General features: G+C 45.3%; 4 protein-coding genes and 1 pseudogene across 7 annotated transcripts; 4 read left to right on the top strand and 1 right to left on the bottom strand.

Annotated features, from left to right (window-relative positions):
- The first annotated feature begins 26,460 nt into the window (after window positions 1-26,460).
- Window positions 26,461-27,681, top strand: LOC100283079 (ubiquitin-conjugating enzyme X). The gene is made up of 3 exons (NM_001155981.2): window positions 26,461-27,169; window positions 27,263-27,322; window positions 27,426-27,681. The coding sequence occupies exons 1-3, from the start codon at window positions 26,722-26,724 to the stop codon at window positions 27,467-27,469; spliced, it is 552 nt and encodes a 183-aa protein (NP_001149453.2). The 5' UTR covers window positions 26,461-26,721; the 3' UTR covers window positions 27,470-27,681.
- A 489-nt stretch (window positions 27,682-28,170) lies between these two features.
- Window positions 28,171-34,203, top strand: LOC109944983 (RNA-directed DNA methylation - phosphoinositide phosphatase - TSL-kinase interacting protein - glycerol kinase pseudogene; annotated as a pseudogene). The gene is made up of 10 exons (NR_161295.1): window positions 28,171-28,621; window positions 28,964-29,156; window positions 29,289-29,357; window positions 30,345-30,395; window positions 30,512-30,613; window positions 30,703-31,012; window positions 31,272-31,316; window positions 31,424-31,534; window positions 33,242-33,345; window positions 33,805-34,203. The product of NR_161295.1 is annotated as an RNA-directed DNA methylation - phosphoinositide phosphatase - TSL-kinase interacting protein - glycerol kinase pseudogene (transcript).
- Window positions 34,204-35,670: 1,467 nt separating this feature from the next.
- Window positions 35,671-42,622, bottom strand: LOC100217013 (titan9). Of its 3 annotated transcripts, NM_001143389.1 has the most exons (8): window positions 42,336-42,485; window positions 42,165-42,231; window positions 41,971-42,028; window positions 41,787-41,845; window positions 36,734-36,957; window positions 36,600-36,633; window positions 36,396-36,524; window positions 35,700-36,150 (listed from the first exon to the last, which is right to left on the bottom strand). In NM_001143389.1, exons 1-8 carry the CDS (start codon window positions 42,381-42,383, stop codon window positions 35,975-35,977), a joined length of 795 nt encoding a protein of 264 aa, NP_001136861.1. In that variant the 5' UTR covers window positions 42,384-42,485; the 3' UTR covers window positions 35,700-35,974. The 3 variants fall into 3 exon arrangements, with proteins under 3 accessions (XP_008672279.1, NP_001136861.1, XP_035821590.1); XM_008674057.4 differs by lacking the exon at window positions 42,165-42,231 and having other exon boundaries at window positions 35,671-36,150; window positions 42,336-42,622; XM_035965697.1 differs by lacking the exon at window positions 42,336-42,485 and having other exon boundaries at window positions 35,800-36,143; window positions 41,971-42,167.
- On the top strand, window positions 38,612-40,587 carry LOC118476829 (actin-related protein 5-like). Its single transcript, XM_035966604.1, has one exon. The coding sequence runs from the start codon at window positions 38,612-38,614 to the stop codon at window positions 40,262-40,264; it is 1,653 nt and encodes a 550-aa protein (XP_035822497.1). The 3' UTR covers window positions 40,265-40,587.
- A 1,877-nt stretch (window positions 42,623-44,499) lies between the features above and the next one.
- On the top strand, window positions 44,500-45,503 carry LOC118476650 (uncharacterized). Its single transcript, XM_035966193.1, has 2 exons — window positions 44,500-44,648; window positions 44,738-45,503. Exons 1-2 carry the CDS (start codon window positions 44,520-44,522, stop codon window positions 45,329-45,331), a joined length of 723 nt encoding a protein of 240 aa, XP_035822086.1. The 5' UTR covers window positions 44,500-44,519; the 3' UTR covers window positions 45,332-45,503.
- The last annotated feature ends 25,309 nt before the right edge of the window (window positions 45,504-70,812 follow it).

Here is a 70,812-nt window from a genome sequence, read left to right on the forward strand (position 1 = left end):
ATGAAGGTGCCCTCTTGGAGTTGCTTTATTTGAAATCCAAGGAAATACTTCAACTGCCCCATCATAGACATCTCGAATTTCTATATCATGATCCTACTGAACTCTTCACAAGATGACTTGTTAGTAGACCCAAATATAATATCATCAACATAAATTTGGCATATAAACAAGTCTTTAGCAATTGTTGTAGTGAAGAGGGTAGGGTCAGCTTTACCAACTTTGAAGCCATTAGTGATAAGAAAGTCTCTCAGGCATTTCATATCATGCTCTTGGGGCTTGCTTGAGCCCATAAAGCACCTTTGAGAGCTTATAAACATGTGTAGGATACTCACTATCTTCAAAGCCAGGAGGTTGCTCAACATACACCTTTTCAGGCACTCTTCACGTCCATTTGATACAACTTAAAGCCATGGTAAGTAGCATATGCAAGTAATATATGAATTGACTCAAGCCTAGCTACCGGTGCATAAGTTTAATCAAAATCCAAACCTTCGACTTGTGAATATCCTTTTGCAACAAGTCTGGCTTTGTTCCTAGTCACCACACCATGCTCATCTTGTTTGTTGTGGAATATCCACTTGGTACCTACAACATTTTGGTTAGGACGTGGAATTAAATGGCATACCTCATTCCTCGTGAAGTTGTTGAGCTCCTCTTGCATTGCCACCACCCAGTCCGGATCTCTAAGTGCATCCTCTATCCTGTATGGCTCAATAGAAGACATAGAAGAGTATATTCACAAAAATGAGCAACTCGAGATCTAGTGGTTACCCCCTTGTGAATGTCACCAAGAATGGAGTTGACGGGGTGATCTCTTTGAATTGCTTGGTGGACTCTTGGGTGTGGTGGTCTTTGATCTTCAATTTCTTGATCATCTTCCTTATATTGATCATCTTCATCTCCCCCTTGATCAACGTCCTCCTCTTGAGGTGGCTCATCATTTTGATCTTGATCCTCGTCCTCTTAAGCCATTTCATCATCTTGAGTTGGTGGAGATGTTTGTATGGAATATGATGGTTGATCTTGTTCTTGTGAAGGCTCTTCGGATTCCTTTGGACACACATCCCCAATGGACATGTTCATAGCGCGACGCATGGAGCCTCTTCATCATCTAGTTCATCAAGATCAACTTGATCCACTTGGGAGCTATTAGTCTCATCAAACACAATATCACAAGAAACTTCAACTAATCCAGTGGAATTGTTGAATACTCTATATGCCCTTGTGTTTGAGTCATAACCAAGTAAAACCCCTTCTACTGCTTTAGGAGCAAATTTAGAATTTCTACCTCTCTTAATGAGAATAAAGCATTTGCTCCCAAAAACTCTAAAATAAGAAACATTGGGCTTTTACTGGTGAGGAGTTCATATGATGTTTTCTTGAGGATTTAGTGAAGGTAGAGTCGAATGATGGAGTAACAAGCGGTGTTAATCGCCTCCGCCCAAAACCAATCTAGTGTCTTGTACTCATCAAGCATGGTTCTTGCCATATCCAAAAGAGTTCTATTCTTTCTGTCCACAACACCGTTTTGTTGAGGTGTGTAGGGAGAAGATAATTCATGCTTGATGCCCTCCTCCTCAAGAAATCCTTCAATTTGAGAGTTCTTGAACTTCGTTCCATTATCGCTCCTAATCTTCTTGATTCTTAATCCAAACTCATTTTGAGCCCGTCTTAATAATCTCTTTAAGGTCTCTTGGATTTGAGATTTTTCCTGCAAAAAGAATACCCAAGTGAAGCGAGAATAATCATCTACAATAACAAGACAATACTTACTCCCACCGATGCTTATGTAAGTGAAAGGGAAATAGGCTTACACCTTTTCCTAAATTGATTTTGGTGGTTGAATTGCCCAACACAAATAATTGGACTAACTAGTTTGCTCTAGTCTATAAGTTTTACAGGTGCCAAAGGTTCACAACAAGTCAATAAAAAGACCAAAGATGGGTTCAAATAAAGAGAGCTAAAGACATCCCAAAGGCACCCTGGTCTGGCGCACCGGACTGTTTGGTGTGCCACCGGACAGTGTCCGGTGCACCAGGGAACTCGACCCTGAACTCGCTACCTTCGGGAAAATGGAAGGCCGCACTGCTATAATTCACCGGACTGTCCGGTGTGCCAGCGGAGCAACGACTACTTCGCGCCAACGGTCGACTGCAACCGCATTAAATGCGCTACAGTGCGCGCCAGAGTCAGAGCACGCACAGGAGGGGCACCGGACAGTCTACAGGACCTGTCCGGTGCACCACCGGACAGCCCAGAGGCCCCACCAGTCAGAGCTCCAACGGTCAGAACCCAACGGCCGGCTGACGTGGCTGGCGCACCGGACTGTCCGGTGCGCCATGCGACAGACAGCCTTCCAACGGCCACTTTTGGTGGTTGGGGCTATAAATACCCCAACCACCCCACCATTCATTGCATCCAAGTTTTCCAACTTCTCACACCTTACAAGAGCTATAGCATTCAATACAAGACACACCAAAGAGATCAAATCCTCTCCCAAGTCCTTAGTTCATTCCAAATCAAATAGTGACTTGTGAGAGAGTGACTTGTGTTCATTTGAGCTCTTGCGCTTGGATTTCTTCTTTTTCTCATTCTCTCTTGTGATCAACTCAATTGTAAGTGAGGCAAGAGACACCAATTGTGTGGTGGTCCTTGCGGGGACTTTGTGTCCCGTTTGATTGAGAAGAGAAGCTCACTCGGTCTAAGTGACTGTTTGAGAGAGGGAAAGGGTTGAAAGAGACCCGGTCTTTGTGACCATCTCAACGGGGAGTAGGTTTGCAAGAACCGAACCTCGGTAAAACAAATCCTTGTGTCTCACTCCTTATTTGCTTGTGATTTGTTTTTCACCCTCTCTCTCGGACTCGCTCATATTTCTAACACTAACCCGGCTTGTAGTTATGCTTAAGTTTATAAATTTCAGATTCGCCCTATTCACCCCCCCCCCTCTAGGCGACTTTCAATTGGTATCAGAGCATGGTGCTTCATTAGAGCTTAACCACTCGAAGTGATGTCAGGAGATCACGCCAAGAAGATGGTGATCGGTGGTGAGAAGTCCGCTACAAGCCACGGGAAGGCTCCATCAAGGGAGTCCGCTAATAAGAAGAAGGATGGATCCCCTTCACGCATTCGATCGCACAACAGCGGCGAGAAGAAGAAGAAAATGAAGAAAGTGGTCTACTACAAGACTGACTCTTCCTCGCCCTCTACATCTGGATCCGACGCCGCGTCCGTCACTTCTAAGCGCCAAGAGCGCAAGAAGTATAGTAAGATCCCCCTACGCTATCCTCGCATTCCTAAGCATACTCCATTACTTTCCGTCCCATTAGGCAAACCACCGACATTTGACGGTGAAGATTATTCTAGGTGGAGTGATATGATGAGATATCACCTAACCTCACTCCACAAAAGCATATGGGATGTTGTTGAGTTTGGTGTACAGGTACCATCCGTAGGGGATGAAGATTATGATGAGGACAAGGTGGCCCAAATCGTGCACTTCAACTCCCAAGCCACCACTATACTCCTCACCTCTCTAAGTCGAGAGGAGTATAACAAGGTGCAAGGATTGAAGAGTGCCAAAGAGATTTGGGACGTGCTCAAGACCGCGCACGAAGGAGATGAGGTGACTAAAATCACCAAGCGAGAGACGATCGAGGGGGAGCTCGGTCGCTTTCGGCTTCGCCAAGGGGAGGAGCCACAAGAGATGTACAACCGGCTCAAGACCTTGGTGAACCAAGTGCGCAACCTCGGGAGCAAAAAATGGGATGACCATGAAATGGTCAAGGTTATTCTTAGATCACTCGTTTTTCTTAACCCTACGCAAGTTCAATTAATACGTGGTGATCTTAGATACACACTAATGTCTCCCGATGAAGTGATAGAAAAATTTGTGAGCTTTGAGTTGATGATCAAAGGCTCAAAGAAAATCATCGAGCAGGACGGCCCCTCCACGCCCGAAGCACAACCGGTCGCATTCAAGGCGACAGAGGAGAAGAAGGAAGAGTCTACATCAAGTAGACTCCCCATTGATGCCTCCAAGCTCGACAATGAGGAGATGGCGCTCATCATCAAGAGCTTCCGCCAAATCCTCAAGCAAAGGAGGGGGAAGGATTACAAATCCAGCTCCAAGAAAGTGTGCTACAAGTGTGGTAAGCCCGATCATTTTATTGCAAAATATCCATTATCAAGTGATAGTGACAGGGGCGATGACAAGAAGGGAAAGAGGAGAGAAAAGAAGAGGTACCACAAGAAGAGGGGCGGCGATGCCCATGTGTGCCGCGAATGGGACTCCGACGAGAGCTACACCGACTCCTCCTCCGACGAGGACGCCGCCAACATCGCCATCACCAAAGGACTCATCTTCCCCAACATCGGCCACAAGTGTCTCATGGCAAAGGACGGCAAAAGGAAGAAGGTAAAATCAAGATCCTCCACTAAATATGCATCCTCTAGTGATGAAGATAATTCTAGTGATGAGGAGGATAACTTGCGCACCCTTTTTGCCAACCTAAACATGCAACAAAAGGAAAAGTTGAATGAATTAATTAGTGCTATTGATGAGAAGGATGAACTCTTGGACTCTCAAGAGGACTTCCTAATTAAGGAAAATAAGAAGCATGTTAAGGTTAAAAATGCTTACGCTCTAGAAGTAGAAAAATGTGAAAAACTATCTAGTGAGCTAAGCACTTGCCATGATATTATTGCCAACCTTAGAAATGAAAATGCTAAAATAATTGCTAAGGTTGATTCAAATGTTTGTGATGTTTCAATTCCTAATCTTAGAGATGATAATGTTAGTTTACTTGCTAAGATTGAAGAATTGAATGTCTCTCTTACTAGCCTTAAGATTGAAAATGAAAAATTAATTGCTAAGGCTAAAGACTTAGATGTTTGCAATGTTACAATTTCCAATCTTAGAAGTGAAAATGACATTTTACATGCTAAGATTGTTGAACTAAAATCTTGCAAACCCTCTACATCTACCGTTGAGCATGTTTCCATTTGCACTAGATGTAGAGATATTAATGTTGATACTATTCATGATCACCTAGCTTTAATTAAGAAACAAAATGATCACATAGCTCAACTTAATGCCAAAATTAATGAGCATGACTTAGAAAATGAAAATTTTAAATTTGCTAGAAGCATGCTCTATAGTGGGAGACGCCCTGGCATCAAGGATGGCATTGGCTTCCAAAAAGGAGACAATGTCAAACTTAATGCCCTTCCTAAAAGATTGTCTAACTTTGTTAAGGGCAAGGCTCCCATGCCTCAGGATAACGAGGGTTACATTTTGTACCCTGCTGGTTATCCCGAGCACAAAATTAGGAGAATTCACTCTAGGAAGTCTCACTCTGGCCCTAATCATGCTTTTATGTATAAGGGTGAGACATCTAGTTCTAGGCAATCAACCCGTGCAAAATTGCCTAAGAAGAAAACTCCTATTGAATCAAATGTTCCTAACATTTCATTTAAAACTTTTGATGCATCTTATGTTTTAACTAACAAATCCGACAAGGTAGTTGCCAAGTATGTTGGGGGCAAACACAAGGGATCAAAGACTTGTGTTTGGGTACCCAAAGTTCTTGTATCTAATGTCAAAGGACCCAAAACCGTTTGGGTACCTAAAATCAAGAACTAAATTTGTTTTGTAGGTTTATGCATCCGGGGGCTCAAGTTGGATCATCGATAGCGGGTGCACAAACCATATGACAGGGGAGAAGAAGATGTTCTCCTCCTATGAGAAAAACCAAGATCCCCAACGAGCTATCACATTCGGGGATGGAAATCAAGGTTTGGTCAAAGGATTGGGTAAAATTGCTATATCTCCTGGCCACTCCATTTCCAATGTTTTTCTTGTAGATTCTTTAGATTATAACTTGCTTTCAGTTTCGCAATTATGTAAAATGGGCTACAACTGTCTTTTCACAGATATAAGTGTTACTGTCTTTAGAAGAAGTGATGATTCAATAGCATTTAAGGGAGTGTTAGAGGGTCAACTATACTTAGTAGATTTTGGTAGAGCTGAACTCGACACTTGCTTAATTGCTAAGACTAACATGGGCTGGCTCTGGCATCGCCGACTAGCACATGTTGGAATGAAGAATCTTCACAAACTTCTAAAGGGAGAACACATTTTGGGACTAACAAATGTTCATTTTGAGAAAGACAGGATTTGTAGTGCATGTCAGGCAGGGAAGTAAGTTGGTGTTCATCATCCACACAAGAACATCATGACAACTGACAGGCCACTCGAGCTCCTACACATGGATCTATTCAGCCCGATTGCTTACATAAGCATCAGCGGGAGTAAGTACTGTCTAGTTATTGTGGATGACTATTCTCGCTTCACTTGGGTGTTCTTTTTGCAGGAAAAATCTCATACCCAAGAAACCTTAAAGGGATTCTTGAGACGGGCTCAAAACGAGTTCAGCTTAAGGATTATGAAAATAAGAAGCGACAATGGGACGGAGTTCAAGAACTCACAAATCGAAGGCTTTCTTGAGGAGGAGGGCATCAAGCATGAGTTCTCTTCTCCCTACACGCCACAACAAAATGGTGTAGTGGAGAGAAAGAATAGAACTCTATTGGACATGGCAAGGACCATGCTTGATGAGTACAAGACTTCAGATCGGTTTTGGGTGGAGGCGGTCAACACCGCGTGCTACGCCATCAACCGGTTGTATCTACACCGAATCCTCAAGAAGACATCATACGAACTCCTAACCGGTAAAAAGCCCAATGTTTCATATTTTAGAGTCTATGGTAGCAAATGCTTTATTCTTGTTAAAAGAGTTAGAAAATCCAAATTTGCTCCTAAGGTTGTAGAAGGCTTTTTTCTAGGATATGATTCAAACACAAGGGCATATAGAGTCTTTAACAAGTCCACTGGACTAGTTGAAGTTTCTTGTGACATTGTGTTTGATAAGACTAACGGCTCTCAAGTAGAGCAAGTTGATCTTGATGAGCTAGATGATGAAGAGGCTCCATGCGTCGCGCTAAGGAACATGTCCATTGGGGATGTGTGTCCTAAGGAATTCGAAGAGTCTCCACAAGCACAAGATCAACCATCTTCCTCCATGCAAGCATCTCCACCAACTCAAGATGAGGATGAGGCTCAAGATGATGAAGGAGAAGATCAAGAGGATGAGCCACCTCAAGAGGAGGACAATGATCAAGGGGGAGATGCCCATGGTCAAGATGAGGAAGATAAACAAGTTCCAAGGCCACCACACCCAAGAGTCCACCAAGCAATTCAACGAGATCACCCCATGAACACCATCCTCGGCGATATTCAAAAGGGAGTAACTACTCGATCTTGTGTTGCTCATTTTTGTGAACATTACTCTTTTGTTTCCTCTATTGAGCCACACAGGATAGAGGAAGCACTTCAAGATTCGGATTGGGTGGTGGCGATGCAAGAGGAGCTCAACAATTTCACAAGGAATGAGGTATGGCATTTAGTTCCACGTCCTAATCAAAATGTTGTAGGAACCAAGTGGGTCTTCCGCAACAAGCAAGACGAGCATGGTGTGGTGACAAGGAACAAAGCCCGACTTGTGGCGAAGGGGTATTCACAAGTCGAAGGTTTGGATTTCGGTGAAACCTATGCACCCGTAGCTAGGCTAGAATCAATTCGCATTTTACTGGCCTACGCTACTTACTATGGCTTCAAGCTTTATCAAATGGATGTGAAAAGTGCCTTCCTCAACGGACCAATCAAGGAAGAGGTCTATGTTGAGCAACCTCCCGGCTTTGAAGATAGTGAGTATCCTAATCACGTTTATAAACTCTCTAAGGCGCTTTATGGGCTCAAACAAGCCCCAAGAGCATGGTATGAATGCCTAAGAGATTTCTTTATCACTAATGGCTTCAAAGTCGGAAAGGCCGATCCTACTTTATTTACTAAAACACTTGCAAATGATTTGTTTGTATGCCAAATCTATGTTGATGATATTATATTTGGGTCTACTAACGAATCTACATGTGAAGAGTTTAGTAGGATCAAGACATAGAAATTCGAGATATCTATGATGGGGGAATTGAAGTACTTCTTAGGATTTCAAGTGAAGCAACTCCAAGAGGGCACCTTCATTAGCCAAACGAAGTATATTCAAGACATTCTAAACAAGTTTGGGATGAAGGATTCCAAGCCCATCAAGACACCCATGGGAACCAATGGGCATCTCGACCTCGACACGGGAGGCAAATCCGTAGATCAAAAGGTATACCGGTCGATGATAGGCTCTTTACTCTATTTATGTGCATCTCGACCGGATATTATGCTTTCTGTATAGATGTGTGCAAGATTCCAAGCCGATCCTAAGGAAGCTCACCTTAGGGCCGTAAAACGAATCTTGAGATATTTAGTTTATACTCCTAAGTTTGGGCTTTGGTACCCTCGGGGATCCACATTTGATTTAATTGGTTATTCAGATGCCGATTGGGCAGGGTGTAAAATTAATAGAAAGAGCACATCGGGGACTTGCCAGTTCTTGGGAAGGTCTCTGGTGTCTTGGGCTTCAAAGAAGCAAAATTCAGTAGCTCTTTCTACCGCCGAAGCCGAGTATATTGCCACAGGCCATTGTTGCGCGCAATTACTTTGGATGAGGCAAACCCTTAGGGACTATGGTTACAAATTAATCAAAGTCCCTCTTCTATGTGATAATGAGAGTGCAATCCGCATGGCGGATAATCCCGTTGAGCATAGACACACTAAACACATAGCCATTCGGTATCATTTTCTAAGGGATCACCAACAAAAGGGGGATGTCGAGATTGCATATATTAACACCAAGGAACAATTAGCCGATATCTTTACCAAGCCACTAGATGAACAAACATTTAACAAACTTAGGCATGAGCTAAATATTCTTGATTCTCGGAATTTCTTTTGATGTTTTGCACACATAGCTCATTAATATACCTTTGATCATGTCTCTTTTATATGCTATGACTAATGTGTTTTCAAGTGTATTTCAAACCAAGTCATAGATTGAAAGGGAATTGGAGTCTTCGGTGAAGACAAAGGCTTCCACTCCACTCCATCGAATTACTCATCCTTCGCCGTCACTCCGCTCTCCGTCTTTGGTATAATCTTCACTCATATTTCGTTCGCCAAAGGGGGAGAAAGTAGTAAACAAGGGCTTATATTTCACTCTAGTATCCGTTTTTGGCGATTCATTCCAAAGGGGGAGAAAGTATTAGCCCAAAGCAAAAGGACCGCACCACCACCAATTTTCAAAATTTGAGTTAAGAAAAGATTTTTGAAATGATGAATTTTTCAATTGGTATCTTATTTTTGATAGAATTTCAAATTGGTTCAACCCTTTCAAAACTAATATCTAAAACCCTCTTGAACACTAAGAGGAGGATTTGATTAAGGGGGAGTTTTGTTTAGTCAAAGGAAAAGCATTTGAAACAGGGGGAGAAAAATTCAAATCTTGAAAATGCTTCTCAAAATCTTATTCATTTACCTTTGACTATTTGCAAAAAGACTTTGAAATTAATTTACAAAAGGATTTGCAAAAACAAAACATGTGGTGCAAGCGTGGTCCAAAATGTTAAAATATAAAGAAACAATCCATGCATATCTTATGAGAATTTATTGGTTCAAATTCTTAGTAATCTTTTGCACTTACATTATGCAAACTAGTTCAAATATGCACTTCTATATTTGCTTTGGTTTGTGTTGGCATCAATCACCAAAAAGGGGAGATTGAAAGGGAAATAGGCTTACACCTTTTCCTAAATTGATTTTGGTGGTTGAATTGCCCAACACAAATAATTGGACTAACTAGTTTGTTCTAGTCTATAAGTTTTACAGGTGCCAAAGGTTCACAACAAGCCAATAAAAAGACCAAAGATGATTTCAAATAAAGAGAGCTAAAGACATCCCAAAGGCACCCTGGTCTGGCGCACCGGACTGTCCGGTGTGCCACCGGACAGTGTCCGGTGCACCAGGGAACTCGACCCTGAACTCGCTACCTTCAGGAAAATGGGAGGCCGCTCCGCTATAATTCACCGGACTGTCCGGTGAATCACCGGACAGTGTCCGGTGTCACACCGGACTGTCCGGTGTGCCAGCGGAGCAACGACTACTTCGCGCCAACGGTCGACTGCAACCGCATTAAATGTGCTACAGTGCGCGCCAGAGTCAGAGCACGCGCAGGAGGGGCACCGGACAGTCTACAGGACCTGTCCGGTGCACCACCGGACAGCCCAGAGGCCCCACCAGTCAGAGCTCCAACGGTCAGAACCCAATGGCCGGCTGACGTGGCTGGCACACCGGACAGTGTTCGGTGGCGCATCGGACTGTCCAGTGCACCATGCGACAGACAGCCTTCCAACGGCCACTTTTGGTGGTTGGGGCTATAAATACCCCAACCACCCCACCATTCATTGCATCCAAGTTTTCCAACTTCCCACACCTTACAAGAGCTATAGCATTCAATACAAGACACACCAAAGAGATCAAATCCTCTCCCAAGTCCTTAGTTCATTCCAAATCAAATAGTGACTTGTGAGAGAGTGACTTGTGTTCATTTGAGCTCTTGCGCTTGGATTGCTTCTTTTTCTCATTCTCTCTTGTGATCAACTCAATTGTAACCAAGGCAAGAGACACCAATTGTGTGGTGGTCCTTGCGGGGATTTTGTGTCCCGTTTGATTGAGAAGAGAAGCTCACTCGGTCTAAGTGACCGTTTGAGAGAGGGAAAGGGTTGAAAGAGACCCGGTCTTTGTGACCACCTCAACGGGGAGTAGGTTTGCAAGAACCGAACCTTGGTAAAACAAATCCTTGTGTCTCACTCCTTATTTGCTTGCGATTTGTTTTTCACCGTCTCTCTCGGACTCGCTCATATTTCTAACGCTAACCCGGCTTGTAGTTGTGCTTAAGTTTATAAATTTCAGATTCGCCCTATTCACCCCCCCCCCTCTAGGCGACTTTCAGTAAGCAATCGGGCCGAATAGATCCATGTGGAGTAGCTCAATACTTATGTAAGTATAGTTGACCAATGCTTATGTAAGTATAGTTGACCATCTAACACTCCCTTGAATGCTATTGAATCATCACTTCTTCTAAAGACAGTAACACCAGCATCAGTAAATAAACAGTTGTAACCCATTTTCTATAATTGAGAAACAGAAAGCAAGTTGTAATCTAAAGAATCTACAAGAAAAACATTGGAAATGGAATGGTCAAGAGATATAGCAATTTTACCCAGACCTTTGACCAAACCTTGATTTTTGTCTCCGAATGTAATCGCTCTTTGGGAATCATCATTTTTCTTATATGAGGAGAACATTCTTTTCTCCCCTATCATGTGGTTTGTGCACCCGCTATCGATTATCCAACTTGTCCCGCCGGATGCATAAACCTACAAAACAAATTTAGGCCTTGTTCTTAGGTACCCAAACGGTCTTGGGTCCTTTCATAATAGAAACAAGCACCTTGAGTACCCAAACACAAGTCTTTGGACTCTTGTGTTTGCCCCTAACATATTTGGCAACTACCTTGCCTGATTTGTTAGTGAGCACAAATGATGCATCAAAAGTTTTAAATGAAATGCTATGTTCATTTCATGCATCAACAATCTTCTTTTTAGGCATTTTGATATGAGTTAAATGCCTAGAGCTAGAAGCCTCATTACTATACATATAAGCATGATGAGAAACAATATGAGATTTTCTAGCATGAATTTTCCTAATTTTGTGCTCAGGACAGTTCTCAGGATATAAAATGTAACCCTCTCTATCCTGAACCATGGGAGCCTTACCCTTAACAAAATTAGATAGTCTGTTCTTGGAGGCATTAAGTTTGATGTTGCTTTGGCTCCCTTGTTGGAAGTCAATGTCATCCTTAATGCCAGGGCATCTCCCATTATAGAGCATACTACGAGCAAACTTAAAATTTTCATTCTCAAGCTCATGCTCGACAATTTTAGCATTTAATTTAGCTATGTGATCATTTTGTTCTTTAATCATGGCGAGGTGATCATTCATATCATCAATGTTAACATCTTTACATCCAGTGCAAATAGTAGCATGCTCATAGTGGATGTAGAGGGTTTGCTAGCATTCAATTCTTCAATCTTAGCAATTAAATTGACATTCTCAGTTCTAAGACAAGAAATTGAATCATTGCAAACATCAAGCTCTTTAAATAAGTTTTCACATTTTTCTACTTCTAGAGCATAATCATTTTTTAGCTTAACAATTTTTTTATTTTCTTTAACGAGCAAGTCCTCTTGGCATTCCAAGATATCACCCTTCTCGTCAATGGTTTCTATCAATTCATTAATATATTTCTTTTTTATCCTTGGTAAGGTTTGCAAAAAGAGAAGTTAAATCATCATTATCATCACTAGAGCTACCCTCATCATCGGAAGTAGTGTATTTGGGGTATCTCTACAATGTACCTTCTTCTTCTTGCCATTCTTAGCCATGAGACATTTGTGGCCGACGTTGGGGAAGAGAAGGCCTTTGTTGACGGTGATGTTGGTGGCATCCTGGTCGGAGGAGTCGGTGGAGCTCTCATCGGAGTCCCATTCCCGCCCCATGTGTGCCTCGCCACCCTTCTTGTTGTAGTATCTTTTCTTTTTCATCTTATTCTTCCCTTTCTTGTCGTCGTCCCTGTCACTATCACTTGTACATGAACATTTTGCAATAAAGAGACCGGACTTACCACACCTATAACACACCCTCTTGGAGCGGGGTTTGTAGTCTTTCCCCTTTCTTTGCTTGAGGATTTGTCAAAAGCTCCTGATGATAAGGGCCATCCCTTCGTTGTCGAGCTTGGTGGCGTCGATTGGGAGTCTACTTGGTGTAGACTCTTCCTTCTCTTCTGTTGCTTTGAATGCAACGGGTTGCACCTCGGGGGTGGAGGTGGCGCCTTGCTCCAAGTTGACAATATGTTTGGAATCTTTTATCATAAGTTCAAAGCTCACAAACCTGCCAATAACTTCCTCGGGAGACATTTGTTTATATCTAGGATCTCCACGGATTAGTTGCACTTGAGTGGGATTACAAAAAACAAGAGATCTAATAATAACCTTGACCATTTCATGGTCATCCCACTTAGTGCTCCCAAGGTTTGCAGACTTGGTTGACCATTGCCTTGAGCCGGTTATACATTGCTTGTGGCTCCTCTTCTTTGTTGATGACGAATCGACCAAGTTCTCCCTCAATCGTTTCGCGCTCGGTGATTTTGGTCACCTCGTCCCCTTCATGCGCCGTTTTGAGGACATCCCAAATTTCTTTGGCACTCTTTAACCCTTGCACCTTATTATACTCCTCTCGACACAAGGAAGCGAGGAGTATAGAGGTGTCTTGGTAATTGAAGTGTCTTATTTGGGCGGCCTCATCGGAGTCATAGTCCTCGTCGCCCACCTGTGGTACCTGCGTTCCAAACTCAATAATATCACATATGCTTTTGTGGAGTGAGGTTAGATGGTGCCTCATTTTATCACTCCACATACAATAATCCTCACCATCAAAATATGGTGGTTTGCCTAGGGGTATGAAAAGTAAAGGAGCACGTTTAGGAATGCGAGGATAGTGAAGAGGCATCTTACTATACCTCTTACGCTCTTGGCGCTTCGAAGTGGTAGACTCGGCGCCGGAGGTGGAAGGTGATGAAGAGTCGGTCTCGTAGTAGACCACCTTCTTCATTTTCTTTTTCTTCTTGTCACCCTTCCTATGTGACTTCATGGAGCTGGTGGATTCCTCCTTGTGTTCCTTGTGTTTGTCGCTGTCCTCCTTTCACGGAGTCCTTTCATCGTTCTTCTTTCCCGAGGCTTCGGGCTTTTCGCTGGTGACCATCTCCCTCTTGGCGTGTTCTCCCGACATCACTTCGAGTTGTTAGACTCTAATGAAGCACCAGGCTCTAATACCAACTGAAAGTCGCCTAGCGGGGGTGAATAGGCGGAATCTGAAAATTATAAACTTTGAACACGCACTATACCCGGGGTTAGTGTTAGAAATAATTTGGACTGCGGAAGATAGTTTCTCTTGCTATGAGTTGCTCAATCAATGTGGATAACTTTTGGAGCAAACTCAAAATGATGTGACAAGAGAACTTTAGAGAGAGAAGAGAAGGAAGAAACAAATCGAGTGAAGAACAACACAAGTGAACACGACGTTTTGTTTCCCGATGTTTGGTTCCAAAGAACCTAGTCCCCGTTGAGGATGTCACAAAGGCCGGGTCTATTTCAACCCTTTCCCACTCTCAATCGGTCACTTAGACCGGTCGAGTGCTTCTTCTTAATCACACGGGTCACTAAGACCCCGCAAGGATCACAACACAACTAGGTGTCTCTTGCTAGCTTTACAAAAACACTTAGAAAGAATTAGAGTGAGAAGAAAGAAATCCAAGCAACAAAAGAAACACAAAACACCCTCTCTCAAGTCACTAAGCACTTGATTTGAATTTAGAGCTTGGAGAGGATTGATTGCTTTGATTGTGTCTTTGGAGTGTATTCTTTGCTCTTGTATTGAATTAAAAGTGTGAGAGGCTTGGATGGCTTGAATGGAGGTGGTTGGGGGTATTTATAGCCTCCAACCACTTCCTAGCCGTTGGCTGACTTTGCTGTCAATGGGCGCACTGGACAGTCCGGTGGTGCACCGGACACTACACTGTCCAATGTCCGGTGCATGCCACGTCAGCCAACTGTTGGGGTTTGGAGCTGTTGACTGTTGAAGTCCTTTGTCCTCTTGCGGCACCGGACAGTCCGGTGCATTCTGACTTTGCAGACTGACTTCTGCATTGTTCACTGTTCCTCAGTCATCGCAGTCGACCGTTGGGCAAAATGACCGTTGCTTCGTTGGCGCATCGGACAGTCCGGTGGCTCACCGAATAGTTCGGTGAATTATAGCAGATTGATTCTGAGAAAACCCGAGAGCGGCCAGTTCGCGAGGTGCTTCGTACTGGGCACCAGACAGTGTCCGGTGCGCCACTGGCTACACCAATTTATGTTTTTGCTGCAAACTTTGTAGAGTTCCCAACTCACTTTCTTTGTTGGTTTATGTTGAACTTTATGCACCTGAGATAAATGATAACTAGGCAAACCAGTTAATCCATATGGTTTGTGATGGACGTCAAACACCAAAATCGATTATAGGACATGGTTAAGCTCATTTCCCTTTCAGAAGCTAGCTTTTAAATTCTTTGGCCCGTTTGAGATCATCCGCCAGGTCAATCTAGTGGCTTATGAGTTGGCTCTCCCATCAAGCAGTGGAATTCACCCTATTTTCCATGTCTCACAACTAAAATCAATGGTTGGTTCTCAAATGAATGTCAGTCCTTCTTTACCAATCTTTCTCAGGGTCTGCAGGTTCCTGAAACCGTGCTTGACTCCAAACTATCCTGGCGTGGTGGTAAGGTTGTTCCACAATTGTTGATTCAGTGGTCTGACTGCCCTGCAGCTCTAGCTACCTGGGAGGATGAGGCAACTGTGAAGCCAAGCTTTCCATATGCACCATCTTGGGGACAAGCTAGATCTGTAAAGCCAACACTGACGAAGCTGAAGAAGACTGAAGAAGGAACCGGTGTCGTGTTGAGGAGAAGCCAAAGGGTACCGAAGCCCAATCCTAAATATGTCAGTAAGGACTGGATGTAATAGGGCCCACCAAGTGTTAATCATAGTAATTATGCACTAAGCAAAGAGGGTTACTGTTAATACTAGAATTAGCTATAAGTAGCAAGAAGGAATATATTATACCTGTGTTGGGTCTATGCTTCGTCGCCGAAGGTCTTCTAGGAAGAAGCGGCTTTCGGCTAAAGCTGTTTGTATGAGATGGCCGAAGGTTCCTTTTCGTGAAGCTTCGGTATTACAAACCGACTTAAAGATAGAATGACCTTTTAGTCCATAAAGGTCTGAGTCAATGTTGTAAACTTTTATGAGGGGCATAATTGTAATTCCTCACAGGCTGTGTCCTGTGCCTATAAATAGTGAACAGTATTCCTTTACTGTTCACGCATTCTGGTAATCGCAATCGCATCTTTCAGGAACCAACCTTTGCCAAGGCAGAGGTATTATTGTATTCAACAATTCAATATGTTAAGTAAATATAATATAATTCATCTATGATTTATTTACCTTTTTATACCCTTCATTTTATGTTATCTCATACAATCTATTGAAATTTTATTACGAAGACTTGAGCTTCGTAATTATGTTCTCATCAACCTTCGTCCAAGGCTCATTATCCTCAAGGGAATAATGTTTCATGGACGAAGGACGTTAACATTTAACATTTTATGTTGCCTTGTTCTTAATTCATAGCATTTGAGAACAAGTCCCCAACATTGGCGCCCACCTCCGGTGAACTCACTTCCACTTTTTGAGCTGATGGCTTCGTTCAACGATCAAGCTGGAGCTGCTTCGGACCCGAAGCTGGTGCTCCCGATTACAGGTGGTTCGTCCTCAGAGCCAGCCAACAAGAAACAGAAAAAGGAAGCACAGAGAAGGGTACAGCATGTTGGGGTGCAAGGACCCTTCATCAAGTCAAGATGGTCTCACATTCCTATTACCTTCTCCCAAGAGGACCTTCAGCTCAAGGATTACCCACACAACGATGTCATGGTTATCTCTTGTGTTATCAAAGGATTTCTGGTCCACAATGTCTTGGTTGACACAGGCAGTGCAGCTGATATCATATTTGCTAAGGCCTTCAGACAAATGCAAGAGCCAGAAGATAAGATTCATGATGCTACACATCCTCTCTGTGGCTTCGGAGGAAGACAGATTGTAGCACTGGGCAAGATCACCATGTCGGTGACCTTCGGGTTCATCAACAACACTAGAACTGAGCAAGTTGTGTTTGACATTGTTGACATGGAATACCCTTACAATGCAATTATTGGTCGTGGCACTCTCAATGCTTTCGAAGCAATTCTTCATCCTGCTTATCTTTGCATGAAGATACCTTCGGATCAAGGACCCATCGCTATTCATGGAAGTCAGGAAGCTGCCAGAAGGGCCGAAGGAAACTGGACTGACTCAAAAGCAATCCATAACATAGATGGAGCTGAAGCTTGTGAACAATACAAATTCAGAAGGGAGAAAGCAGCTTCAGCAGATCAGCCGAAGCCCATGCTCTTATGTGAGGACATAGCAGAGCAGAAGGTGCTGTTGGGCTCTCAATTATCCGAAGAGCAGGAGAAAACCTTGATAAGGTTTTTGTTCAACAACAAAGATGTTTTTGCATGGTCAGCCAATGATCTCTGCGGAGTTAATAGGGATGTTATTGAACACTCGCTCAATGTTGATCCATCCTTCAGACCCAGAAAGCAGAGGCTTCGGAAAATGTCTGATGATAAGGCCGAAGGTGCTCGTGATGAAGTCAAAAGACTCCTCAGTGCAGGGGTTATCAGAGAAGTAAAGTACCCAGAATGGCTAGCTAACACCGTTATGGTAAAAAAGGCCAATGGCAAGTGGCGAATGTGTATCGATTTTACAGATCTCAACAAGGCTTGTCCGAAGGATGAATTCCCATTGCCAAGGATAGACTCTTTAGTCGATGCAGCAGCTTCTTCAGAACTCATGAGTCTGCTAGACTGTTACTCAGGCTATCACCAAATCTGGATGAAGAAGGAAGATGAGCCGAAGACTAGCTTCATAACCCCAAGTGGCACATATTGCTATCTTCGGATGCCTGAGGGGCTCAAAAACGCCGGAGGAAGTTTCAGCAGAATGACTGCGAGGGTTCTCCAGTCTCAGATAGGCAGAAATGTGCTAACCTATGTTGATGACATCATTGTAAAAAGCACGAAACAGGAAAATCATATTGCTGATTTGCAGGAGACCTTCGCCAGTTTCAGACAAGCTGGCTTAAAGTTGAATCCAGAAAAATGTGTCTTCGGAGTAAAGAAGGGGAAATTTCTTGGATGTTTGGTTTCAACAAAGGGAATTGAAGCTAATCCAAGTAAAATTGAAGCTATACTTCGGATGGAGCCACCAACTACAAAAAAGGGGGCCCAAAGATTAACAGGGAGATTGGCATCTCTTAATAGATTTATATCCAGATCAGCAGAAAGGAATCTACCATTCTTCGAAGTGCTGAAATCAGCCGAAGTCTTTCAATGGGGACCAAGCCAACAAAAAGCCTTCGAGGAGTTGAAGCAATATTTGATAGATTTAACAACACTAACTCCACCAACGCCAGGGGCTCCTTTGTTATTATATGTGGCAGCTTCGCACTCAGCGGTAAGTGCAGCACTTGTCCAGGAGAAGCTTGATGATCAAGTCAAGAAGCAGGTCCCAGTATATTTTGTATCTGAAGTTCTTAGTATATCAAAGAAAAACTATACAGAATTAGAGAAGGTGTTATATGCTGTTTTGATGGCATCCAGGAAGCTTCGGCATTACTTTCAAGCATACAATATTGTTGTTCCTTTTTCACAGCCGCTGAAGGATATTATGAGAAACAGAGAAGCTACTGGGCGGATTGGAAAATGGGCTGCAGAGCTCAATGAATTTTGTATTGATTATGTGTATAGATCTTCGATCCAGTCCCAGGCGTTAGCAGATTTCATTGCTGACTGGACGCCAGGGGCTCAGGATGAAGAAACAAATAAAGATGCCGAAGTATGGGCAGTGTTTTGCGACAGATCTTGGGGAACCTTCGGGGCAGGAGCAGCTGCTGTGTTGGTTTCACCATCCAAAGTTAAAACTTGTTATGCGGCAAGACTCGATTTCAGTTGCACAAATAACATTGCCGAGTACGAAGCCCTGCTTCTGGGTCTTCGGAAGCTAAAAGCAATGGGAATCAGAAGGGCCATACTTAAAACTGATTCCCAGGTTGTTTCGGGTCATATTGACAAGAGTTGCAAGGCTAAAGATCCGAAGCTTGAAAAATATCTGGATATGGTTCGAAGAGTTGAAGCTTCCTTCGAAGGATTTTCTGTCAAAAATATCCCTCGAGGACAAAATGAGCATGCTGATTTGCTAGCTAAGTCAGCAGCACAGGGGCTGCCCTTACCTTCGGATGTGTTCTTCGAAACAATAAAAGCACCTTCGGTGGAACTTCTTGAAAGAGCAGTCCTCAATATATCTCTTGTTTATAGCGAAGATTGGAGAACTGAGATCATCTCTTACCTACAGGGTAAATTCCTTTCAGATGACGAAGCTTATAACAGGAGGATAGAGGCAAGAGCTCGTCCATATGTCATGATAGAAGGGGAGTTGTACAAGCATGGAGTTTGTGCTCCGCTACTCAAGTGTTTATCTAGAACCGAAGGCATAGAGTTGATGAAAGAAATACATGCAGGCCTGTGTGGATCTCACATTGGATCTAGGCCGTTACTTGGAAAAGTTTTCCGTCAGGGGTTTTATTGGCCGAAGGCAGCTTCGGATGCGGCGGAATTAGTTTAAAAGTGCGAAGGTTGTCAGAAATGTGCAAGAGATCAAAAACAACCTTCGTCCTTAACACAGCTCATACAACCCATCTGGCCATTGCAAAGGTGGGGTCTTGACTTGTTAGGTCCGTTACCACCGGCCCAAGGGAACCTAAGATATGTTGTAGTGGCGGTGGAATATTTTTCTAAATGGATTGAGGCAAAGCCTTTAGCCACAATAACTTCGGCCACCGTCCAAAAGTTTTTCTGGCAGAATATTGTTTGTCGTTTCGGGGTACCAAAGGCTATCACTGTGGATAATGGAACACAGTTTGACTCCGAAGCTTTCAGGGATTTCTGTGATCAAATTGGTACGAAGATCCATTTTGCATCAGTCAGGCATCCGGAGTCAAACGGACTCGTTGAAAGAGCCAATGGCATTATAATGACAGGAATAATGAAGTTAATCTTCAATCAACCCAGGGGAAAGTGGCCAGATCAGTTAACCAAAGTGGTGTGGAGCCACAATACAACAACATCAAGGTCTACAGGCTTTACTCCATTCAAGTTATTATTCGGTGACGAAGCAATAACTCCGGAGGAAGCTAAAACCGGATCAATAAGAGTAGTAGCTTCGGCAGAATCAGGTTCCGAAGCTGCTTATTCTGTGGAAAAAGATGCTTTAGAAGGGATCAGGCTGCAAGCCGTGGAAAACATCAATAAATATCAAGCCGAAACAATCAAATGGCGAGATAGAAAGGTTCGGCTAAAGAATATTGAGCCAGGACACTTGGTGCTTCGGAGAGTGGCCAACCCAGAAACAGTGGGCAAGTTGCAATTGAAATGGGATGGACCTTTCTTAGTAGCATCTTCGTCAAGACCCGGTTCATACAGATTGAAGGATATGGACGGCAACGACATTCCTAGATCTTGGAATGCGGATGAGCTTCGGCGATATTATGTATAACTCGATGTAATTTTTCATATTTTTTATTTTTCTTTCATGGCACCCTTTTCCTTTCTGAAGGGGGAGAAAGGTTTTTAATGGGGCCATCACATGTAATTTCCCTTTTTAGTTCTATAAGAGCAAAATCCCCCAAGGTTGTAAATGTAAAAGCTGAGAACGCACCATCGAGTGCCAAAAGTAAAGGCGAAGAAGCTCCAAAGTCGTTCCTAAGGGAATGCAGAGCTTACAGCGAAAAGTCAACGCTGATTCCGCCAAAAGTAAAGGCGAAGAAGCTCCAAAGTCGTTCCTAAGGGAATGCAGAGCTTACAGCGAAAAGTCAACGCTGATTCCGCCAAAAGTAAAGGCGAAGAAGCTCCAAAGTCGTTCCTAAGGGAATGCAGAGCTGAGGTGTGATTGTTTTTAAGGAAATAATGGCTATGAGTATGGCTTCGGATACGCGTTTGGACATTCATTTGCACATCACATTACATCATAGCATTTGCATTCATAAACATTCATCCAGGCATATGTAGGATAATCATCATCATGGCGTAAGTGGTTGCTTCGGCAAAAAGAAAAAAAAAGAAAGAAAGAGCTTCGTGTACAAAAAGGAGAGCTTCGGAAAGAAGGGAAATGTTGTTTTCTATGCTTTGCTGCGTACGAAAAGAAGGGAAGGTGTTTTTTCGCCTTCGGCTCAAAAAAGAAAATTTCGTCCACATCAAAGCACTTCTCATACATCAATGGAAGGATAAGAATATATTACAAGGTATGAACAGAATTCATTAAAGACAAGTTTTAGTTACATTTACAAAAGTTATCTCAAAAGTTTCTCAAGTACTGTCTACAGTCTACTATTTAATCTCCAAGGAGCTTCAGCTTCGGCGTCATTTTTTAATCATCGGCTTCGGCTTCGTCATCCTACATGAATAAGGTTGTTGTAAGTCAAAATCGAGCTTGAAGGAAGAGGTAAGCACAAGGTATGATTTCTTACTGGTTCAAGATGACTCCGAGCTTTGTCTCCAGCCTTTTCTCGCCCAACTTTTGTCCATATCATTTTTACAAATCTATTAGAGATACTTCGGGCGAGATCAGGAATGTCATCTAGGATTGATGGTGATAAAGTGAAATTTGGCCTATTGACAATCTTTCCATGATCGCAGCCAGCTTTTAGGAAAGCTGCAGCAGTGCCCCGAGAAGCTACCCAGGCACAGAAGTCACCGTGCCCAGCTATGACTTCGTCGAGCTCGTCAATCTCACCCTCAATATGTTCGAAGGTCTTCGGTAGATCTTCAGCTGAGGGGGTGAATTTCTCACTGCTGGCTCCAACTGAGTGGAAAAGTTTTCTTAATCGTTGAATGCATTTGTTGCTAAATTCCAAACATTTTTCTTGAAGGCTTGTCAATAGTTTTCTCAAATCTGAATTTTGTTGAGCTTCGGCTTCAAGTTTTGCATTAAGATCTTGCTTTTCTCGTTCGAACTGCTCAGATTGACGGAGAAGCTTCGCGTTCAGTTCTGTTATTTTTGCTTCGGCTTCCGCCAATAAACCTTCGGTTGCCTGGAGCTCAAAGTTCTTTTTCTCGATAGCATCTGATTGCTCCTTTATTCTGCTTTCCAAATTTTCAATTATAACTTCGTGCTTCTTGTCTTCAAAATCTTGCTGCATTTTCAAGGCTTTGCTCAACAGCATACTCTGCACGAAAACAACCTTCGTCAGACATGTTTTCATTATTAGAAACAATAAAAGTCAAGGGAAAAGTAGTTCACCTTGAAATTGGAATAAAATAAACTACCAACGATATGTTGTCGTCGGTAGCGGCTGATGTCTGTTTCTAGCTTCGGAAAACCGATACTCTTTGATAGAGTACCGATAACTTTGGCTCCAGTTTGATCTCGAATACAATCTAATTTTTCATCATCAATGCCTCCGAAGAGGAGTGCTCCAGGTTTGTATCCGCAGGATTTGGCATACTCTCTAAGCTCTTCTATTTCAGCTTTTGAAAGTTTTTCTCCAACTAAATTCTGGAACATGAAGGCTTCGTTTTCTGAAGCTTCATCAGCAATTTCCTTCCCTTTCCCCGATGCTGCGGTCGCGGCATCTTCGGCGGCGGTGGTAGCTTCTTCTGCAGCCATGTCTAGCAGTATTTTGTCAATGTGTTCGATTGTGCTCTCCAGGTTCAAATCTTCAGCTGAGGCAGCTTCGGCAGCCGCGACCTCCGAAGGTGTGATTTCAATATCTGTCCCTTCCTCAGCTGCTAGTGTCTTCTGAGCTGAAGCTCTTGGCGGTGTCTTGTCAATGACCTCTGTCACACCGATGATTCTCTGCCTCTTTACTTTAGTCGTTTTCTTCATTTTCTCGGCCTCCTTTTCCTTCTGAAAAAACTTTGTCAGTTGAGGCCCCAATGGACTTAGCTTCGCAGGCAGGGATTCAGTCATTACCTTCAAAATTTCATCCACATCAGTGGCACAGGGTGATGCGGGGGTTTCTTCTGCGTCAGATATTTTCTGCTTCGGAGAAGATGCTTTCCTCCTCTTCGGAATTTTCTTCTTTGGTGGTTCTTTTTCATCTTCATTCAAGGCTTCAGTTATCCTTTTCCTTTTCTGGCCTCCGGCACCTTTGTTCAGATTTTCATAGTCAGGGTATTCAAAACCCAGGGCGTCCAGCACCCGATTTAGTCTTCGCTTCGGACGGGTACCGAAGGCTGCGGTCATCAATTGATCTTCCTTTTTGGAATAATTGCCAAGTATTTCATTGCACATTACTTCAATTGTGTCTAGCCACTCTTGGCAAGGCGTTTTAAAGTATTTCTTGAACTTGAAATAGTAAGGTAAACGTACAAGTTCACCTTCTTTCTTCTCCCCCTTCAGCTTCGGCATTTCCCATTCTTTCAAACTGGGAAAAACTTTGAAAGCCAAAAACTCTTGAACCAGATCCCTTGTACTGATATGCTCTGCAATAATTCTGAATTCATTCATTGCTTGTTGTGTTGGACCTTCGGGTGTCATGTTGCAGCGAGGTCGGGTTTCTCCGAAGATTAGTTCGAGTGGACTTTGCACAAGCTTCTCCTTGTCGTCATCAACCTTGACATAGAACCACTCCGACTTCCAGCCTGCTGCCCATTTGCTCTGGTAACTGATTACAGGAAACTTTGTGGTTTTCCGATAGGCGAAATTATAGCAGCCAAAATTGTTGTGCAATCCATCCTTTCTAGCCTTCGTCTGATAATGCAGCTCGTGAACCCGGCAAAAGCTGTCCGCAAATGGCTCCACTGCTTGGCTTCGGAGTGCCCAGATATAAACACTAAGCCTAACGATAGCGTTAGGGGTCAGCTGGTGAAAATAGATACCGAACCTCTTCAGTACCTCTGCAATAATCCCATGTAGGGGGAATCTTAATCCAGCCTTTAGAAAGCTTTTGAAAATAACAATTTCATCCTTCTCCGGCTTTGGGGTAGTCTCTTCTCCCCCGAAGCGTAATAGCTTCTTCTGATTTTCATTAAAAAAGCCCGATTTTACCATCTTGGAGAGATCAGCCTTCGAAACAGTAGATTTTCCGAAGTCCAAGTGGCTGGGCTTGCTTGGCATGGCAATGCGATAATCATCTTCGGGATCAGTTTCCTCAATATCTTCTTCTTCTGCTTCGGCAATTACTTGTTCTGCTTGTTCTGCATCATCACTAGGGATCTTTTCTGAAGTCACCAGCCCGGATCGTTGCATAGCTTCGGAGATGGGAACAGTCTCCGAAGCTTCAGTTTCGCCCTCCTCACGCTCAACCCTGGCGGTAGAACGCACCCTGGCCATTTAATTATGAATTTGTGGAAATTTAATACTTTTCTCTTCTGAAGTTTTTTCTTCTGACGAAGCAGGCTTCAAGCTGGAGCTTCGTTCGATTCCGAGAGTCAAGCTTCGGCGATGGCTAAGAATTTTGGCAGCAAAACAGTGCAAATAGCAATGAATGCTGTGGTAACTTCACACCTACTCGTCTGTTTATATAGTACTACAGGTAAGAAGGCGAAGCGTCAGGATTTTTATACCAGGCGAACACCCGCTCGCACTCGCTGCGCGGTGGACCGCAGAGACAAACAGTAACTCTGCAAGGTGGGACCACTACGCGCTGGGAAACTGAATCGTTTCTCGACAACGAGCTCAGGGAAGGTGTTTTTTGGACCTTCGGCTCCCCGAAGCTTAAGAGACTTTTTTCACGGATTAAGCTCGTTACGAAAAACGATCTAGCACCGCGAAAGGGGCTACTGTTGGGTCTATGCTTCGTCGCCGAAGGTCTTCTAGGAAGAAGCAGCTTTCGGCTGAAGCTGTTTGTATGAGATGGCCGAAGGTTCCTTTTCGTGAAGCTTCGGTATTACAAACCGACTTAAAGATAGAATGACCTTTTAGTCCATAAAGGTCTGAGTCAATGTTGTAAACTTTTATGAGGGGCATAATTGTAATTCCTCACAGGCTGTGTCCTGTGCCTATAAATAGTGAACAGTATTCCTTTACTGTTCACGCATTCTGGTAATCGCAATCGCATCTTTCAGGAACCAACCTTTGCCAAGGCAGAGGTATTATTGTATTCAACAATTCAATATGTTAAGTAAATATAATATAATTCATCTATGATTTATTTACCTTTTTATACCCTTCATTTTATGTTATCTCATACAATCTATTGAAATTTTATTACGAAGACTTGAGCTTCGTAATTATGTTCTCATCAACCTTCGTCCAAGGCTCATTATCCTCAAGGGAATAATGTTTCATGGACGAAGGACGTTAACATTTAACATTTTATGTTGCCTTGTTCTTAATTCATAGCATTTGAGAACAAGTCCCCAACAACCTGCCTTTTTGTCCTAAACTTGGAGAGGATGAAAGGAATACCTGAACCGCCCGAACCACTCCCTATTCTTGTGAGCTTTTGAGAGTTGCTAACACACGTTAGCTAGCCATCCGTCCTGTCGAGAAAATTAATTTTTAGGACCGATAATATTAGGTTTCACATATTTATGACTTTAAATGTTGGCTTTGCAAAATTAGTACTTATATCATTGACATCTTGATTAATACGACATCATAGTTTATTTCTTATTTTCTAATCCGTTTTCTAAAATGCTTGCCATCTAAGATGACCATCATGTCCATGTGTCATTAATCGCGTGAGTCTGATCCTTGTCCGCCACACCACATTCGTTTCTGCCCTCCACCTTGAAGTGTACATTAGATGAGAGATCAGATCAGAATAGTGGCCTGCAGGACCTATTGTTTTGACTCGAAACAAGACCAGAAGAAGGTAGCTGATCCATAGAAAAAAGAATGAAAAGATTCGGCTCAGGGGCTTCAGATAGCTTCCAACTGATGAAGCAAATTCCATGTGGCAGCATCCAATCTCTGATGTCTTGCAACTGATCTGAATAGCCGAAGCCAAGACAGACTAGCATGTCACTCATCATATTTTTTGAGACCTGAAACTAGCTACGTACAGATTAGCTTGGTTGTCGAGAAGCAAAAGTTGCTTAGGCTCAAGGTCTGTTGCCACCTTTTCACCAACTGGGAGAAGCAATTCAATATTAGTCATTTGATCAAAACCAACCAATATTATGTAAACAAAATAAGAATGAACTCTAGTATTTGTGGAATGTCAAATAACATGACAAAGGAGAGGCGGCTGGGATTGAGCATCAATAAAAAGAAAGAACATAGATGTCGTTTAGTTCACATATTTGTAACACAATAAGTAACTAATAACGTTAAATTATGTTTGTTTTAGTCCAACCGTAATCAGATACCACACTAAAAACTGATACCAAGGTATTCAAATTTGTCACCGCTAGTAATCGAGCGTAAACCATTATTATTATTATTTGCGTTATATTTCTTGAACCAAACATCATCCTAGAGTTATTAGGGATAGTTTGGTCCTTTGTAATATCCTAGGAAGATAAAAAGGATTAAATTAATTAAAAAACTTGAAATCTTCTATCTATCCTAAGAAATTAAGAATGGAATAAAATCTACGTCATTTATGCGGAAGCAAGGAATGTGAGCCCGTTTCGTCGGAGTTGTATGTACACGAGTCCTAAATAATCAATTTTCTCCGTCCTGCCTATACGCCCCGCTAGGCCGTTACCGTGTACTACGACTATATGGGAGTGCGGACGCGTGCACAGGCTGTCTTCCCCTGAAACTCAACTAGCCGTTGGAGTCAGGGCAGCGGCGGCGGACGCGGCTGAAAGCTGTCGACCGTGCCGCGCCGCCCCCAACGGTCACTGGAGAGGAAGAAGAAACTCGCATTTCCATCCCCAGCCAATTGTCGCTCGCCTTTAAATCCTGCGCCCCACCGCCGCCTCCACTCCCACCGCTCTCTATCCTCCCACTCAAATACTCCTCAATAGCCATCGAGGAGAAGGGAGATAGAAACGGGAGGGAACACCCACTCGATCGTCAGCCATGACCCGGGGAGAGAACCAGGAGTCGCAAACCGGTAACGTCCCCGCCGCATCCGCGGCGGCGCCGGGGCCGAAGCCGGCGTCGGCGGGGGGCGGGAAAGGCGCGGAGGGCCAGTCGGTGGTGCGGCGGCTGCAGTCGGAGCTGATGGCGCTGATGATGGGCGGCGACCCGGGCGTGTCGGCATTTCCCGAGGGGGACAACATGCTCCACTGGGTGGGCACCATCGACGGCTCCGCCGGGACGGCCTACGAGGGCACCTCCTACCGCCTCGCGTTGGCCTTCACCGCCGAGTACCCGTACAAGCCGCCCAAGGTGCGGTTCGACACCCCCTGCTTCCACCCCAACGTCGACGTGCACGGCAACATCTGCCTGGACATCCTCCAGGACAAGTGGTCCTCCGCCTACGACGTGCGCACCATCCTCCTCTCCATCCAGAGCCTGCTTGGAGGTAACAGATCCCCTTTCCTTTGTTTGGTCGATCCATCGATCTCGTTTGCTGCTGCGTGTGTTCCCCCTCGGTTCTGACGGACGGATTATGCAGAGCCGAACAACGACTCGCCGCTCAACACTCAGGCGGCAGCGCTCTGGGCGAACCAGGAAGGTACGCGATTCGATATCTCGCTTTGCGTCTCATCAACAGTCGCGCGATCGATCGATCTGTTCTGAATTCGCTTTGTCGTCTCCTCTTGTTCTTTGTTTTTCAGAGTTTAGGAAGATGGTGGAGAAAATCTACAAGCCCGCCGCGTAGAGGAGGATGACAGCGCCTGGTGAAGATGTGGGTTCTTCAAGCACTGATTTCGCTTGGATTGATCGACAAGAGATTATATTTGGATGGTTTGGGTTCCCAGTCTGGTGCTGTAGCAGGAAGGAATATTTGGGTCGCCTAGAGCCTGGCGATTCTGTAATTGTTCTGAGTTCTAAAATGTTCAGATATTCATTTTTCCATGAATCGTTTTCGTCCCTTCGCCTCTTCCTAACTGCAATCTATACTACTCCTATAAGAGGCTAAGGAAGGCGTCCACAGGATACCGTGCCCCCGCCCCTATGGTCACTGCGCGCTCGAGACACCGCCCGCACGTGACACCGTGTGCATGCCCGCCCCCACCCCTTCCCCAGCACGGTGCCCGTCATCGGCGCCTCTTCTCCCGCCCCCATCCTCCCCGGCCTCGGCGCCGCCCCCGCCCCTGTCCTCAACGGCTCCGCGACTTTTCCGGGCACCGCTCGCACGCCATCAGCGCCATCCCCGCTACCTCAACTTGCATATCGCGCGCCGCCATCCACCTTGCCCATCGTGTGTCGCATGCCCAAATCTCATTTTTATGCCCCACGTAGCCTAGGCCATCCCACCGCGGAGCAGGAAAACCCTAGCGTACCCACGGACCATTGCTGGCCCACATGGCATCCCGGCCTGTGGCCACATCCATCTCGACGCCTCGCCCGCCACACCCAACACGCTGCACCGCCGCCGCCGCTTCTCCTCCCCCACCGCACCATCGCCCTGAGTACCACCGCACACGCCGCCGGGGCCGCATCTCTCCCCGTCAGGGCCCAGCCGAACACTGTCGTCGCCTCCACCTCCGCGTTTGGGCCATCGCAAGAGTTCAGGGCTCCTCTAGGGTTCGAGATCAAATCCGGCCAGCAGAGCAGTATCCTCAGCACCACGCTCACCATCCCCCTCTACCTCGGCACCGGCGTCTTCACCCTCGGGTACACACCACGCCTTTTCTCACCATCTGAGCATTGCCAAGGAGCTCCTCTCCATCCCCGATGGCACCCTCGCCCCACCACCGACGACGAATGGGCGCTTCAGATTCCTGATCAGCAGGAGAGTCGTTGAGGCTGAGACGACGACACGAATGCGGCAAGGAGCTTCAGATTCACTGCCATTAGAAACTTGCAGGTGAGGAAGGAGAGGGTCCAAGTTCCTGACCTCTGCATCGACTGAGAGGGTCTCAGTTCATCTTCGTGCATGGGGAGTGCTTGGTTCGATTGTTCACAGCCATAGGTGCTACAGATTCGTCTATGGCGAAGACAGAAGTTTTTGTTTTCATGATGTTTTCATGGAAGATGGCGAGAAGCTCTCCACCCTTATCATAGTTAACTCTTTTGATTAAGTGATTAACCAATTTAGTAACACATATTTAATGTTTTAGCTTGTTTGGTTTAGATATGGAGGTCCGTCAGTAATTTTGTAATTTTTTGTATTATCTTTATCTGGAAACTAAGTTGTATGTAGTGACAGGTAAGAAATACTGCGGTGGTTTGGACCTCAGTTATTGGCCAGATGAAGGTCGGAGGCCATTATCAGATCCTCGTCCACCTTTGGGCTAATGCTGATAAGAGGACGAGTGTCGTACACCTCTCCAATTCCCCCCTTCAATGTGGTCAGTGTTGAATCATCTACGTCATACAGTGAACAAGGGCATACTGATGAGGTTAGCCTCATTATCTGAGCTATTTTCCTCAGCTATCTACCTGAGCATGCAGTGAGAATTACAATAAACTAAATGTTTGGTTACTCGTCATTCCTCTGAACTTTATCCTGTTAACCTTGTTCATTTTACCAGAGAAGGGATGACATGGATTTTTCTCATTCGAGCATCAGGTTTTGTGCGCTGATTATGGTGTGGTCGTTGGTGAGACTGCAACGTCCTCTGTAATCATCTCTCTGACAAGTTAGATTATGTGCTGAAATTTCTGTTATTTTTGTTGGATTGTATTGTTGTGAAAGGGGGCATAGTACGATGAATTGGGGACTGAAAGAGCATAGCAGAGCAGAGGGCCTATGTAATATAATTTTTTATGTATAAATTGTGCAAAAAACAAATTACCTCTTTTGGGTTTCAATCATTTGACAACCCTTGGACCCTGACATTATATTAGTTTACTTACCTTGACCTTGTGATGAGTTTTGGAATATTTGGAGGAGGTTCACATGGACCGAACAGCCTGTTTAGTAGCTTTCCTTCAGCACAGTAAACTATATTTAGAACATTTGGATGGTAAACTATTTCAATCGTTGTTGTTACATGGTATCAGAGGATTTGGCAGTCAAGTCAATGCCACAATTGTGAGATATTGAAATCGATGATAATATATGTCAGCTCCGGCGAACGAGAAGGCGTACCGCAGGGCCATGAAGCGCGCCTGCCTAGCCGCTGCGGCCGTTCTCCGCGAGGTCCGGTCACTGAGCGTTTACCATTTTATGGCCCACTATCTCCCTCCTTGTCATGGCTTGGTATGGCGTGGCGCCTGGATTTTAGCCGCTGATCGAAATTGTCGCGTAGGGTACAATTGGGATCGGGAGATTGGGGCACACTGTCCATTTGCGTCAGTGAGATGTGGTGCATTATAAACTGAGCCGACCATGGCCTACTTGTTTTCAGTCCTATAAATTTGGGGTTTCTGGGTGACTAATTTTATTACCGTAGCTTCAGGAGGTTGTTGTTGTTCAAAGGATAACTTCAGGTTGTGCTGGACCATTCACGTTTGCACCATGAGCACTGGGACAGTACGATGTGTCGATGTGATATTTTGATCATGTGGAAATGCAATCTTCAGATCCGTCCTTGTAGATTCTGTTTTCAGTAGTGGGTTCCTGATGATGTTTTGTACACTTCCAGGGCAGTGGCACAAGCCTGGACGTCGTTGCTGCTGCCATTCAAATTTTGGAGGTTAGTGCTATTGCTATATGACCTACTGTAGCTTTACTCTTGTAGTATCTATGTATAAATAATTTTTAAAAACATTGGTATGAAGATATATTTTGTGCACATAAATTGGAACAAAGCTGGAGCTTCGGACCAAGCTGGACCGAAATCTGTTGCTGGTGATGGTTGGAACAAGGGTGGTGATCAGAATAGCAGTTGGAACAGTCCTGGAAATTTTGGAGGTGGGCGTGGCTTTGGGCGAGGACGAGGGAGAGGTAGGGGTCGGGAATCTGGAGATTTCAATGGCAGAAATGATCAAGGAAATTGAAAGAATTCATGGGGTGGTGACAATGCTGAAAAATCTTCTTGGAGGTTTGATAATCAGGTAGACAATGAAGCTGGAGATTCTGGTGGATATAGGGGACGGGGAAGAGGAGGAAGGGGGCAATATGGAGGACGAGGAAGAGGCAGAGACAATGGTTGGAGAAATGGTGATGGACCAAAATGGGATGGTGGAGATAATTGGAACGCTACAAATCCACCAAGTAATCAGCCTTGGAGTAGCAGTGGAGGCACCAAGTCATATGGTCAAAATCAGCCTTCCACTTGGAATAATTCAGAGGATAACAAACCATCTGTAGGTCAGTAACCTGTTTAATTTCTACCTTTTGTTTCCCTGTTAAAGTTTCAAGCTACTATTTCTAAATGGTATCTTGAACATGCTTCTCAAATTTCTTGATTTGCCTAAGGCTCCAGCTCCAGCTACTTTTATTACATTTTGAATTTGTGTAAAGCAGAAACTGGTCCTCAAGCTGAGAGCTATCAATATTAAAATAAAATAATTGACATTCTTGCAGTCCATTTTATGCTACAGAGCATTTATTTGTATTACTCTTGTAGGTGAACAAGGTGATCCTTGGGCAAGCAAGGTGTCTTCTACTGAAGGTGATTAAGAAGCAACCGGCAACATTTTTTTTCTGTGTTTAGTGTTTCTAGGTGTAGTTTTCCTCTGAGCTTCCTAATTCACTTGCTTTCTTGTGGGCTCTTTGCAGGTAAAGGACAACAGAATGATTCTTGGTCAAGTAAGATGACTTCTCGTGGTGCTGAGGATACCAGAGGTGGCTGGGACAGCAAGGTGAAAGGCTCTTCCTGCAATGATGGGGGTAAGTGGGAAAAATGCTGGTAGCGTTGAGTGTTAGACTGTGTGTGTTAGTGTGTGTGGGCCGGCACCACTGTTGGGCTGCCGGCCCATTAGAGTTAGGGTTGAGTCTATATATTGTACCCATTCTCTATGCAATACAACATTTTCATATTCCTACATGGTATCAGAGGATTAGGTTTAGGGTTTCCTCCCATCTCCCACAGCAGCCACCACAGGCTTCCCTGCCGCCGTCCCCGGGAGGCTCCTTCATCTCTCTCAGGGGCGGCCCCCAACCCCATCCCGGTGCCCCCACCTTTCCTCCCCTCCCGTTCTCCAAGGCGCAAGGGAGCACCAGGCGCGACGGCCATGGCCCCAGCGCAGGCGCGACAGTTCCGGCCCAGGCGCGGTGGCCAGGCCCCCGACGCGGCCCTCGGAGGCACAGCCGCCGGCGCGGACTCGGCCAGCCAAGCGCAACGACGGCTCCAGCACGGGCACGTGGATCCGGCCAGGTACGACCCGGCGCATGGCGCGACGGCCTGGCCACGGCGGCGCGTAGCCCCGAGGAGGGCGCGGCCCCAACATGCGCGGGGATGGCCACGACGCAGGCGCGGCGTGCATCTCTGGCCAGGCGCGACCGCCTCCTTCGGGCACGAACTGGCCCCGGCGTGCGCACACGTCCCCGGCCAGCGGCGGTGGCAGCTGGGCTCGACTGCATCCTCCACCGAGCTGGCCTCCTCGCCGACCTCCACCGAGCTCCTCTCCTCGCCGGCCATGAAGGCCGTCGTCCCAGCTCCTCCCTCACCTCCCCTTGGTGCTCGGCCTCCACCAGGTCGTGGCCTTCACCACCTCCTCATCCTGGCCCCTCTCGCCCACGCCATCTTCTCCCAGTTTCCTCTACAGCAGCCGATGCTCTTCCTCTCTCTGCTTCCTCTCCGGCCGTCTGGCTCCCTGCTCGGCGGGCACAAGCCCTCGGACGCCCCGCGATCTGCTTAGTAGAAATGTGATATTAGTATAAGGCTAATTACCATATTCCCTTATAGACTGTATAAACTTAAGATCTTGGATTAGTTGACTGGTGCTTACAATAAACACCTTCGGTTAACTCAGTGCCTGCATATCTCTTTTAAGATGCGTGTACAAACATTCTTTACCTCAGTCGTGAAGTCAACTATTGGTGTATCTATGACACATGTGGTGTTAATTTCTTTTCAGTTGGTTTTCTCCCTGCTGACATACATGCTTATAAAGAAAATCAAACAATTCTTTTTTCACTTATTTTAAACTTTTCGCCAGAGCAACTTTTAATGAACAAAACCATAGTAATTTACCATGAAATAGAGTATTTTTATGTGAAATCGTTCACGAGAGAAGTGTCGCTTCACATACAAAACAGTTTATCCTTCAAAGTTATAATTGACAATCCATCCGGGGTGTCCATGGGCCTAATTGACAGTTTGTTGCAATCAATGCCACCTGTGGTTGGTGTTTCTTTAGTTGCTGATGCAACTAAGGAGCTCGAGCATGACACGATTAACTCAGGAATTTTATGTAATGTTGATGCAAGGACACTGACTTTTATCATCAGAAAGACTTCCTACTGTTGATGGTATGGATTCTAGCAGCTGGATTTTAGTTTTTGTATTTGGTGAACTCTGTTCAACACACTCGTTGAAGTTAACAGTAACAGATACAAGTCTATTATCCTGATATTTTTAATATGCATTTGCAGGCATTAGCATAAATCATATGAAGGAAGTAGATTCACATGCACCCGTGAAGCAGAAGCTACAATTATTTCCAATAAATGAAGCTACTCTTAAGCCATTTGAGAAGGTAAAACATGGTTTCTTGCTACTAGCAAGCTGCATATGAACCATAATTATCCTTAGTCTCTGTATTTTTATTTTGACAGTTTTTACTGGTGAATTATTGATCCAGCACCTAGGTTCTTGTTGTTGAATTCATGCATGTCGTAGATGAAAGATGACTTATCCATATATTTTCATAATTAAATTTGTGACCAATTATACTACTGTGCTTTCAATACATGTTATTTTTGCTCCAAAAGGCTATGCTTTCAGTTAGTGCTTTTGGCTTGTTGGAAATGGACGAAGTTGAGATGCTAACTCTCCTTGCTTCTCTCCTATTAAGAACAACTCAGAACACAATCAATTTGGCGTGGAAAATTATGCATGTTAACAGCAGTAGGCTGCTGTTAGCTTCAAGTAGTACAAAAATCTTTATATAATGCATTGGATGACTGACGATAGCTTGGTTACTTCCTGCCTGCAGGTTGATTTATTAGACAGCCCTATTGCCAGACTACCTGACATAGAGACCACAACACTTGGAGCCACATATGTTGCTAGCTTAGATGCAGGAGTTTGGACCAAGGAACAAGTATTTGCAGGTTAGCACAAGGAGAACGCGACAATCTTTCGCCCAAAACTGGATGAGGTGCACAAGAAGAGGGCTGATTCATGGTACAAGACGGTTTCAAGATCATTCGATTTGGCTGACCTTTCTCTGTAAATGTTTCTTGTCGGCGTTGATCTATCTGTTTTTGGAAGATGCAAATGAATAAATTGGTCTTTGCTGGTACTATTCTTAACTACTTGTTATTTACGGTCTTTACAAAAGCGAGTACAAGAATATCCTCAAATTTTCGGCAGGAAGTATTTTTCTAGAATATTTATGTGTGCTTCCATAGATTTGAATGGTTTGCATAGACTATCCCATCAACATAGACAATTGGAGAAGCTCAATTTCCGATCTGCAGCTTTGCTAGAGAATTTTGCTTAGTATGCATTAGTTATTGCATCCGAGAAAAAAGACTTAGGGTACATAAGCCTGGTACTTTGTCAATATTAAAAGTAGGTCTTGGATGAGAAATATGACATAAGCAACATTTGTGACCTAATTTTCCTGCTCCTGTTTTTGTCTTGCATGGACAACAAGTTTGGCTCTTTGGACTGACACGATTAGCTCGAGCAGCCCACACAACACCTCCATCGGGTCACTTAGAGACACCTCCCTCCTCCCGAGTTGCGTTGCCGCTGTCCCTCCCCTCGCTCGTTGGCACCTAATTTTATCAAAATAAACCATATAAAATTAAATAGTGAGATAAGTTTAAATAGCCGATGTAAAGTTGAGAGTAACAATGCATTGTTATTGACAGAAATTATCAGATATTTATTCATTTTTATGTAATTGGTGTGCAATATCATTTTATTGAATAATTTATGTACCGTCGCAACACACGAAAATTGTACTATTTAATGTTATCTCTGCCGTCCATGCAAGAGGATCTCCATCGTGTTTCGCAAGATGGACACGTCCATCATGTTTCTCAAGATGGGAGCCGCTAAGCTCTTGTTTAGTTTCAGTGTAGAACCTCATGTAGTCACGCTCCTCATGTCTCGGATCCTCCTATCCATATCCCGATGATGATGCCTAACAACATTGTTAGCCCGTCATCGACCCGGACGAGCAGCAACAGATCCCTCTCAATATTTTATGTGTCGTCGCAACGCACGGGCACCTAACTAGTATTGGTATGAAATTATGAATATGGACTGGACAAGACTGATTGAATTCAGGGCTATCGTATGAATGTTCAGCAACTGCATTGACGCGATACTAATGACCTCCATTTGCGTGCCGCCCCCTGGATGTTCTAATTCTAAGGCCATGTCCAACACCATTTAAGGGCTTGTTCGGTTATTCCCAATACACATGGATTGGATGGGATTGGAAAAAATTGAGAAGAAGTTTGACTTGTTTGGGATTAAAACCCATCCAATCACACTCAATCCACATGGATTGAGAGCTAACCGAACAAACCCTAATAGGGGTTAACTATAAAAAATATAAGAGATAGGTTCTTCGCCAGGAGTTCGTCTCTACACTATTCTGTATTGTTGATTGTACCCTGCTGTTTCTTTGTTGTTTCTTGCACTTAGAAACCGTTCCACCGTCTAACGCATTGTTGCTCGGATGGGTAATAATGATGATGGCTTCCAAATTACTCCCGGCCTCGTTATATAAGATTTTACAATAATAATATCAATTTTTACAGATTATATCGGATGTTATATAAGATTTTACAACATAAAAATAGAAGTTAATAAATTTACCATAGTTTGAACTACCATAATATAATTTAAATAATTTGATTTAGGACAAATCCAAAACAACTAAATCATATAGACAAAAGTATTTTGAAAAACATTTTGAAAACAGCCAAACGCCTCAGCGATCATCCTAGCCCACGAACGCTCGAGAACATACGCCATAATCGGGGTTACGCAATGAGATTGCATCAGATAATTTTTACGGATGTCCCATTTACAAACCCATCCTCTATTCCAAACTCCACTCTGTTGCAACAGTGTTTTGCACAGTCTGCTGGCCATATAGCCTTAGCACACTGATACAGCTAGCTGAAGCGAATAGCATGCCGTCATCCTTTTGTTATGATGCTTGATATCCGCTCAACGAACATACGGCACATTTTCGTGCTGAATCTTATGTCTTGCCTCATCCAATCAGCGGCTATCCTTCCCAGGGTGCCCAACGACGAGAGCTTATATGACCATTCATCAGATTTTTCTAACCAAGTGAGGGTGAAGCTGTAACCTGCAGTAGTTTAAACTCTGTAGGATCAGAATCAATTCGTTTATATTATATGACTAGAGAGTGAATACATCCTGGAATGGAATGAAACCATACGAAATGTGCTAGTTTGTTAACATGTAACCGACAGATGTCACATACAAAATGCACAGGCACCAGTGGTTAACATAACAGATATAAAACATAACAGATATGCTAATACTGAGCTGTAGTAAAACAAGAACATGGGATTCAGCATGAGCAAGTACCACTAGCTTCATGAGAGACTGAAACCGAAAATATCTCTGATTCATCATTTACTGAGACCTTCATGCGAACTAAAGATTGAAGAAGCAAACGAAGCATATGCGCACTCCGAATTTCATTTGTCCCATTCCCTGAATCAACAAAATTAATTTCAAGTCATACAACAAAGTAGCGGCAGATTATTAATAAATTAAATTTTCACTAACCTCTGATGCATGTACGTCTTCTAGAACAAACTAGCTGCGGTATCAGATAAAATTAAGCCACAAGATGGATTAGTAAACAAAGCTGACTCAAATACTCGTACATGAAAAGGAACTAGTCAGGTTTCTAAGCTGACCTCTTGAGATTCCTTTGCGGGGCTACTGTGAGGAGCATTTTCACTCAACTGTACCCTCTTCTCCTTGCCGTGGGAAAGTGGTGTTTTTCTTTTAGGTGACATTGAAGTTGAATTTTCTAGGATAGCTTCAGGTGTTAAGCAATGAAACCCAGAAGCTGTAGAATTGTTTTTTTCAGCTTTCTCATCTAAGAGTTGCTTCAGCCTCAGAATTTCAGTGTCCCTTGCTGCATGAAACAAAAATGGAAATAAGTAAATATTGTGCCACCTAAACCAACTTAGTTGGTACCAAATAAATAAAGATAAGGAAAAAATGTTGGGAGAAACTTAAAAGTAAAGTTGATGCCAAAAGACCACTCTAAGTCCATCTCACAAATCATGATGCATTATGTTGTCATATCCCAATTTGTTAACCAGGTGATGCAAACTACTCCCTCCGTTCTAAATTGTAAAATGTTGTCTTTTGTAGATACATTATTTTTATCTAAGTACATAGCAAAACATATGTATCTAGAAATGCCAAAACGCCTTAGAATTTGGAATAGAGGGGGTATGGATTAAATTACCACATCAGGACTTAATAGGATGGAAGAATAGTGTTAAATTCTTGGTAATATAGCGCTGTTCAGTAATAATGTCGAAACATATTCAGACCATAGCAGAGAGACACAGATGAGCATAAGTGGAGGTAACATTTCAATGGCCTCCCAACTATTACTCAAAAAAATTAAGAATGCAAAATTGACCAGTTGTTTGACCATATTGCAAACAATACAAAACAGTTCGGTTTTGGCAGATGTACACAGAATAAGATATTCTTGATTTAGCATATGCAGATATGCTAATAAGCTATGACGAGCAATCCAGTACAGCAAAGCAGTAAAGTTGACACTCATCAAACTTAGATGTCCTTTGGTGTCCACAAAGAAATAAGGTTGTCCACTCTTACCTGAACTTTTTGAAACACAAATCTGTGTGGCAATTTTAGACTGTACTCCAACTAGTATATACTCGCTCAAGTTCACATTTTAGCTTGTATCCCATGTTTGAAGTGTGTCATGTACGGCCGGCCCTACGTCAGGCAACGGCGCGCCCGGGATGTGCGGCGTGCGCATGAGCGCGCCCAGGAGGCAACAGCCGCAGGCTCTAGTGGATAGGATAGAAACTAAATAAGTTTGTTTGCATGCCTAGAATTAAGGATAGAAACTAGATAAGTTTGTTTGCATGCCTAGAATTAAGGGTTGTTTGCATGCCTAGAATTAGGGAGCAGTTAGCTCCATGCGGTTAGGCCTAGGAGCCTATATATTCCTGTAACCAGACCTGAGTTGGGAATTAAGAAAGATCATTATCCTAATCTCTCTCTCTCTCTCAACTAAGCCGACGGTAGAGGGGCATAACCTCGCCGGAGAAGACGACGGACCGCTGCTACGATCTCCATAGCCGAGGGCCACCTACCCTAGACACTAAGGCCCTTGACAACCTGATATCACGGTCACGCCGATCCTACTCATCCACCTCCGCCGACGCCGAGTCCACTGTCACCGCTCCACTCAGCCCTACCGCGCCACCAGAAAGCCCACCACCCTCCCCACCTTCAGCCGCATCCTCCAGTTCACCCATGGCCGAACCATCCAATGTCGACTCGCCAAGATGATCGAGCAACTCACGGGTTTCGTCGCCACGCTGCAGTCCGAGGTCACCGCGCTGAAACGCGACAAGGAGAAGTCGTTGTCGACGGTCGGGGGCGATGTTCCTGACGGCCAGCACCACCACGATCGGCCACCCAAATTTTAGAAGATCGATTTTCCCCGCTTCGATGGCAAGACCGATCCCTTGATCTTCGTCAATTGTTGTGAATCCTACTTCCATCAGCAGCGCGTCATGGAGGAGGAGAAGGTCTGGATGGCTTCATACCATCTTGAAGACATGGCACAGCTCTGGTATATCCAGCTGCAGGAGGACGAGGGCACTCCTCGATGGAGTCGATTCAAAGATCTCCTCCACCTGCGTTTCGGGCCGCCTATCCGCTCCGCTCCACTCTTCGAGCTCGCCGAGTGCCGACGCACAAGGTCCGTTGAGGAGTACCAAAACCGCTTCCGAGCGTTGCTGACCCGCGCCGGTCCATTGGAGGAGGGGCAGCGCGTCCAGCTCTTCACGGGCAGCCTCCTACCGCCACTCAGCCACGCGTTTTTGAAAGGACAGCCTGTGTTGGGGGCTTGCTGCAGAACCAATATTGTTGGATTTCACATTACTGATTTTCTGAGGCAGTGTCTAAAATATCCCTATCACATGACAAGTATTGCATGGGAAAAGGCTGAAGAGCTGAAGAAGGAGCATTGTTATATAGCTCTTGATTATATGGCAGAGTTGCAGATATTTAAAAACAATAAGGAAGAAGCTGATGACAAAATGAGGTATTGGCAACTACCATGGGTGCCCCCACCAAAGGAAGAACCACCATCTGAGGAAGAACTTGCAAGGAAAGCAGCTTTGAAGGAAAAGGCTGGTCAGCGTTTGCGAGACATGGCTGCTGCAAAGAGATCTCAGAAGATAGTGGAACTAGAAAAACAACTTTCCTATCTGGAGGAACTAATGGAACAACTTGATGAAGCTGAGGAAGAAGAAGCAACAACTATTCTAGGTAGCTCTAGATATCTTTCCCAGCAGGAAATAAGAGCTGCCATTTTAAAAGCATCACAATCTTTAAGGAAAGCAAAAGGGGAGTCCAATGGCAACGATGAGAAAACAGATGCCTCAGCAGTTGATAAGTATCCACTTGTATCTGTCCCTGATGGGACACTGACGCCAGAACAGTTAAAGGAAAAGAAGAAACAAATCTTACTTAAAACCACAACAGAGGGCAAATTGCGCGCTAAGCAGAAACGTGCTGAAGAGGAAGCTTTGCAGGAGAAACAAGAAGAAAAGGGGCGTGCGGAGAACCCAGAGTTATACCTTGAAAAGCTTCAGGCCCGATATTCAGAACTTTCTGATAAATTTGAGCAGAGGAAGCGACAGAAAGTTAATGGTAGTCAGACAAATGGGAACCATAGTTCATCTGCAGGTGTAGGCTGTGGAGAACGACTAAATGCAGCTCAGAAAGAAAGGATGCGGCTGCTTGCCTCAGCTGTTTTTGATCGGGGCAAAGGTGAGGACACTTTTGGAATGAGAGAAGAGGATTGGTTAGTGTACAACAAGATGAGCAAAGACAATGATGATGACAGCAATGATGATGACGAATCGGAACTTGTTCGAATTTCATCGAAGCTCCAGGAGATTGATCCTACATTTGTGTCCAAATCCGAAGTTGTTCAACTGACTCCGGAGCCACCCAAAGTCCGGCCATATCGGTATCCGGCGGCCCACAAAGGCTTTCGCGCCCTGCACCCGGCGTTCCAGCTCGAGGACAAGCTGCTCTTCGAGGAGGAGAGAGATGTCATGTACAGCCAGCCCTACGTCAGGCAACGGCGCGCCCGGGATGTGCGGCGTGCGCATGAGCGAGCCCAGGAGGCAACAGCCGCCGGCTCTAGTGGATAGGGTAGAAACTAAATAAGTTTGTTTGCATGCCTAGAATTATGGATAGAAACTAGATAAGTTTGTTTGCATGCCTAGAATTAAGGGTTGTTTGCATGCCTAAAATTAGGGAGCAGTTAGCTCCATGCGGTTAGTCCTAGGGGCCTATATATTCCTGTAACCAGACCTGAGTTGGGAATTAAGAAAGATCATTATCCTAATCTCTCTCTCTCTCAACTAAGCCAACGGCAGAGGGGCATAACCTCGCCGAAGAAGACGACGGACCGCGGCTACGATCTCCGTAGCCGAGGGCCACCTACCCTAGACACTAAGGCCCTTGACAAAGTGTTTGTCCATAGAGGAAAACATGGGCATAGTTATTGAAAGATTTCCTTGTACAATTGTTCTGTAATGATGTTAAAAGACATTAAGGGGTTGTTTGGACCTCTAGTTTTGTGAAAAGTGAATCCCAATAAACCTGTTTGTCTGTTTCTCTGAAAATTTCATTTGAATTATGCAACTAACTTGAGGATAAGCAAAACTAGTTTCTCAAAAATCCGGTATTCCGGTTTATTGAAATTGACCAATAGGTGTTTTCTCAAAATGTGTTCCAGGTGTCATCATTCTCAACAACCTGGCAACTTCAGTACAAAAGTCACGTGGGCTAGAGTTTGCCCCCAGCAAAAAAAACAACCATGCTAAAAGCTTTTCCAGAAGGTGATGACGAAGAACACGACAATGAGAGCAACAACCAGGACAGCAAAAGCTTGGTGGTATGGTACTCACACGCATTGATGAGAGGGAGATGATGCTGTGTGGGAGTGATATGCAATGACCAGGGAGGGAAGATGCTCAGGTTGTTGCTGTCCACATGGATGCTCAGCAAGATGCTGGAACAGATGGCTGAGATGGAGAGAAAGTTCAGCAGGCATCATGCATGATGACACTGATTATTGCTTAGCCAGGGTGCTATGGCCATTTGTGCTCTGCTGGATCTTTAGTGCTGGATACCCTATCCATTGCTTGGGATTAGAAATAAAGAGGCACCCGTGTATTTGAGCTATGGAAAGGAAGCAGGAAGGTGATCAGTTCATGATTTCACGTGTTGTGCAATGAAGAGTAGAGGGAACAATTATGCAAGGATGAAATAACGGGTAAGGGAGAGATTAGCAGACCTCAGTTTAGTTTCCTACATATAGTCCAAACAACATGTTAGTTATGTAAACCCAGATTAACAGTCTAGCAACCTTAGACTAGTTTTCCCTGAAATCTCTGATAAAATTGTGTTTTTACCAAAAAATATCTCTATTTTATAGAACCAAACTACTAAATGATTGTAGCATTCCATTTAACAGGGATCTTGTAGCCATTGCTCGTTAACATTTCCAAGAGCTAGTGATTCGTTGTCCTTTGTTTATGGCGGTCATATGCATAAATATATCATGTAATTAACCTATAATTAACGGGGTCAGTTCAAAAGGAGTAACCCAATTCGTGTCCACTTCTCATGACTAGACAGAAAGGAAGGTTGGATAGATAATCTTACTAAGAATATCTTCAAGGAATTCCTGACGGGCCTTCTCGAGCTCATCCTGCTTTTCCATTCTGAAATCATCAAATTAGCCACCAACAAAACAAAAGATAATGGATATAAGCAACGATATAGAATGAATTCCACCACAAACAACAAAACCCTAACCCGCGCAGAAGCATAACAATTCTCATCTTACAGCTTATCGTTGAGCTCCGCATTGTCTTTCTTGAGTTCGCTGACCCAATCTTTCATGGCTGAATCATCAAAACAAAAGGGAAAAATCAAAGCAGGGAAAAAGAACAAGCGCTTCGCCCAAAACCCTCCCTCCCATTCCCATAGTTCCGCCCAAATCGAGTCCAGCACGGAGATAGGTTCGGCCGGGACTTGTACCATCGTAAAGCTCCTTGAGCTCCGCCTCTCGCTTTCGCTCTAGCCCCTCGTCTAGCAGCTTCCTCTTCTGCGGTGCGGCAATAGATTAACCGGAAAACAAAATTTGCGGTGTCAAACCACCGCGGGCGCCACAGAAATGGGATGAGGAAGAAGCGGGCGTGCCCGCGCTACCTTGAGAACAGTGTACTTCTCGTGGAACTTGGAGTCGAACCGCTCCATCGGCGCCAGGGACGGATCCAGAAGCTTGTAGACCTCCGAGCGCGCGCGGGGGGGTTTGAACTCCCAAGTTGCGGAGAGTAGAGAACTACAGTACTAGACCCGCGACCGGGAATTGCTTCGAGGCTAGCTCCAACAACGCACTATAAAGCGTTCTGTACTCTAAATTTAGAGTTCAGAAGCCTCCTCTAGGCGCCCAGCAAGGTCCTCTAAATGACACTCTAAATTATAGAGGACGCCGCACGCACCCTAGATGTGGAGACTTGGAGACGTGCGCTATCCGGGCGAGTCGTCGGGCTCGCGCGGGGGTGAAAAATCCGAGCGCGTTGTACTCCCGTCGCTGGCGACTTCGATCCATCTCAGCGAGGGGGCCTCGCGGCGCGGCTCGTCGGCGGAGCCGAGCAAGCTGGGCTCGAAGCGGCCGTGCTCGAGCGGGTCCGGCGGCGGACCGCTCTCGGTGGTTGGAGGCAAGGAGGTGGCCCGCGAGGAGACAAAGATCCAAGGGTCCGGTGCAACCGTCGGTGTTCGTCGCCGTCGAACCGCCATCGCGAAGAAGCTGAGAAGATCCACGGCGCCGACGAAGGAAGGTGCGCAGAAACGCAAGCGCATCTCGTCGCCGCCATCTTCATCGTCTTCCACTAGCTCCGGTGCTCCACATCCGAAGAGAAAAAGGTACCCATTGCAGATCCATTGTGGTTTCTATGATTGAAGTAATTGATTTTGTAGAACTCGTCCAGATCTAGGGTTTATGGTTACGCCAACACACATTCCATGCTTGTAGGCTTCATTCACCAGTTGGTATAGTTTTGATTATTGCTATTGACAGTGAGAACAATTCAATGTGCTACAAGCTTTGTTGTTGTGCGAATGGATGTGTATTCACAAATACTTGGCGACAGGTTTTGACACACTAAATCATCATCACTAGGTTTAGGGTTTTGACACACAGAATGATCACCACTAGGTTCTGTCTTCATTATTGATTTTGACAGTCACAACATTTCAATGCGGTGTGTATTGACAAAAACATATCCACTGGTATTCACAATCCATTTGTATACACTCTCTACCATTATAATTTATGAACTAGGCCACGGTATACATAAAATTTTGACGTACATATATTAACACAACCATATGTTTTATGTAGACCATGGATTCGGAGAACGCAAAGCTCCGAAGAGCACTCGCTCATTTAATCAGAGTAGTGGAGGAGCGTTGTGCCGACATCGTCGATGTCGTCCACGGTGCCTTCCAACCAGTTAGCGGACCAGTCTTGAATGAAATGAATCGTGCATTAGTTCAGATCGAGGACCTCGCCAACGACCTTGATCAGCTTGCACTGGAAAAAGACTGGGAGATGGAGCACATGACCCCTTCACCAATTGCTGAATCATCACAAACAGAGGATGAGCTTCTGATTGATTATGATTCAGAGTTAAACAATGACGATATCGTCGGCTACGACGACGGCCGTGACTACTCCACCGACGACACCTATCCCTACTAGATTAGCAAGCACCTAATGAAATATGTGTATGTGCTAGGTTTATGTATGTCGTACTACTCTTTTGTATGTGAACACAACTGATGTGTGCCACAAGTTCCTGCTTTTGTTCATGTGCTGTTTATGTTTGTCGATACCTATCTTTGGTAATGCTTAATGTTATGAACTTTGCAATATATGTAGTCCTCGCCACTTCTGACTTTGTTGTGCATGAGACTGTTTACAGTGTCATGGTTTCTATTCATTTCATATGGTTGCCTGAAATGTACTACACTTATTTAGTTCAATATGTTGTATTTTTTGTGCGAGTACCTTCATTGTACAGCATGGGTACCGACTGGAACCAAGTTATGGCACAATATGGAAGTTACCTATCCGAGGATGATGCCACTCAGTTTCAGAACACTGCATTTGCTCCTTCGGCTGAGATACCAGCCCAGGGATCACCAGCACCACCTCCAGTGAAGAAGGCTCCTCAACGCACAAAGCTAGCAAATTTCACGTCTGAAGAGGATATGAGGGTTTGTCAAGCTTGGTTGGCTGTGAGTTGTGATCCCATTGTGAACACAGGTCAGAAGCGTCAAGGATTTTGGAATCGGATTACAAAGGCATACAACTCTCGCAGAGGATCAATGCCAGAGAGGTCTACAAAATCTCTCATGAGCAGGTGGGACAGTATCAAAACTCAATGTTCTACATTTGCTGGATACATGATGGCTGTGCTTCGACAAAACCCAAGTGGCATGACTGATGCAGATAAGGTAAGTGTATGTAGTATTATGCATATGTTCTTCATCAATGTACTTTAGTACATCCCAGTGGTTGATTAAATGCATTATATGTTTTGCAGACATCTCTTGCGGCTACTCGGTTTGCTGCTGTTGAAAAGAAGCCCTTCCATTTCTTACATTGTTGGTCCATATTGAAGGATCAACCAAAATGGATGGACCAGCACATGGGTAACCAAAATCCTCCACCGAACCCTATTGCTACCCAATCAAATACTATTGACTTAGATGGTGGTGAAGACTCAGGTCCATCAAGTTTTACTTCGAAGAGACCGCTTGGTCGTGATTCAGCCAAGGAAAAGGCAAAGAAGCAAAGATCAGAGAACACATCATCCACTGATTCGGAGTACCTAACACGGATGGGTGAGCTTTCTTTGGAACGGTTATCTGTGTACAAATCAGTAGCTTCAACTGAGGAGAAGAAGTTGGAGTTCATGAAGAAACAGGAGAGGCAGAAACTCATATTGGAGAGGAAGAAGCTTAATCTAGAGAAGATGAAGATGGAACGACAAAAGGTGAAGGAGGAGACGGAACAAGAGGTTCTGATATTGAGCATGGATTTGACAAAATGTAACCCCCTCCTTCGACAGTACTATGAGGTGAAACAACATGAGATTCTGGCAAGGGTTACTGGAAGCTCGTCGTCAAGCAAGTGAATGTTCATGAAGACATTGCAGTGGTTGAGGAAGTATTGTTAGTTGTTTTCAAAAACAAGTTTATTTTCAGCACTTGTGCACTTGACATTTTTCTGTTGTGTCATGGTTTGGAGAACAAGTTTATGTTTCTGCACTTGTCATTTTCTGAGAATGGAGAACAAGTTTATGTTTCTGCACTTGCGCATTGTAGTGGTTCTTCAATACTGTTGTTGCATAATAATAGTAGACTTGCTTCATCATATTGCAGTAGTTGCATTACAGCATTACACATAATATCTTGGGACAAACAGAACCTACGACATTACTACAAAGTAGGTTGCGACAAACAGAACCTAGGACATTACTGCATACTAGCTTCAGACAAACACAACATACGACATTACACATCACACTACGACATTTTATTGATGGTACTAACATAAACTACATACTTAAGTAGCTCCCGATCCAAGCCGCGCCCAGTGGTGGTGGATTAGATCAACCTGCAACTGATTATATTTAACTGGATCATGTAGTTGGTCGTACCTATTGTTTATGTACTCATTGCGCTCGGACATCGAACCATGAGAAGTGTCGGCCAAAACTCCGATGTTGTCGAAGCTTGTGTTCAAAGACGAAGGACCTTCATCTTCTACGATCATGTTGTGCAATATGATGCAAGTTTTCATGATATCTCCAATGTGTTGTGGAGACCAACCATATGCAGGACCACGAACTATGGCCCATCGCTTCTGTAGTACTCCAAATGTTCTTTCAATGTCTTTTCTAGCGGACTCTTGAATAGTGGCAAAGTGTTGTGTCCTGACATCATACGGATGACGGATTGTCTTGACAAACGCTGGCCAGTCCGGATAAATACCATCTGCTAGGTAATATCCCATGTTGTACGTGTGTCCATTGACAGAGAAGGTGACTGGTGGACTATCACCGGTAAGATGCGAATCAAACAGGTTAGAACGTTGAAGAACATTGATGTCGTTACAGCTACCGGGCATGCCGAAGTATGCATGCCAAATCCATAGGTCATATGAGGCAACAGCTTCGAGGATCATTGTAGGGTGTTTACCCCGACCAGTAAACATCCCCTTCCATGCAGTTGGGCAGTTACGCCACTCCCAATGCATGCAATCGACACTACCTAGCATACCGGGGAAGCCGCGTGCCTCTCCAACTTGGAGAAGCCTAGCGATATCAGCACGAGTTGGTTTCCTGAGATAGTACCCCCAAAAGCGGTTTGGATGGCGGTGCAAAAGTGTTTCAAAGCCTCATGTGCCGTAGATTCACCAATGCGTACGTATTCGTCAATGGCATCCGCAGGAACACCATATGCAAGGATACGTACGGCAGCAACAACTTTCTGAAGGGCAGATAGACCTAGCTCACCGGCACAGTTTGGACGTTGAACGAAGTAGGGATCCACTTGTTGCACAGCAAGAACGAGCCGCTCGAACACATGACGACGCATGCGAAACCTATATTGGATAAACCTATATTTCAGTACAAGTGTGAAGTACGTACTATGGACGTGAAAAGATGTGCGTAACAAAAAACATACCTCCTCCGAAATTGTGCATCCGTGTACACCGGTTGCGCGCAAAAGTAGTCGGCTCGGATTCTTGCATCACCGCTGATATGGTCACGATGGATGCGAACACGACCGGGAATGGAACCAGCATACCGTCGCTCGTTAAGTGCACGACGCCTACGATGTTGGTACGTCGCAACCTCGAGGTCATGGTCTTCATCTTCCATGTCTTGCGCCATGCGAACAAAAATATTGGAATCTATGAACGGGTTCATTGTTGTGGACGAGTGTATGAGAAGTGTGAGTGAAGTGTTGAGGTAGTGAGTATTTATAGAAGGGATACGCTTCGGAGAGAAGCCATACTCTTGTCGTGCAGCCGAAGCTAGTCGATGGCTTCTTCAATAAGTGTCGTGGCTTACGGTGGAAGCATGACAATTTCTAAACATTTTTTCGTACAATTTAAAATACCGTGACACGTTTTTGAACAACAATTACAGAAATCATAAAATGGAATGTTATTTTTTGTTACAATTCGAAAGTATGAATGAACCATTTTTTATATTATTATTTGTAAAAATATTGAATACATTATTTTTATCATCCTTACAATTTGATGAAATGGGTACAAATCAAAGAAAACAAAAAAATGGAAAAAGGAATTCTGTTAACACTGTAGCTTTAGGGGATCGAATTTAGGGGACGTTGCTGGAGACACAGAATATATAGAGGACAGAATCTTTTAGAGTGTTCTGTAAAGTACAGGGAATATTCCTTTAGGGGACGAAATTTAAGGGACGTTGCTGGAGACAGCCTGATCCGAAAATTTTCTCCCTATTTCTCTATCTATTATCTTTTCTTCCCTACTCTACTCTACTTCAATAAAGCACCCATCTTTTATGATTTTCTGCCGTGTCTTTTTTGTGTCATAGAATTTTATAAAGAAAATTTGTCTATCTTTTTTCACTACGAGGTGGAGTATGTTGCATCTGGTGCATGTTATGCTTAACTAATTTGATTGAGACAACCCCTTCATGATTTTAAATGTCTCTTTAATGAAATTCCACTTTTATGTTGTAATGCAAGTGTCACAAAACTTGCAAACGAACTCGTAAACCACTCAAGAATCAAACAAGTTGACATCCAATAAAACCACAAAACCAAAAAAATATCAAAATTTTACATGTGAGCACCAAAGTGTAACGCCCTGAATTTGGGGGTAGAATTTTTTTTCTTCTTTTCTCTCACCTAATTCGGGCGTTACTCTCTTTTCTCTTTCTTGTTTCGCTTCTTTTTCCCAATTTCAAACCAATATAGCGGCAGGTGTCCGTGTCATGTATAAACCAAAACCTAAGTGTCATGGGTGTTGCATCATGCCGAAGCACATTTCTTTGTCTGATGTTGAGTGTTCGTCTCGTTCCGTTCCGGATTTCGATTCGTGATTTAATTCCGTTTAGTGGTCCGCGCTCGTCGTGGGTTTTCGATCCGCGAAGTGGCCCGGCCCAGCCTAGCCCAGCCCAGCCCAGCCCTGCCCGGCCCTGCGCGCCCCTGGCGCCCAACCCCCCCATGCGCCCCCTCCTCTCCTCCCTCCCTCATTTGGATCTCCCGCGCAACAACCTCTCCTCTCCCTCTTCCACCTCTCTCTCCCCGTGGTGCCCTAGGAATTGGAGACGGCGATCACCGGATTTTGGACCCCGAGGTGAGCTCCCCTCCCCTTCTTCTCTCTCTCTCCCTCTCCCTCCTCTTCTTCCTCCCCACGCGCCCCCCTTTTCTTCCCCTGCTCGCGCGCGCCCCTGCCCGCCCCTGCTCGCCGCCGGCGCGGCGCCCCCCGCCCCTGCCCGGCCCCGCGCGGCGGCGTCCGCCCGCCCCTCCCCTCGCGCGCGGTGGCGGCGCCCGCCCCGTCCCGGCCCCGTGGCGGCGCTCGCCCGCCCCGCCCCTCCCCTGCCCGCGCGCGGCGCGGCCCCCGCCCCTGCTCGCCGGTGCGCGGCCCCCAGCGCGGCCTCGACCCCCCCCCTGCGCGCGCCGTCCTGGCCCTCGGCGTGGCTCGCGTGGCCTCGCGTTGCCCGTTTGCCGCTAGCGCAATCCCGCGTGCGCGACCCGCGCTCGCGGTGATTATTTTTGGTTGGTAGTCAATGTCAAACTCCGTTAGTTAGCGTGCTGCGTCGCGCGCTTCGCCGCGCGACGGATTTATCTAATTTCAGATTCTATCTGTGTGTTGCGTCGTGCGCTTCGTCGCGCGACGATCCATTTTTATTTCAGGTTGTTTAAGGTGTAACGTCGCGTGTGTATTCACGCGACGTTCCACTTTGGACTCAGTTTAGTCGACGCTTAACGTCTCCTCATAACTAAGGCGAAGTGTCTCGTTGCGTGCCCGGTCGCACGACGAGTCGTTAACTTCTTAATTTGTTTTAGAGTGCTATGTCGCGCGTCTCGCCGCGCGACCATTCTTTTTATTTATCTCCACCTGCTTATAATGATTAGACATGAAACATGACTTTACTTTACGCTAAACATAGTGTCTACATTAAATTTCCGTCCATCAAGCGAGTGGTTAATTTATAATCATGCAACGTGATCGTTTCTCGACTGTCTTTTCCTCTTTCTCTCTTAACCGTACTCGCGAACCCGCGTGGAACGTTTGTTTACTTATTGCATTCTATTGTATGGTGTACTGTTCTTTTGTATTAAATATGTGGATGTATGTATGTTTGCAATCGCATAGAGATCGATCCGGTCGAAGAGCCCGAGGAACCCGCAGGAGAAGCCCCTGAGCAGCAGTCGGTTGGTGGAGGCAAGTGTCCTTTGACCTATCTCTGTCCTATTCATTATTTAATTCACCTCCCGCTTTACACATTTATGCCTAAGGACTGACTAGCTTTTGTTATCCATGTCCTTGTCTACCTATCTGGGTTGGATTATTGTTGTTTAGCTTTATGCTATTGCTCAAACTCTAATCAATGAACATGATGAGATTATCTATGATACGCTGTTTTCCCTTCTCTTATTATGATGTTGTACTTGTGGTCATCAAGGGGGCTCGAGCGGTTTCTCGAGTGCCTCTCTGTAAGGACCTGTTCTATGGATGACCGCCCGGGAAAATAGTGCAACCATGAGGGTGGAATGGGGTGCCCTTAGCTGAATAATTAGAGGATCCGGGGTGTAGTTCGCTTAGCCGTCGTGCCGTCAATGGGGCTCGGTGTATGCGGCTCGCTCTGCCAAGTTTGGGTTCGCCCCTTGGGGAGGAGTGCGGTGCATTTAGGAAACCTAACGAGTGGCTACAGCCCCGAGGAATCTTTGTAAAGGCTACGTAGTGATGCCCTGCTAGGCCACCTAGGTAGTGGTCAATGGGGAGTAGCTCTCTCCGGGCAGAAAGGGAATCACGGCTTGTGGGTAAAGTGCACAACCTCTGCAGAGTGTTTGAAAACTGATATATCAGCCGTGCTCGCGGTTATGAGCGGCCAAGGGAGCTCCAGTGATTAGTGGTACTTGATCAGAGATACTTTGGTACAGGTGGCTATGAGATCGATGGTTTTGGTTATGACTATGGTGCTGGTAAGTGGTATTCTTTCCGTTTGGAAAGGGTACATCGGGCTAATAACTTGGGTTAATGCTAAAACTTGGCTTTCTATTAGTAAGTAATAATCTGACCAACTAAAAGCAACTGCTTGACTTTTCCCCACATAAAGCTAGTCCACTACAGCCAAACAGGATACTTGCTGAGTATGTTGATGTGTACTCACCCTTGCTCTACACACCAAACCCCCCCCCCCATCCCCAGGTTGTCAGCATTGCAACCACTGCTCAGGAGAAGATGAAGCTGTGGAAGGAGACTTCCAGGAGTTCCAAGACTACGACGAGTTCTAGGCGCGGGTTAGCGGCAACCCCCAGTCGGCTGCCTGTGAAGGCCGCGGTTATCTACGTTTCTTTTCCGCACTTTGATTTATTGTAAGGACTATATGGACGTCTCAGACGTATGATGTAATCGACTATTTCCCTTCTTAATACTATTTTGAGCACTGTGTGATGATGTCCATGTTATGTAACTGCTGTGTACGTGAATAACTGATCCTGGCACGTACATGGTTCGCATTCGGTTTGCCTTCTAAAACCGGGTGTGACATAAGTGGTATCAAAGCCGTGCTGACTGTAGGACCGCTAACCTAGAGTAGAATGGTCGTTCTAAGGACTATAGACCTCTGTCCCTGCCTTGACTTTGATATCCCTTCAAAAGTTGGTCATACCGACCAAACCTATGTTCTACTATATAATATACCTTGCTGAAAATTGTGTTTTATTCTAATCCTTCATTTACTTATGATTCATTATTTGCTGGTCATATTAATTCTATTCTTACCCTTTTGCTTGCGATGTCTTTCATAGATGGCTCGACTTAGACACACTGCACGAAAGTCCGTCATCCCCTTCTTACCCTCCCGCCTTGCTGAGCGTCCGCTTCGCCGTCCCGTGGCCGGACAGTCCAGCCACTTGGAGAGACTGCACCACCGCCTGCATGAGGAGCAGGAACGTCGACGACAGGAGCAGCAGGGCTCTTCCTTCTCGCTCCAGCAGGAGATAGAGTCCGTGAGGAGCTGCTCCCCTGTGCTTCCTCTGGAGGCGCCCCCTGCACCACCACTGGGCACCCCAGCTTCTAGAGTAGCTGCTGGAGGAGACCCAGACGACGGAGGTGGCGACGACAGCTCAAGCCACGACATCGACTTCTCTGCTAACCATGAGCCGGAAGGATGGGTTGCTCGACCCATCACTCGCGACGCTGCTCGCGGGTGTCACTTCCACGATGCGCTCGATACCCTGCTACGTCGGGCATTTAACCGGCATACTTGGTCCATCGAGTATCGCTGTGTGGTCTACCAGCAAAGTCGCGGGGTCTACCCGGACCGCTGGGAGGCAACCTGCTTGGTGCGCTGCCCGGAGAACAGTCTCCAGGGTGCGGAGGCCTGCTCAGAGCACTATTCTATCTCTAAGCGGGACTCAGCTGAGGCAGCCATGCAAGATGCTGCACGGCGTGCGCTTTCGCACTACTGCTCGGTTTTTGGTGGGGTAGCTAACGGCCTTGACCTGAAGTATTACCCCCACCGTCCATCTGGCAGCACAGGAGGCGTGATTGTCTCACCTGTTGGTGAGGGCAATCCTAGGTTGAGCAGCACAGTCAACCTAGCCGCCGTGCTAAACACGGAGCTGGACCATGCACTAGACGAGCTGAGTAGGGCTCGTGCTGAGATCGCCCTGCTGCGGGCTGAGCGCGCGGAACGTCGTCACCTGGATGATGGTTCCCCCGCTCCCGTTGGGACTCAGCACCCGTACCGCTCACCTCGGCGTGGACACCAGTCTTATGGCAATCCCGACTGCAAGACCAAGATAACTCTAGAACCATAGCTCGTTAGAGTTGGATCTTGTAATTAATACGAAATATATACATAGAAGCTACAGTCTTAGCGTTAGTCTCGGTCTTAGTTAGTCTTAGTTAGACAGGGTAGTTTGCTATATCCTGTGCATCTATGTTTGTCATGATGAACTATGTTTGGTTTGGATCTTTGTAATGACTGTCACCAGAGTGTGGGTATCCCCTGCATTTTGGTTTACCTATTATGTTAATGGAGTTAGTTATATAGTTGGGAAACCTTGTTATTCCACTTTCCTCTTTATCTGAGAAGCTGTGTGGTCTGTGTTGGAGATCAGTGAAGATGCTCATCTGTTCAGTGCTGTTGAAGAATTCTATACTCTTTTCTTATGCTGCAAGATTTGCCAGATCAGTTCTGATGTGTGGTTGCATTCTGCAGATGTCAGAGAACAGGCGTAGAGGAGGAAGGCGTGCTCAGCAGGAGCGAGCCGCTCAACAGGAGGAGGTGCCCCAGCAGCAGCACCTGCCGCCCCCGCCCCCGATGTCCATCGAGCAGATGTTTCTGATGCAGACTCAGGCAGTTCAAGCCATCGGTCAGACTTTGGCCGCCATTCAGCAGCAGCAGCAGCAGCAGGCCCCACCTCAGCCTCAAATGCCTCAGATGCCCAGAGACAAGTGTGCTGAATTCATGAGAGGTCATCCACCAACGTTCGCTCATTCTTCTGACCCCATGGATGCTGAAGACTGGCTGCGCACTGTGGAGCGGGAGTTGCATACCACTCAGTGCGATGACAGGGAGAAAGTCCTATATGGTCCCCGTTTGTTGAGAGGAGCAGCCCAGTCATGGTGGGAGTCTTACCTCGCCACCCATGCCCACCCTGACGCCATCACCTGGGAAGAGTTCAGAGGAAGCTTCCGTCAGTACCATGTTCATGCAGGTCTGATGACAGTGAAGAAGGAGGAGTTCTTGGCCCTCAAGCAAGGGCCATTGTCGGTCAGTGAGTACCGGGACAGGTTTCTGCAGTTGTCTCGCTATGCTCCTGAAGATGTCAACACCGACGCCAAGCGACAGTACCGTTTCCTGAGAGGCCTGGTTGACCCTCTGCAGTACCAACTGATGAATCACACCTTTCCGACATTTCAGCAACTGATTGACAGAGCAATCATGACAGAGAGGAAGCGTAAGGAGATGGAGGATCGTAAGCGCAAGATCAGTGGACCCCAGCCTGGAAGCAGCAATTGTCCTCGTTTCTCAGGCAATCAACCTCAGCAGTTCAGGCAGAACCAGCGTCCACCTCAGCAGCATCAGCAGTTTCAAAGGCAGTATCCTCAGCATCAGTACCAGAACCGTCAGAGCAATCAGTCAGGAGGTCAGTTTCAGAGGCAAAATCAGCAGGCACCTCGTCTTCCTGCCCCAGCAAACCAGCAGAACAATCAGGCAGCACCAGCTCAGGTTGGAAACAGGGCATGTTTCCACTGTGGAGAGCAAGGCCACTGGGTGATGCAATGTCTGAAGAAGGCAGCCCAGCAGCAGTCAGGCCCCAATGCCCCAGCGAAGCAGGATGTGCCTCAGCCTGGAGCAGGCAATCGCTCTCAGCCGCGCTATAATCATGGAAGGTTGAACCACTTGGAGGCTGAAGCAGTTCAGGAGACCCCTGGCATGATAGTAGGTATGTTCCCAGTCGACTCCCATATTGCAGAAGTGTTATTTGATACTGGAGCAACGCATTCTTTCATTACTGCATCATGGGTAGAAGCACATAATCTTCCAATTACTACCATGTCAACCCCCATTCAAATTGACTCAGCCGGTGGTAGAATTCGAGCCGATAGCATTTGTTTGAATGTAAGTGTGGAAATAAGGGGGATAGCGTTTCCCGCCAACCTTATAGTAATGGGTACTCAGGGAATAGATGTCATCCTAGGGATGAATTGGCTAGATAAGTATCAGGCAGTTATCAGTTGTGATAAAAGGACCATCAAGTTGGTGTCCCCACTAGGAGAGGAAGTGGTGACTGAGTTAGTCCCGCCTGAGCCAAAGAAAGGAAGTTGTTATCAGATAGCTGTCGATAGCAGTGAAGCAGACCCGATCGAGAGTATCAAGGTTGTGTCCGAGTTCCCGGACATGTTTCCAAAGGACTTACCGGGTATGCCACCAGAGCGGAAAGTTGAGTTTGCCATAGAGCTTCTTCCCGGAACCGCCCCCATCTTTAAGAGAGCTTACCGAATATCTGGACCAGAGTTGGTTGAACTTAAGAAGCAGATTGATGAGCTGTCAGAGAAAGGTTACATTCGGCCAAGCACCTCGCCTTGGGCCGCCCCTGTCCTATTTGTGGAGAAGAAAGATGGCACCAAAAGGATGTGTATTGATTACCGAGCTTTGAATGAAGTCACGATCAAGAACAAGTATCCCTTGCCCAGAATAGAAGATCTGTTCGACCAGTTGAGAGGAGCCAGTGTGTTCTCCAAGATTGATCTGAGGTCAGGTTATCATCAACTCAGGATCCGACCTTCGGACATTCCGAAGACGGCATTCATTACCAAGTATGGGTTGTATGAGTTCACAGTGATGTCTTTTGGTTTGACCAATGCGCCAGCGTTCTTCATGAACTTGATGAACAGTGTATTCATGGATTACCTTGATAAGTTTGTGGTGGTATTCATTGATGACATTCTGATTTATTCTCAAAGCGAAGAAGAGCATGCAGATCATTTGAAGATGGTATTGCAGAGATTGCGAGAGCACCAGTTGTATGCAAAGTTGAGAAAGTGTGAGTTCTGGATCAATGAAGTCCTGTTCTTGGGTCACATAATCAACAAAGAAGGATTGGTTGTGGATCCGAAGAAAGTGGCAGACATTTTGAACTGGAAAGCGCCAACAGATGCTCGAGGAATCAAGAGTTTCATTGGAATGACCGGATATTATCGGCGATTCATTGAAGGGTTTTCAAAGATTGCGAAACCAATGACAGCGTTACTAGGCAACAAGGTTGAGTTCAAGTGGACCCAGAAATGTCAAGAGGCCTTTGAAGCGCTGAAAGAGAAGTTGACTACAGCGCCTGTCCTAGTCTTGCCTGATGTGCACAAGCCCTTCTCGGTGTATTGTGATGCTTGTTACACAGGCTTGGGATGCGTGTTGATGCAAGAGGGAAGAGTTGCGGCTTACTCGTCCCGACAGCTGAAGGTTCATGAGAAGAACTACCCAATCCATGATCTAGAGTTGGCAGCAGTGGTTCACGCACTGAAGACATGGAGGCACTATTTGTATGGACAGAAATGCGATGTTTACACAGACCACAAGAGTCTGAAGTACATATTCACTCTGTCAGAGTTGAATATGAGACAACGAAGATGGTTAGAGTTGATCAAAGATTATGAGTTGGAGATTCATTACCATCCAGGCAAAGCAAACGTGGTGGCAGATGCTTTGAGCAGAAAGAGTCAAGTCAATCTGATGGTCGCTCGTCCGATGCCTTATGAGTTGGCCAAGGAGTTCGACAGGTTGAGTCTCGGATTTTTGAACAATTTACGAGGAGTCACAGTTGAGTTGGAACCTACCTTAGAGCGCGAAATCAAAGAAGCGCAGAAGAATGATGAGAAGATCAGTGAGATCCGGCGACTGATTCTAGATGGCAGAGGCAAAGATTTTCGAGAAGATGCAGAAGGCGTGATATGGTTCAAAGACCGCTTATGTGTTCCCAATGTCCAATCCATTCGGGAGTTGATTCTTAAGGAAGCTCATGAGACAGCCTATTCGATTCACCCTGGCAGTGAGAAGATGTATCAGGACCTGAAGAAGAAATTCTGGTGGTACGGAATGAAGAGGGAAATCGCAGAGCATGTGGCTATGTGCGATAGTTGCCGAAGAATTAAGGCAGAGCACCAGATACCTTCTGGATTGTTGCAACCGTTGCGGATCCCTCCGTGGAAATGGGATGAAATTGGTATGGATTTCATAGTCGGATTGCCTCGCACTCGAGCCGGCTACGATTCCATCTGGGTAGTAGTGGACCGCTTGACCAAGTCAGCCCACTTCATACCTGTCAAGACCAACTATAGCAGTGCCGTATTGGCAGAATTGTACATGTCTCGGATCGTTTGTCTCCATGGCGTGCCAAAGAAGATAGTGTCAGACAGAGGAACGCAGTTCACCTCTCATTTCTGGTAGCAGTTGCATGAAGCTTTGGGCACGCATCTGAATTTCAGTTCAGCTTATCACCCGCAGACAGATGGCCAGACCGAAAGGACCAACCAAATTCTTGAAGACATGTTGAGAGCCTGTGCGTTGCAAGATCAGTCCGGATGGGATAAGAGATTGCCTTATGCAGAGTTTTCCTATAACAACAGTTATCAGGCCAGTTTGAAGATGTCACCATTTCAGGCGCTCTATGGAAGGAGTTGCAGAACTCCGTTGCAATGGGATCAGCCTGGAGAGAAGCAAGTGTTTGGGCCAGACATTTTGCTTGAAGCCGAAGAGAACATCAAGATGGTCCGAGAGAATCTGAAGATAGCGCAATCGAGGCAGCGAAGCTATGCAGACACAAGAAGAAGAGAGCTGAGTTTCGAAGTCGGAGACTTTGTCTATCTGAAAGTGTCACCGATCAGAGGAGTCAGAAGGTTCGGAGTGAAAGGCAAGCTAGCACCCCGTTACATTGGTCTGTATCAGATTCTTGCAAGACGTGGAGAAGTGGCCTATCAGCTCAGTCTGCCAGAGAATTTGTCAGCTGTGCATGATGTCTTTCATGTGTCTCAGTTGAAGAAGTGCTTGCATGTGCCAGAAGAGCAGTTGCCAGTGGAAGGTCTTGAAGTCCAGGAGGACTTGACCTACGATGAGAAGCCAGTGCAAATCCTTGAGGTTGCAGACTGAGTCACCCGAAGGAAGACCATCAGAATGTGCAAAGTCAGATGGAATCACCACTATGAGGAAGAAGCAACCTGGGAGCGTGAAGATGATCTGATGGCTAAATACCCTGAGCTTTTTGCTAGCCAACCTTGAATCTCGAGGGCGAGATTCTTTTAAGGGGGATAGGTTTGTAACGACCTGAATTTGGGGGTAGAATTTTTTTTTCTTCTTTTCTCTCACCAAATTCGGGCGTTACTCTCTTTTCTCTTTCTTGTTTCGCTTCTTTTTCCCAATTTCAAACCAGTATAGCGGCAGGTGTCCGTGTCATGTATAAACCAAAACCTAAGTGTCATGGGTGTTGCATCATGCCGAAGCACATTTCTTTGTCTGATGTTGAGTGTTCGTCTCGTTCCGTTCCGGATTTCGATTCGCGATTTAATTCCATTTAGTGGTCCGCGCTCGTCGTGGGTTTTCGATCCGCGAAGTGGCCCGGCCCAGCCTAGCCCAGCCCAGCCCAGCCCTGCCCGACCCTGCGCGCCCCTGGCGCCCAACCCCCCCATGCGCCCCCTCCTCTCCTCCCTCTCTCATTTGGATCTCCCGCGCAACAACCTCTCCTCTCCCTCTTCCACCTCTCTCTCCCCGTGGTGCCCTAGGAATTGGAGACGACGATCACCGGATTTTGGACCCCGAGGTGAGCTCCCCTCCCCTTCTTCTCTCTTTCTCCCTCTCCCTCCTCTTCTTCCTCCCCACGCGCCCCCCCTTTTCTTCCCCTGCTCGCGCGCGCCCCTGCCCGCCCCTGCTCGCCGGCGGCGCGGCGCCCCCCGCCCCTGCCCGGCCCCGCGCGGCGGCGTCCGCCCGCCCCTCCCCTCGCGCGCGGTGGCGGCGCCCGCCCCCACCCCGGCCCGCGGCGGCGCCCGCCCGTCCCCGCCCCTCCCCGGCGCGGCAGCGCCCGCCCCCTGCCCCGGCCCCATGGCGGCGCTCGCCCGCCCCGCCCCTCCCCTGCCCGCGCGCGGCGCGGCCCCCGCCCCTGCTCGCCGGTGCGTGGCCCCCGGCGCGGCCCCCGGCGCGGCCCCGACGACTCGGCCCCGGCGCGGCCCCTGCCCCGGCGCGGCCTCGACCCCCCCCCTGCGCGCGCCGTCCTGGCCCTCGGCGTGGCTCGCGTGGCCTCGCGTTGCCCGTTTGCCGCTAGCGCAATCCCGCGTGCGCGACCCGCGCTCGCGACCCGCGCTCGCGGTGATTATTTTTGGTTGGTAGTCAATGTCAAACTCCGTTAGTTAGCGTGCTGCGTCGCGCGCTTCGCCGCGCGACGGATTTATCTAATTTCAGATTCTATCTGTGTGTTGCGTCGTGCGCTTCGTCGCGCGACGATCCATTTTTATTTCAGGTTGTTTAAGGTGTAACGCCGCGTGTGTATTCACGCGACGTTCCACTTTGGACTCAGTTTAGTCGACGCTTAACGTCTCCTCATAACTAAGGCGAAGTGTCTCGTTGCGTGCCCGGTCGCGCGACGAGTCGTTAACTTCTTAATTTGTTTTAGAGTGCTATGTCGCGCGTCTCGCCGCGCGACCATTCTTTTTATTTATCTCCACCTGCTTATAATGATTAGACATGAAACATGACTTTACTTTACGCTAAACATAGTGTCTACATTAAATTTCCGTCCATCAAGCGAGTGGTTAATTTATAATCATGCAACGTGATCGTTTCTCGACTGTCTTTTCCTCTTTCTCTCTTAACCGTACTCGCGAACCCGCGTGGAACGTTTGTTTACTTATTGCATTCTATTGTATGGTGTACTGTTCTTTTGTATTAAATATGTGGATGTATGTATGTTTGCAATCACATAGAGATCGATCCGGTCGAAGAGCCTGAGGAACCCGCAGGAGAAGCCCCTGAGCAGCAGTCGGTTGGTGGAGGCAAGTGTCCTTTGACCTATCTCTGTCCTATTCATTATTTAATTCACCTCCTGCTTTACACATTTATGCCTAAGGACTGACTAGCTTTTGTTATCCATGTCCTTGTCTACCTATCTGGGTTGGATTATTATTGTTTAGCTTTATGCTATTGCTCAAACTCTAATCAATGAACATGATGAGATTATCTATGATACGCTGTTTTCCCTTCTCTTATTATGATGTTGTACTTGTGGTCATCAAGGGGGCTCGAGCGGTTTCTCGAGTGCCTCTCCGTAAGAACCTGTTCTATGGATGACCGCCCGGGAAAACAGTGCAACCATGAGGGTGGAATGGGGTGCCCTTAGCTGAATAATTAGAGGATCCGGGGTGTAGTTCGCTTAGCCGTCGTGCCGTCAATGGGGCTCGGTGTATGCGGCTCGCTCTGCCAAGTTTGGGTTTGCCCCTTGGGGAGGAGTGTGGTGCATTTAGGAAACCTAACGGGTGGCTACAGCCCCGGGGAATCTTTGTAAAGGCTACGTAGTGATGCCCTGCTAGGCCACCTAGGTAGTGGTCAATGGGGAGTAGCTCTCTCCGGGCAGAAAGGGAATCACGGCTTGTGGGTAAAGTGCACAACCTCTGCAGAGTGTTTGAAAACTGATATATCAGCCGTGCTCGCGGTTATGAGCGGCCAAGGGAGCTCCAGTGATTAGTGGTACTTGATCAGAGATACTTTGGTACAGGTGGCTATGAGATCGATGGTTTTGGTTATGACTATGGTGCTGGTAAGTGGTATTCTTTCCGTTTGGAAAGGGTACATCAGGCTAATAACTTGGGTTAATGCTAAAACTTGGCTTTCTATTAGTAAGTAATAATCTGACCAACTAAAAGCAACTGCTTGACTTTTCCCCACATAAAGCTAGTCCACTACAGCCAAACAGGATACTTGCTGAGTATGTTGATGTGTACTCACCCTTGCTCTACACACCAAACCCCCCCATCCCCAGGTTTTCATCATTGCAACCACTGCTCAGGAGAAGATGAAGCTGTGGAAGGAGACTTCCAGGAGTTCCAAGACTACGACGAGTTCTAGGCGCGGGTTAGCGGCAACCCCCAGTCGGCTGCCTGTGAAGGCCGCGGTTATCTACGTTTCTTTTCCGCACTTTGATTTATTGTAAGGACTATATGGACGTCTCAGACATATGATGTAATTGACTATTTCCCTTCTTAATACTATTTTGAGCACTGTGTGATGATGTCCATGTTATGTAACTGCTGTGTACGTGAATAACTGATCCTGGCACGTACATGGTTCGCATTCGGTTTGCCTTCTAAACCGGGTGTGACACAAAGAAACTAGACTATATCTTTACAAGACTCGACGAGTCAATGGTTTGCACTTTTTGTTGTGAATTGAAATATACTTGACTCTTGTAACATAGTTTAAAATGGTGCACGCCTTGATTAATCATCTAGTATATAGCTCAAAAGGTTTCAAAACACTATATTATTGTGCTTCAAAATGTTTTATCAAAAGATGCTTGCATGATATGGTTATTATATTGCCCGTTGATTTGTTGCTGGCCATATATGACAAGAGTACTTGTCCATGTCCTAAACTAGAACTACATATTGTGTAGCATAACTCTGGTAATTTGGTGGGATGCAACAGTACCACATATTTGTAAGTGGTGTCACATCGTGGCAGTATCGCACAAGCACACGACAGCGCCACATCTTGAACTACAACAACAGTTTGGTCAACATAGTAGTTGTGTTGGCTCACTTTTTCCATCTACCCCTAAGGGGCCATAGTAAATCCATCTCTAGCATCTGTCTCCCTCACCCATTATTTCGCTATGATGTCTCTCTCTCTCTCTTGCCACTCGCCTGCATCGTTGACCTTACTATAGCGCTATGTACCATCAATTGCATGTCACTCGTTGACTAAATTCATTTGTCCCTAGAGTGTGTTTAAGGTTGTGATCGAGTCGTTTTCTTCCCTCTAGTCAACATTCCCTCAGTTTCAAGGTGAAAACCCTAACCTTCTCCATATATGTCATGTTAGCTCAATTCTTGGTAGTTTTTTGTGTTAGTGTTCGTATAGACAAGTAGAAGCATTTGTGTTGGTTGAATCGGATAGGATGGAAGACTATCTAGTTGATTTGGTAAACTGATGCAATAGTGCCACATAACCACGCGATAGCGCCTCACTCAATGCACTATATTCATTTAAAGACTCCCTCATTCTATTCAATTCATGTCAATATATACTTCTATTCGCCTCTTTCTATAGCCAACTATGCATTCTATCTCTCCATGTATATATGAGCTTTAACGATGATCAGTTTGAGAGGAGGACCAAGAGGAGACAGGATCTAGCTACATGAAGGTAAAACAACCTTCTCATCATGGAAGTGTAGTTGGTCATTATCGAGGATTATTCGGCAATGAACTTTTGGGGTAGATCGTGAGATCAAGAACTGGAGATAAATGCATAAGAGATGTGAAGATTTAGACAGGTTCAGGCTCTCAATACGAGATAATACCCTATGTCATGTATGCTGGTGGCTATTGCTTATGATCTAATGATCTGCCCTGTTGGTGTGCTTCGTCCCTCCTTTTGTAGTACAAGGAGGGGAGGTTACAGGAAGGTTATCTAGTCTTGTACCATATAAGGATACGTAATAGGATACATATCATACTAACCAAGTCTAGCTAGGACTCTTAGTTCTACCATGATGGTTTCCCTTATTATCCAGACTCTACTATTATATCGATATCTCCTTATCTACAGGTCTAATAAGATTTTGCACCTTCATCTTTCCTAGACGAATCATGTATCTCTTTGACATGTGAGTCCAGCCCCTAGATAGTGTAGCCGAGCTCTCAGACCCATCAATTAGGGTCTTGTTTGTTGAAGTGTTCGTGAATACCCCTGGTATATATCTTTAATAATGCCCTCGAGTCTGATTTTGGTAGAGGTATTAACTCGGGCATATTGGACTCCTATATTGAATATTGTCTGCTAAGCCATGTATATGATACTTTGAGTTGTTCTTGATGACAACCGAGTCATAGGACTCAACCTTTTACTATTCAGGATGACCAAAACTCTAGATCGGCGCTCCAGATTATGCAAATTCACATAGCTTCAGCTTCTAGCTCCCAAGCCCATTGCACTTGCCTTCCACTATGTCCTATAAATATGCCCACTCTATGACCTTTAGTATTCCACTAGCCCATCACTTTCTAGTGCTCTGATTTCATTACTGATTTGTCTTCCCAACCAACCCGTCAAACCCTAAATCGCTCAGCCGCTGCTAGATCTCAAGATGCATCTATGGCTGCATCACATCCTCATGACTTTGGGGCTTCCTCATTTTAGCTATCGCTTCCCCAGCAACGGCTCCAAAAAGGTGTGTTGGTGTTTCTTATACCAATTAGAGATAATCTGCTAGCGCAAAGATTCACGTTGTAGCCTTTCACCCAAAAGCATTCCAGGGTATAAAAAATCCATAGGGAAACGAGAAGTAAAGTAACATAGGATAACCAAAATTGACTGATAAGATGAAACTAGAATGTGAAGTGCATGCTTTATATTTTAAGAATACACACTTAGCGTCCTATACATACTAGTATTGAGCTAGTCAAGATTACATAGACACTAGGAGTAAGTATTGTGTAGTTATTGTGGATGATTATTCTCGCTTTACTTAGGTGTTCTTTTTGTAGGAAAAAATCGAGACCTAAGGGACATTAAAGAGATTCTTGAGAAGAGCTCAAAAGGAGTTTGACACAAATTAAAGATTTTCTTGATGAGGAGGGAATCAAGCATGGGTTCTCCTCTCCCTATACACCGCAACCAAAATGGTGTTGTAGAGAAAAAAATAGAACTCTTATGGATATGATGAGAACCATGCTTGAGGATTACAAGACAATGAGTTTTTGGCGAAATCAATCATGGCTTGCTACGCCATCAACTGGTTATATCTACACTGAATCCTCAAAAAAACCTCCTACAAACTCCTCACCAGTAAAATTCCTAATGTTTCATACTTTAGAGTCTTTAGGAGTAAATGCTTTATTCTTGTTAAGAGAGGTAGAAATTCAAAATTTGCTCCTAAAGAAGTAGAAGGCTTCTTACTTGGTTATGACTCAAACACAGGGGCATATAGAGTTTTCAACAAATCCACTAGATTAGTTGAGGTTTCTTATGATGTTGTGTTTGGTGAGACTAATGGCTCTTAGGTAGAGCAAGTTGATCTTGATGAGCTAGATGAGGAGGAGGCCCCGTGCACTACGCTAAGGAACATGTCCATTAGAGATGTGTGCCCACAAGTGCCCGATGAGCCTACACAAGCATAAGATAAACCATCGTCCTCCACAAGAGCATTCCCTCCAACTCAGGATAGTGAGCAAGCTCAAGAAGATGAGGAACAAGTTCAAGATCAAGATCAAACTCAAGAAGATGACATACATCAAGTGGAGATGAAGAAAAATATCAAGAAAAGGAGGATGACTAGGAGATTCAAGCAACAAAGGCACCACATCCAAGAGTCCATCAAGCAATTCAAAGAGATCACCCCATCCATATGATTCTCGGTGATATCCAAAAGGGACAACTACTCTCTCTATAATTGTTAATTTCTATGAGAACTACTCCTTTGTGTATTCTTTTGAGCCTTTTAGGGTTGAAGATGCACTAAAGGATTCAGACTGGGTGATGGCAATGTAAGAGGAGCTCAACAATTTTAAGAGAAATGAGGTTTGGCACTTAGTTCCATATCCTAAACAAAATGTTGTAGGGACCGAATGGGTGTTCTGCAACAAGCAAGATGAACATGGTGTGATGATAAGAAACAAAGCCCGACTTGTGGCCAAGGGGTACTCACAAGTCGAAGGATTGAATTTTGATGAGACCTTTGCATCCATAGCTAGGCTTGAGTCGATTTGCATATTATTAGCCTATATTACTTACCATGATTTCAAGTTGTTTCAAATGGATGTGAAAAGTGCCTTCCTCAATGGTCCTATCAAGGAAGAGGTGTATGTTGAGCAACCTCCAGGCTTTAAGATGATAAGTATCCCTCTCATATCTATAAGCTCTCAAAGGCGCTCTACAGGCTTAAGCAAGCGTCGAGGGCATGATATGAATGCTTGAGAGATTTTCTAATTTCTAATGCCTTCAAAGTTGGAAAGGCATATCCTACACTCTTTAGTAAAACCATTGAAATGACTTGTTTATATGCCAAATCTATGTTGATGATATCATATTTAGGTGTACTAACTGAAAGGGAAATGTGCCCTTGGGTCATTTTCCAGTTGTTTTGGAGATTTAATGCTCAACACATTACTAAGAACTAACACTACTCTTATGAGCATGAGCACAGTTGTTTAAAAAGCAAATTGAAGAACTAACACTACAATGTTCATCGAGTAATTGTTGATTCAGGTTATCTCAATCAGTTGGCCTCAACCTTAGCCACAGTCGAGCCAGTCTAGGCTATACACCCTTGATAGGACTCCTTGGAGGTAACATAAACCTCTTGAAAAGGCTAATGCATTTGTAATCTTATGACTGTCCGACGCACGTTGTTGACAGTGACGTGCGATGGGCAAAGACATGTATAGTAAGAAGGACTTGAAAGACTCCCCTATCCAACTACTTTTCCATCATAAGTATGAACAAGGATCCATAGCCCATGGCGGGACTTGCCTCATGTGTAACGAAGTCAAAGGAACAAGGGAAGAAAATAGCAAAAGAAGAGAACTATGAGGCAAACCACACGTACGGCTCCCAGAGATATACCTCATGACAAGGCTCCAAACACTTGCAAGACCCAACTACTCCTATGGTTCGGTCATCTTAGGAATGACAAGACCTCGAGAGCAAGCACACCAACTATGACAGACCTTCAGGAAGCAAAAGAAGCAACCTATGTCCAAAAGATAGGAATGACACACCACAAAAATATCCATGTAACAACGTCCCCCGCCCCTCGACAATATAAAGGGACAATGCCTCCTAAAAAGCCAGATGAATTTAGCTTGTATTCTTCTCACACAAGCACAAGAGCTCAACACTCTGCCTTGTAAAACCCCCAAAAACAATAACTAAGACTTCAACACCATACTGGACATAAGGAATTTCCCTGAACCAATCTAACAACTCTCCTTTAAGCATGCCTAGAGCAAGGCCACCGGGACAGTACCGCACACCTCCTACTAACCTACAAATATACTTGTCATGGGTACGATACCACCACACTTCCCCTCTCCTATAATCACACAATCAATATGACACCATGAGTAAGGTAGAATCTTGACTTGAACATTGTTATTCCAGAAAAAAATCAACACTAGCACTATAAATTAGGAATGAATCCAAATACTTATTCGGATGTTAATTTTTTATCTTTTTTCGAGCGTGAATTATATAGGATTTAGAATTTGATATGTGAAAGGGAATTAGACTTACACCTATTTCCTAAATGATTTTGGTGGTTGAATTGCCCAACACAAATAATTGGACTAACTAGTTTGCTCTAGTCTATAAGTTCTACAGGTGCCAAAGGTTCACAATAAGCCAATAAAAAGACCAAGAAAAGGGTTCAAAACAAAGGAGCCAAGTATACCGAAGTGTCCCCTGGTCTGGCGCACCGGACTGTCCGGTGTGCCACCGGACAGTGTCCGGTGCACCAGGGAACTCGACGCCCAACTCTTCACCTTCGGGAATGTTCAGAGGAGCTCCGCTATAATTCACCGGACTGTCCGGTGCCCCAAGGGAGAGCAACTCTGAACTCACCAGCTTCGGGAATCCGCTCCGCTATAATTCACCGGACTGTCCGGTGAGTCACCGGACAGTGTCCGGTGCACACCGGACTGTCCGGTGTAACAGCGGAGCAACGACTACTTCGCGCGCAACGGTCGACTGCAACGCATTAAATGCGCGCCTGCGCGCGCAGAGGAGCAGAGCACGCGCTGGTGGCACACCGGACAGCCTACAGGGCCTGTCCGGTGCGCCACCGGACAGCCAGGCGGGCCCACAAGACAGAGCTCCAACAGTCGAACCCCAACGGTCTGCTGACGTGGCTGGCGCACCGGACAGTGTCCGGTGGCGCACCGGACTGTCCGGTGCGCCCGTCGACAGCAGCCTCCACCAACGGTCAAGTTTGGTGGTTGGGGCTATAAATACCCCAACAACCCCCACATTCAAATCATCCAAGTTTTCCACCTTCCAACTACTTACAAGAGCTAAGCATTCAATACAAGACACACCAAAGTGATCAAATCCTCTCCCAATTCCACACAAGGCTTTAGTGATTAGTGAGAGAGATTTGTTGTGTTCTTTTGAGCTCTTGCGCTTGGATTGCTTCCTTCTTTCATTCTTACTTGCGAACAACTCAATTGTAACCAAGGCAAGAGACACCAATTGTGTGGTGGTCCTTGCGGGGAAGTTTGTTCCCGTTTAATTGAGAAGAGAAGCTCACTCGGTCCGAGGGACCGTTTGAGAGAGGGAAAGGGTTGAAAGAGACCTGGTCTTTGTGACCACCTCAACGGGGAGTAGGTTTGCAAGAACCGAACCTCGGTAAAACAAATCATCGTTTCTTGCTCTTTATTCGCTCACGATTTGTTTTGCGCCCTCTCTCTCGGACTCGCTTATATTTCTAACGCTAACACGGCTTGTAGTTGTGATTAAGTTTGTAAATTTCAGATTCGCCCTATTCACCCCCCCTCTAGGTGACTTTCAATTGGTATTAGAGCCCGGTGCTTCATTAGAGCCTAACCGCTCAAAGTGATGTCGGGAGATCACGCCAAGAAGGAGATGGTGACCGGCGAGAAGCCCGCTACAAGCCACGGGAAGGCTCCATCGAGAGAGTCCTACAACAAAGGGAAGGGGAAGGAAAAGGAATCTCCTTCACACAAGTCACGTCGGAGCGGTGACAAGAAGAAGATGATGAGGAAGGTGGTCTACTACGAGACCGACACCTCATCTCCATCCACCTCCGGCTCCGACACGCCGTCCGTAACTTCTAAGCGCCATGAGCGCAAGAAGTTTAGTAAGATCCCCCTACGCTACTCTCGCATTTCTAGACATACACCTTTACTTTCTGTCCCATTAGGCAAACCACCAACATTTGATGGTGAAGATTATGCTAGGTGGAGTGATTCGATGCGATTTCACCTAACCTCACTCCACAAAAGTATATGGGATGTTGTTGAGTTTGGTGTACAGGTACCATCCGTAGGTGATGAAGATTATGATGAGGACGAAGTGGCCCAAATCCAACACTTCAACTCCCAAGCCTCAACTATACTTCTCGCCTCTCTAAGTCGAGAGGAGTATAATAAGGTGCAAGGGTTGAAAGGTGCCAAGGAAATTTGGGACACGCTAAAGACCGCGCACGAAGGAGACGAGGTGACCAAAATCACCAAGCGGGAAACAATCGAGGGGGAGCTCGGTCACTTTTGACTTCGCCAAGGGGAGGAGCCACAAGACATGTACAACTGGCTCAAAACCTTGGTGAACCAAGTGTGCAACCTCGGGAGCAAGAAATGGGATGACCATGAAATGGTCAAGGTTATTCTAAGATCCCTCGTTTTTCTTAACCCTACGCAAGTTCAATTAATTCGAGGAAATCCTAGATATACACTAATGTCTCCCAAGGAGGTAATTGGGAATTTTGTGAGCTTTGAATTGATGATCAAAGGCTCAAAGAAGATCAACGAGCTTGATGGCCCCTCCACGTCCGAAGCACAACCGATCGCATTTAAGGCGACGGAGGAGAAGAAGGAGGAGTCTACATCGAGTAGAACACCCATCGATGCCTCCAAGCTCGACAACGAGGAAATAGCGCTCGTCATCAAGAGCTTCCGCCAAATCCTCAAGCAAAGGAGGGGGAAAGATTACAAGCCCCGCTCCAAGAAAGTTTGCTACAAATGTGGTAAGCCCGGTCATTTTATTGCAAAATGTCCACTATCTAGTGACAGGGGCGACGACAAGAAGGGGAGAAGAAAGGAGAAGAAGAGATACTGCAAGAAGAAGGGCGGCGATGCCCATGTTTGCTGGGAGTGGGACTCCGACGAGAGCTCCACCGACTCCTCCTCCGACGAGGACGCCGCAAACATCGCCGTCACCAAGGGACTTCTCTTCCCCAACGTCGGCCACAAGTGCCTCATGGCAAAGGACGGCAAAAGGAAGAAGGTAAAATCAAAATCCTCCACTAAATATGAAACCTCTAGTGATGAGGATAATGCTAGCAATGAGGAGGATAACTTGCGCATTCTTTTTGCCAACCTAAACATGCAACAAAAGGAAAAATTAAATGAATTGATTAGTGCTATTCATGAGAAGGATGATCTCTTGGACACCTAAGAGGACTTCCTTATTAAAGAAAATAAAAAATATGTTAAGGTTAAAAATGCTTACGCTCTAGAAGTAGAAAATTGTGAAAAACTATCTAGTGAGCTAAGCACTTGCCATGAAACTATTGACAACCTTAGAAATGTGAATGCTAGTCTAATAGCTAAGGTTGATTCAAATGTTTGTGATATTTCAATTCCAAATCTTAGAAATGATAATGTTGATTTGCTTGCTAAGATTGAAGAATTGAACGATTCTCTTGCTAGCCTTAGGAATGAAAATGAAAAATTGCTTGCTAAGGCTAAAGAATTAGATGTTTGCAATGCTTTCATTTCCGACCTTAGAATTAAAAATGATATATTGCATGCTAAGGTTGTAGAATTAAAATCTTGCAAACCTTCTACATCTACCGTTGAACATACTTCCATTTGTACTAGATGTAGAGACATTAATGTTGATGCTATCCATGATCACTTAGCTTTAATTAAGAAACAAAATGATCACATAGCTCAACTCAATGCTAAGATTAGTGAGCATGACTTAGAAAACGAAAAATTTAAATTTGCTAGAAGCATGCTCTATAGTGGGAGACGCCCTGGCATAAAGGATGGCATTGGCTTCCAAAAGGGAGACAATGTCAAACTTAATGCCCCTCCTAAAAGATTATATAATTTTGTTAAGGGCAAGGCTCCCATGCCTCAGGATAACGAGGGTTACATTTTGTACCCTGCCGGTTATCCCGAGAGCAAAATTAGGAGAATTCACTCTAGGAAGTCTCACTCTGGCCTTAATCATGCCTTTATGTATAAGGGTGAGACATCTAGTTCTAGGCAATCAACCCATGCAAAATTGCCTAAGAAGAAAACTCCTAGTGCATCAAATGATCATAATATTTCATTTAAAACTTTTGATGCATCTTATGTTTTAACTAACAAATCCGGCAAGGTAGTTGTCAAGTATGTTGGGGGAAAACACAAGGGATCAAAGACTTGTGTTTGGGTACCTAAAGTTCTTGTATCTAATGCCAAAGGACCCAAAACCATTTGGGTACCTAAAGTCAAGAACTAAACTTGTTTTGTAGGTTAATGCATCCGGGGGCTCAAGTTGGATCATCGATAGCGGGTGCACAAACCACATGACAGGGGAGAAGAAGATGTTCTCCTCCTATGAGAAAAACCAAGATCCCCAACGGGCTATCACATTCGGGGATGGAAATCAAGGTTTGGTCAAAGGATTGGGTAAAATAGCTATATCTCCTGACCACTCAATTTCCAATGTTTTTCTTGTAGATTCTTTAGATTACAATTTGCTTTCTGTTTCTCAATTATGCAAAATAGGCTATAACTGTCTTTTCACAGATGTAGGTGTTACTGTCTTTAGAAGAAGTGATGATTCAATAGCATTTAAGGGAGTGTTAGAGGGTCAGCTATACTTAGTAGATTTTGATAGAGCTGAACTCGACATTTGCTTAATTGCTAAGACTAACATGGGTTGGCTCTGGCATCGCCGGCTAGCACATGTTGGAATGAAGAATCTTCACAAACTTCTAAAGGGAGAACACATTTTAGGATTAACAAATGTTCATTTTGAGAAAGACAGGATTTGTAGCGCATGCCAAGCAGGGAAGCAAGTTGGTGCTCATCATCCACACAAGAACATCATGACGACTGACAGGCCACTCGAGCTCCTACACATGGATCTATTCGGCCCGATCACTTACATAAGCATCAGCGGGAGTAAGTACTGTCTAGTTATTGTGGATGATTATTCTTGCTTCACTTGGGTGTTCTTTTTGCAGGAAAAATCTCATACCCAAGAGACATTAAAAGGATTCTTGAGACGGGCTCAAAACGAGTTCGGCTTAAGGATCAAGAAAATTAGAAGCGACAACGGGACGGAGTTCAAGAACTCTCAAATTGAAGGCTTCCTTGAGGAGGAGGGCATGAAGCATGAGTTCTCATCTCCCTACACGCCACAACAAAATGGTGTAGTGGAGAGGAAGAATCAAACTCTATTGGACATGGCAAGAACCATGCTTGATGAGTACAAGACTTCGGATCGGTTTTGGGCCGAGGCAGTCAACACCGCCTGCTACGCCATCAACCGGTTGTATCTACACCGAATCCTCAAGAAGACATCATACGAACTCCTAACCGGTAAAAAGCCCAATATTTCATATTTTAGAGTCTTTGGTAGCAAATGCTTTATTCTTGTTAAAAGAGGTAGAAAATCTAAATTTGCTCCTAAGACTGTAGAAGACTTTTTAATAGGATATGATTCAAACACAAGGGCATATAGAGTCTTTAACAAGTCCACTGGACAAGTTGGAGTTTCTTGTGACGTTGTGTTTGATGAGACTAACGGCTCTCAAGTAGAGCAAGTTGATCTTGATGAGATAGGTGATGAAGAAGCTCCGTGCATCGTGCTAAGGAACATGTCCATTAGGGATGTGTGTCCTAAGGAATCCAAAGAGCCTCCAAATGCACAAGATCAACCAT

This window comes from Zea mays, chromosome 3 (assembly GCF_902167145.1).
Source record: "Zea mays cultivar B73 chromosome 3, Zm-B73-REFERENCE-NAM-5.0, whole genome shotgun sequence".
NCBI classification, from domain to species: Eukaryota; Viridiplantae; Streptophyta; class Magnoliopsida; order Poales; family Poaceae; genus Zea; species Zea mays.

Bases quoted from the DNA above. Each gene is read 5' to 3' on its own strand.
- LOC100217013 (NM_001143389.1), bottom strand. From the start codon at position 42,383: ATGGAGCGGTTCGACTCCAAGTTCCACGAGAAGTACACTGTTCTCAAG. The intron at 42,029-42,164 runs GTACAAGTCCCG...TTGATGATTCAG, and splicing joins GCTCAAGGAGCTTTACGATG to CCATGAAAGATTGGGTCAGC. The intron at 41,846-41,970 runs GTAAGATGAGAA...TGATGATTTCAG, and splicing joins GCGGAGCTCAACGATAAGCT to AATGGAAAAGCAGGATGAGC.
- LOC118476829 (XM_035966604.1), top strand. From the start codon at position 38,612: ATGGAGGAGGAGAAGGTCTGGATGGCTTCATACCATCTTGAAGACATG.
- LOC118476650 (XM_035966193.1), top strand. From the start codon at position 44,520: ATGCCAGAGAGGTCTACAAAATCTCTCATGAGCAGGTGGGACAGTATC. The intron at 44,649-44,737 runs GTAAGTGTATGT...TATGTTTTGCAG, and splicing joins GCATGACTGATGCAGATAAG to ACATCTCTTGCGGCTACTCG.
- LOC100283079 (NM_001155981.2), top strand. From the start codon at position 26,722: ATGACCCGGGGAGAGAACCAGGAGTCGCAAACCGGTAACGTCCCCGCC. The intron at 27,170-27,262 runs GTAACAGATCCC...CGGATTATGCAG, and splicing joins CATCCAGAGCCTGCTTGGAG to AGCCGAACAACGACTCGCCG. The intron at 27,323-27,425 runs GTACGCGATTCG...TTTGTTTTTCAG, and splicing joins GCTCTGGGCGAACCAGGAAG to AGTTTAGGAAGATGGTGGAG.